This window comes from Cupressus sempervirens, chromosome 10 (assembly GCF_028749045.1).
Source record: "Cupressus sempervirens isolate cs-2001-9-10 chromosome 10, ASM2874904v1, whole genome shotgun sequence".
NCBI lineage: Eukaryota > Viridiplantae > Streptophyta > Pinopsida > Cupressales > Cupressaceae > Cupressus > Cupressus sempervirens.
Genome location: NC_143127.1, coordinates 978,120,995 through 978,193,083, shown reverse-complemented (window position 1 = coordinate 978,193,083; position 72,089 = coordinate 978,120,995). Strand labels below are relative to the sequence as shown.

The window sequence follows — 72,089 nt, the reverse complement described above, 5'->3', positions numbered from 1 at the left end:
TGCAAAGAATTTTCAGAAAAAATGAACAAGGAATTTGAAATGTCTATGTTTGGTGAAATAAAATTCTTTGTTGGTCTTCAAATTCAACAAAATAAGAATGGCATCTACATCACTCAATCAAAATACATCAAGGAGATATTGAAAAAGTTTGGTATGGAGGACTGTAAACCTGTTGGAACTCCTATGTGTACTAGATTGAAACTTACCAAAGATGATAAATCCAAAGAGGTAGATCAAACATTGTATAGATCTATGATTAGAAAGTTGCAATACGTAGTTCATACCAGGCTAGATATTGCCCTTGCAGTTGGTATTGTTGCAAAATTTTCAGCAAAGCCAAGAGAAACTCACCTAATGGCAATCAAAAGAATAGTGAGATATTTGAAAGGAACTAAAGATTATGGCTTATGGTACAAAATTGGAGGTAATTTGGATTTGAAAGTGTTTATTGATGCTGATTGGGCAGGAAACCTTGATGACAGAAAATGCACAAGTGGAGGAGCATTCTTTCTTGGAAAAAGATTGATTTCTTGGACAAGCAAAAAGCAGAATTGTACATCCCAATCTACAACAGAGGCAGAGTATGTTGCTGCAGTAGTAAACTATTCAAATATTGTTTGGTTTAAGCAGTTATTGCAAGGAATGAAGATGGAAATCAAAGAACCAGTTGTCATGTTCTGTGACAATACTAGTGCAATCAACATATCTAAGAATCTAGTGATGCATTCCAAGACCAAGCATATTGCAATAAAATATCATTTTGTCAGAGAATTGGTGCAAGATAAGGAGATCAGATTGGAATATGTCCATACAAAGGAAAAAATTGCTAACATATTCACAAAGCCTTTACCTAAGGATGCATTTTTGTATCTCAGAGGTAAGTTAGGGGTCATTCCCCTATCTGAAGTCCACTAAAAATAAGTTCTAGGTATGCATCAACGAATACAAGATTGAAGATCTATCTGTTGATGCGGTTTAATAAAAAAATCATTGCATATGAATCAGTACTAAAGGTACATTACAATTTACTTAACTTCTATTTTTTTTGGCATGTGTTGTCAAAGAGGGAGAGATTTACTGTCATATCCTTCTGAAATTTGTGAGATTTGAAAAGTTTTCCATGAAGTCCCTTAATAGAGGGAGATTATTGAAGGAGGGAGAAGTCTGTTATCTTGTTGGAATTGTTTTCAAAATTTCATTCTGTTATGACATGTTGTGTTGCCATCAATGCCAAAGAGGGAGATTGTTGGATAATGTTGTCTTTGATGTCACAAAAATGTCATATCTGTCATTAGTCTCAAGTTCACTGAGCTCAGACAGTCTGCAATGCAATCTACAATGCCAACCGAGCTCACTCGGTCATCGGAGGAAATGTGAAAGACAGTGTTAATCGAGCTAACTTGGTCAAAAAAAGAAAGATGAAAGATAGTGTTCACCGAGCTCACTCAGTCAACAAAGGAAAGGTGAAAGATAGTGTTCACCAAGCTCACTCGGTCAACAAAGGAAATGTGGAAGTTAGTGTTAACTGAGCTTCACTCGGTCTCCAAAGGGTAGTTTCCACCAAGCTCACTCGGTCATCAAAGGGATCATGGAGAAGTTAGTGTTAACCAAGCTTCACTCGGTCTCCAAAGCATAGTTTCCACCGAGCTCACTTGGTTATCTCAGGAAACCTAGTACTTACCGAGTTCTCCCGGCGATTGAAGGATTGTCACAAAGTTTTCTGTATTAATCGAGCTTAGTCGGTTAACACAAGAATTATTTTTTGAACAAAATTTACCGTGTAGGGTCGGCCAGTATAGGGATTTGCAAATTAATTACTTCTAGCCGACTGTTGTAATTGTTTGTTTAGTCAGTGATTCAAGCCGACTAAGATAATCTGAAAGGTATATATGGTCATGCAAAGTTATGAATTAAAGTGTGTGAGATTGTGAAAAAGAAGTTATGAATGTGAATTATAGTATGAAATGAAAAGGCGAATGTTGAGCAAAGTCTAATGAAGGATCAGATGTGTTGAAGGAGCTGTAAAGTTGCATTTGATTAGTAAGGATCCAATCAAGCATAACAGAGATCTATAATCAGCAAAGATAAGTTGTACATTATATCAGGTCACTTCATTGTTTCTTTCTAACCATTGTAACAGTGAATTCAAAATCTCTTAACAGAGTTGGTTTAAAAGCCATTCAATAAATCCTCTAACAACGTGACAGTTTAGTAGAATTGTTCTAAAGACCTCTAGCAAGGCCACTCCTAACAGGGTGATCAAATATTTTAACAGGGTCACACCTAACAGTGTGTTTTTGTAACCTTTAACAGGGTTGGCTCCTAATAGGGCTCACTTCAGAAGAGTGAAAAGCAGTATCTAGTTACATTGGTGGTATTTCCCATATTGGGTTTCCACGTTAAAATTGGTCTCTTGTGTTCTTAATTGCTGAATTTCTTTGTGCATGATAACATATCAGTTCTTAATATTTATCATTTGCTGCATTATCAAGTTTCAGCATTTTATATTAATCAGATCAAAAATATATTCAGACATCTTAGGGACTATGGAAAGTTTTTGTAGTAACTGATTCACCCCCTCCCCCTCTTAGTTACTCTATTCTCATTTCCAACAAGTTCATGTTTTATTGCTCAAGTAGAAGAAAGTTGGTTATGGCACAAAAGATTATGTTATGTAAACTTTGATAATCTATTTAAGATAAGAAAACATAAAAGAGTATGAGGTATTCCCAGCATGAAAAAACCTCATATGGGTCTATGCGAAAATTGCCAAATTGGTAAGATGGGAAAGACTAGTTTTAAAACCAAGAATTATCATTCTGAAGAAGTCTTAGAGCTTGTGCATACAAACTTATGTGGACCTATCGGAATAGAGAGTTATAGTGGAGATGAGTTTTTTATTCTTCTTCTTGTTGATTATTCTAGAATGATGACAGTAATGTATCTAAAAGAAAAATTAGAAGTTTTTCAAAAATTCAAATGGAATCTGGCAAGAGTAGAAAAAGAAACTAGAAACAAATTGAAATGTTTGAGATTAGACAAAGGTGGTGAATTCATCTCTAATGAATTCAATGAATTCTACATTGAAAAAGGCATTAAAAGACAAGTATCAACCCTTGGTACACTAGAGTAGAATGGTATAGCTGAAAGAAGGAACAGATCCATTATGGATTATGCAAGAACATTGATGATAGAAAAGAATGTTGAGATCAAACACTAGAAGGAAGCTATCGATATTGTAGTTCATACGTTTAATAGAGTACAATTGAAGAAAGAATCAAAACAAACTCCTTATGAACTATGGTATGGCTACAAATCTAATGTAAGTTACTTGAAAGTATTTGGTCACAACTGTTATATCTTGAAAGGATATAGAAAAGGAAAATTTGATATCAAAGGTGATGGAGGTATATTCCTAAGATATTCCCTTAGAACTAAAGCATACAAGTGTTTGAATTTGTCTACTCATAAAATCATAGAAAGTGCACATTGGAGAATTGATGAGTTTGTAGAAAGGAGTGAAGAAGAAAGCAATAAAGAGCCTAAGGATTGCAAACTTAATACCTTGTGAAATCTATCCGAAGGAAAGGAGGCTTCACCTTTTGAGTCCCCAAAATCTCCAACAACTATCAAGTTATAGACAGTGCAACCTAAGTCATAGTCTAAAGGAGTCAAGTTGTAGTCAAAAGCTACCAAGGTAGAGAAAACCAAGTCTGATGGACCCAAATCAAAGACACTGGGACTCAAGATTGATACTAAAGTTCATGATGAAATCAGTGAAATACATTCCAAATCCAAAGAACCTATTTTAGAAAGATATGTTAGAAGGCATCATGCACCTAATCAGATCATTGGAGACAAATTAGATGGAACAATGACAAGAAGCAAATTAAAAGGTACATGTTTACTTGCTGAATTGGAACCTACAAATGTTAAAGTTACTTTGGAAAATCAAAGATGGATTGAAGCAACGAATGAATAAATAGAATAGATAGAGAACAAAAAAACTTGGACTCTTGTTCCTAGACCCAAGGATAAAAATGTAATTGACACAAAATGGGTATTCAGAAATAAGCTAAACGAAGACGAAAAAGTTTCCAGAAATAAAGCAAGATTGATATATAAAGGCTATTCTCAAGAAGAAGGTATTGATTATGGTGAAGCTTTTACTCTTGTTGCAAGATTAGAAGGTGTTAGAACTTTACTAGATTATGCAGCTCATAGAGGATTTAAAATTTATCAAATGGATGTAAAGTATGCATTCTTGAATGGAATTCTTAATGAGGAAGTCTACATTGAACAACCTCAAGGTTTTGTAGATCCTAGCAAAAGGAACATGGTCTAAAAATTACACAAGGAATTATATGGTCTCAAGGAAGGTCCCAAAGCTTGGTATGAAATACTTCATAACTACTTGATACTGATTGGTTTTCAAAGAACAAATGATAACATTAGTCTATATATCAAAGAATGACCAAAGAAGAAGATTGTGTTGGTAGGAATATTTGTTGATGATACTTTATTCATAGTAAATAGTGACTTGTGCAAAGCATTTTTAGAAGAAGTGAGTAAAGAATTTGAGATGTCCATGTTTGGTGAGATAAAATTCTTTGTTGGATTACAGATTCAATAGAAGAAAGATGGTATCTACATTATTCAATATTAATCTATCAAGGAGATATTAAAGAAATTTGGAATGGAAGACTCAAGACTAGTTGAAAACCCTATTTCTATTGGACATAAAATTTTCAAAAATGATGATTCCAAAGAGGTAGGTTAGACCACATATAGATCAATGATTAGAAAATGTAATATGTAGTACACACAAGGCCTGATATTGCATTACCAATTAGTATAGTAGCAAGATTCTCAACAAATCCCAAAGAAAATCACATGATGGTAGTCAAAAGAATCATGAGATATCTAAAAGGTACTAAAGAATATGGTTTATGGTACAAAATGGGAGGCAATTTAGACTTAAAAGCATTTAGAAATGCTGATTGGGCTAGAAGTATTGATGACAAGAAAACACTAGTGGTGGAACATTCTTTCTTAGTAAAAGACTAGTGTCTTGGACAAGCAAGAAATATATTTGTATCTCTCAGTCCATAGTAGAGGCATAATACGTGGCAGCAATAGTCAATTATTCTAATAATGTTTGGTTCAAACAACTATTGATAGGTATGACAATAGAAGTCAAGGATCCAGTAGTCATATAATATGATAACACTAGTGCAATCAATATATCAAAGAATCCAATGATGCATACTAAAAAAAAGAACATAGCCATAAATTATCATTTCTTTTTTTATTTTTGTAGGAAAAAGTGGCAAGCCACTATAATATTTTATTAAGTTTGATTCAATGAGGTCAACTGGGAAAGAATCAATGAAGAAAACTGAACATCATCCCTAATATATACATAGATTTATATAGTTTAAGCAAATAACTACAATGGGTGTATCAACTACCACCCAACAGTGAACTAGAGAGTACCTTGACAATGATTTCTTTGGACTTTTCCAAGCACTATCTTCATGACAAACTTAGCCTAGCAATTAGCACTTATCTTACAAATCTTCCCAATCAAACACAAAACCACCTTCCATTGACCCAAGCCCACCACGAATAGGGCCCCATCCAAAACAAAACTTTGAAGTGCCATGAATCCAATCCAAATCTGAGTTAACCTCATCAATTAAATCCCAAAAATTTTGTTCAATCGACTACACAAAAGAAACATTCATATCCTTGGATTTTGAAACATTAAATTCCTTCTATAAATCAATCATAGCCTGACCCACCATCTTTATTCGTTCCACCAAATGAACACCCATTAATCTTGGTTCAAGTGGCAAAGCATGTTTTAAATAAATGAAATTTCCAGTGTCTATAACATGCTTAAGGGCCTCAAAAAAAACATAAAATTCATGATAGTGTAGGAGTTGAAAATGTGAGAACAAACCACCAACTAATGCCACTCCATTCCATAAGTCATACTTTTGCAAAGCCAAAATCAATTTGTTATTAGCCATGAAGTGAGGTCAGATTACCTTATAGGCCAAAGCTTGAAGAATTTTAGGAGACTGCAAGAGATCCATAGCGTTGGAAAGGAAAATTGAAATGAGTTAAGACGGGTAGGAAAATAGAAGTGCCAAAGGATATAAAAATTCTTCACCAATGATATGCCGAATAGCTCTTTGAACTATGAGTGAAGAAATTAAAAGCATTTGATCCAACACCTCATCCGAAATAATACTTAGTAATATAGTTTCCTCCAATGTTGGTGGCAAGAATATATGAAAATTCTTTGGCATGATGGCAAAATGCTGTTTGTGACACATTTCACAAGCTAGAGCTATATTCCACCCAGAACTTATCTTGTAACACAAACATGAGCACATATCATAGAATTGAGCTCTTGCATATATGTGCAATTGAAGATGTCATTCCTCAAGCAATAAATTACATAGTGCAACATGATATAAGCCATCTATGCTTGCACAAAAAAAATCCTTGAAAGAGCTGGATAAAGTACTAATGACGATGCATTTTAATGACTTGAATTTAACCACATGAGGAAATCGAGTCACAGAAATAGAAAATAAATGTCATTAGAGAATAATCAGATTTGAAACACTCAAAATATATTGTGCATGTCATGTCATCATAAATGCTTCTGATAAAATCATACAACATTAATGAGCTTTGAATCGTACTCTATTTCCAGGAAACTTGACAGCTAATACATATGACCTTGACTTGGCATCTAAAAAATCTACTCTTCTCAGCACATGAAACAATCCTTCTAAACTCAGCACCTTAACTCGACACCTTATATCATTCTACTTCACTTGGTACCTAAATCAGTAATACATTTCTTGAGAGAATTGGTGCAAGATAAAGAAGTTAGATTCGAATATGTGAATACTAAAGAAAAAATTGTAGACATATTTACCAAGTCATTACCTAAGGATGCATTTATGTATCTAAGAGGTAAGATAGGGGTCATCCCCCTATCTGGTGCTCACTGAATGAAGTTTAGTGATGCATCAACCAAAGCATTGTTGAAGATCATTCAGTTGGTGCAATATTGACAAGGGCATATTTCAAGTGAATTAGAGTTTGAGGTACATTAATATTCACTAAACATTATCTTTGACATGAAATGTCAAAGAGGAAGAAGTTTACTATCATATCTCATAGAAATTTTTTAGAGAATTTTGCTGTCATAGAAATTTTGTCAAGAGATGTCAATAAGGGAAAATGAACTTGGTAGAGTTTGCTATCAGAAGAAACTTTCTAATAGAGGGAGGAAATGAAGGAAGATTGAGTTCACACTAAAAGAGGGAGTTCTCATGGATGAGAATCAGAATGAAACTAAGGATAATTTCTTACTTTATTCTTTCTCTAAAAATTTCATTCTGTTATGACATGTTGCATTGCCATCAATGCTAAAGAGGGATATTTTTGGAATAATTGATTAATTGTATATTGTCTTTGATGTTACACAAAATTCCATACCATTACCAGTTAGTGCATGTCAAGCTCACTTGAGCATTGAAAACATTTTTCTATGTCTATTGAGTGATCCAGAGTCTTCTTAGTTCAGAAGGCAATGCCTATTGAGTTTAGTCAGACACCAAAGGAAGTTTGCAGAAGATGAGTGTTAACTGAGCTCACTTAGTTAATGAAGGAAATATTGGATGGAACCAGTGTTGACTGAGCTCACTTGGTTACCAAAGGAACTCAGCAAGTATGTAGTGTTAACCAAGTTCACTTGGTTAACAAAAGAAAAATCATTTCTAAGTTAGTGCCTACTGAGTAGGGTTGACTAACAAAGGATTTTTTTGTTTTGACATATTGAGTTCAATTAATTTATCTATTGGTTCTAGCCAGTTGAGAAAATGAATATTAATTATTCTCAGTTATATTTGAGCTGACTTGAAAATATGAAAGATATAAATAAAAGGTCAAGTTGAGGGTTTAAAAAAAATGAAGCATGAATGCATCGAAGACATTTGAAGATCTAATGATGCTAAGAGGAAGCAAATTAAGAAGGATAAGAAGTATACCCTTGAGTAGCTAAAAAGATATATTCGATCAAGAAGGATCAAGTCTTTATAAGCTAGAATTGAGATTTGTAATAAAAAATTCAATTACATCCAAATTAGGTGATGTCATTATTACTTTCTAACCATTATAGCAATATTCTAAATCTCTTAACAAAGTTGGCTTAATAGCTATTTGTAAATCCTCTAACAATGTGGCATTTCTATTGAATTGTCTAGAGACCTCTAACAAGGCCACTCCTAATAGGGTGATTAAATCCTCTAATAGGGTCACACCTAATAGTGCATTTTGTAACCTTTAACAAGGTTGGCTCCTAACAGGTCTCACTTTAGAAGAGCAAAAATTAGTAACTAATTACAATTGGTGTTTTTTCCCAAATTGGGTTTCCTTATTAAATCTTGGTGTCAAATGTGTTCATACTATTTTTCTTATCTATTTTCTGCTAAGTTAAAGTAATAAGCAATCATTGATAACATCTTAATATTTTCATGTTAAGTGTTTCCTAAGGATTCTTACTATTTATCGAGTTATAACATTTTTAGTGTGTTTACCAAGCATCAGAAAAGTTTAGTTTAGAGATTATTTTGTACTAATATCTAAGGGATCTTGAATTTATTTTGTAGTAACTAATTCACGCCTCCCTTCTTTGTTACTCCTCTTATTTCCAATAGAAACAATATGGTCAAATTATCTAGATGTGGCAATTCTTTCATATCAAATCTATAACGCCCCACCAAGGGATCCAAAGAATTAACCTAGAATTTCACTAAGTTTGGTAGCATTTTTTTTAAAAATCATGAAAATAAATACCATTTACAACTTATACATAACAATGGAAGCAATAGCAACAATCTAAATGAAAGTAAACATACTTACAAAATAGGTTACATTCTTTATGGATCCCTTAGCGTTGAGTTACATCTAAACTAACTATTAATCTAACATCACATCCTCATGAATAAATAATGATTTCATCCACATACAATAATAATGAAAAGTCCAATGTTCATAAATTACATTTTCAATTGCTCAATCATACACTATACATGTCACAGGGTATGAAAGGCTTAAAGGAATATACATGTGTTAATAAAGTATATATATTAGGAGGACTATCTCTACCTAGTGGAGTTTGCTTACAACAACGAGTATCATAGTTCTATTGGCATGGCACCATTTTAGGCTTTATATGGACATCCTTGTTATACACCCTTGAGTTGGGATAGTCTAGAGGATCACATCTTGTTGGGTCCTAAGATGCTTCATGATATGGAACAACAGGTAGTGCGTATCTGCGAGTACTTGACTACAGCATAGGATAGGCAAGAAAACTATGCTAATGCACATAGGAAAGAAAAGCAGTTTGCTATGGGAGATAAGGTTTTCCTAAGAGTGTGTCCACGAAAGAGTCCAATCGGATATGAAAAGGGTTCAAAGCTAGCACCTCACTTTGTGTGACCATTTAGGATTCTTGAGAGGATTGGCCCAATTGCTTATCGCCTTGCTCTACCACCTAGCCTAGCTCACATTCATGATGTTTTCCATGTCTCAATACTTAGGCAATATATTCCTGATGTTGTACATGTTCTTGATTGGAATGCATTGTAGGTAGAGGATAGGTAGCTAGCTTTGGAGCCGGTTCGTATTCTGGAGCAGTGGGAGTTGACCCTTAGGGGTTGAACCACTGAGCAGGTAAGGGTCCAATGGGACCCTACTGATGATTCTTCAGCTACATGGGAGGATGCAGATAGATTAAGGGAGTTATATCCCTACTTGTTTGTAGGCTTCCACAAGTAAGCCTAATCCAAAGGGGTGGATGTAGTGCCTACCCTCACTCACATTTTTTTGGACATATTGTTGCTATTATTATTGGACTATGTTAGACTAGTTTTATGTTGATGGATTAGTAGCATTTTTTTGAGAGTATCAGATATTATGCTATGGATTCAGTTGATGTATGATGAGATTACGTAGACTCTACATTTCATATGTGCATGATGATTATTACATTATTCCAGTTATTGATGATGATTAGTTAGATGGTTTATTATCACATGTGTTCTCTTATGGATACTTACCCCATACTTGCATGTGTATGGTGTGCGTGTTTGTTCTTATGTATGGCATTTTTGATGTGGTTACGGAAGGGAGTTGTAGTCACCTGCTAGTTGGGATCTACACGATGCATCACTTCTTGCCATTGCCTGTTTAGCTTAGCATTATATATATTGTATGTACATGCATGGTTTTTATGCAAGTTGTAGGTACCGGGTATCAACTTCCCTGAATTGCCAAGATGAGCGTACCATATTGCACTATCTCAATGGTAAGAGAGGGGAGATAAATTCTCAAGTCCAAATCCTAAACCCTTAAACCATTTGTCCTAGTGAGGTAGGACAAGTATCTGAGATATTTTACCTTTTGAATGTGTTGGATGACATAATTTGTAATTTTTAACCCTTTAGACTGATTTTGTATGGATTGTTCTATGATGGGTTTTCATATTTTATCTTGGAGATCTATGGTGATTTTTTTATTAATTAAGTCTTAAATAAATAGATTTAATTAATAAATTAATTATTTGGAAAAAATTAATATAATATCATGATCTTTAGATATTTTGATTATAATTAATTAAATGGGAATTAATTGAGAAAAAGAATTAAATAAAAGAAATTAGAAATTAAAATTAAATTAATAAAAAATAATAATAAAGTAATAAATAAATAATAATAATAAAAGTTATAAAAGAATTAAAATAAAAGTTATAAGCTTGCCTAGGAGTAAACACACCTCTTGATTTCACATATGTCAACTGTATATGAGCAATGTTAGTATGCTAATAGAAACCAAATTTAAATAAAGCTTCTACAAACTAAACAAAATTCATAAACTTCAAGATAGACTAAGATGAGCTCTCAATTGAGAATATGAGCCATTAATGGGCTCTCTCAATGAGAAGCTCTCTTGTTGAGTAGCTTTTTCTAAATAGATAGGATGTATGCTCAAGCTTTATGCTTCAAAAATGGCTTCAAATGGAGTTGGAATTTGGGTGTGAGTGTATGGTTTTGATATAAAATGGCTTCTCAAAATGGCATTATGACTTTACTTCATGGATTGTGTTATTTTGCAAAGGGGAAGGATCCAATTTATAGGCAAGAGGCTTGAGGGATTGAGGGCTAAGATGCAAGGATGGGAAAAAGCTCATGGAGGGCTCAGATTGCATGAGAAGAGAGCACATGGATTGTGCTTCCTTATAGCCAATCAAGGAGTGACACATGTCATAGGGTGAGCGGATGGAGGAAAGGGGAAGGATGAGTCAACAAAGGAGGCTCAAGGGATAAAATCTTCATAAAGACCCTCATAATGGCTTGTAAGAGCAATAAAAGGGCTTGAAAGAGTCATTTATGGCTTAGTGGGCTTCATAAAGTTTTATGGTTGAGATATTTTGAGGGAGATGAGAGCAATTTCGACTTGGGCTTGATTAGGAGGGTTTTAAGCTTGCTTAGGCTTGTGCAAATGATTATAGGATGGATTAGGATGGTTTAGGATTAGCTTAGGGATAGGCAAGTGGATGGCATTTAATGAGGGTGGGTGAAAGAGGAGATATTTGTTAAGTTTGGCTTGGGTTAGTAAGTCTTAACCCATGTTTAGGGAATGTGACAAGGTTAGGAGGGGATTAGGATTAGGTTTAAAGACATCTTCTAGAAGAGTCTAGACTTTGGATGAGGATAAAGACTTTCTAGAATAGTCTAGAATTTCCTAGGATGAGGATGAAGACTTTCTAGAAGAGTCTAGAACTTCTTAGGATAAGATTTTATGAAATAAATAAAGTTTTATTTATTTCAAGGGTTTGGGTTGAGGAGATATTTATTAAAATATTTTTAATAAACATGAGGATTAATATTTAATCTTGATTAAATATTTTGAGTTGGGATTAGGGGTAGGAAATGATGAGATTAGCCTTTAATCGAAATTAAAGAAGGATTAGAAGATTTTGGAAGAGGTTATTGGTCTTAAGGAAATTAGCCAACTTTTGGGAAAAAAATTAATTAATTATTTATTTTGGAATTTTTGGTCAATTTATTAATTAAATAATTAATAAATAAGGAAATAATGTTTAAATAAGATTTAAACATTTTTGGGAGGGATTTCTTAATTAAATATTTTTAATTAAGATAAAGGGATTTAATGGCATAAAAATAAATAAATTAATTAATTAATAAATGATGATGTCATCAGGAATTTTTTAGAAAATAAAAATATTTTATTTTCTAAAGGTTTTTTAGGTGTCTACATCAACAACATAGGAGTTAGTGCACAAATTAAGCACACGGTGTCTACAACCTTATGACTCATCTAGAAGGTTGAAAAAAGCTCGTGCTTAGTTGTCAGCACCTTCTGGTTGTTTCTAGAGACATTCTAGGTGCTTCCTAAGAATTTTTTATATTCAGGCACTCCTAGAAGCTTAGGGAGAGCATTTTGGAGAGCGTGTTTGGAGGACCCAGGAACATGGGAGAAGGAAGGAGCTTGCTCTGCAGTTTTTGAGGAGAAGCGAATTAGCATCAGTGTCTAGGTAGACACTTGTGATTTTTCCTATGGATTTCCACTTCTTGCATTTCCTGTCTTCTTCGTATCTTTTTAATGCTTTCTGAGGATTTTTTTTAATATCTTGGTTGCATGAAACTTTCATATGTGTAGATCTGATGAAATTATGGGGCCAGGGTTAAAATTTATAATCAAACCCATTAGAAGAATTATTGGGTAAATTTAGAGAACAAATATTTTATAGGAAAACTCTTAAAATTAGAAGCTTTTTAAAAAAAAAATAATTTAAAATTTTAATGAGGGCAGAACGGACCCATTCCCCACCCTCAACCGACAGCGACGTGCTATAGGACTGCAATATTGCAAAGTACCTGCAGTCTACAGTGTACCTGCAACCTACAAGCTGCACATGCAAATGTGCCGTGGTGAATATAATAATATCATCGCTGAATTTTATGTTCCACGTGCTCGAAGCTAGTAATATATGCATGTTATTATATATATTATTTAAAACATTCATTAATATGATTATTATTATTAATTATTTATAAATATATATATATATTTATATGTATGTATATATATAAATATATATAAATATAATTATATATATATGTACATATATATATATACATATATGTACATATACATATATATACATATACATACATATATATATATATATATACACATATATATGTACATATATATATATGTACAAATATATGTACATATATATGTACATATATATGTACATATATATGTACATATATATATATGTACATATATATATATATGTACATATATATATATATATATATGTACATATATATATATATATATATATATATATATATATATATATATATATATATATATGTACATATATATGTACATATATATATATATATATATATATATATATATATGTAAATATGTATATATGTTATTAATAATTAATAATTATTATAGTTGATAAATGATTTGAATTAATAAATTATTCTCATTAATAATAAATTAATTTATAATATTATAGTCTAACAAAACAAGGTCAATTTAATTATTTTAATTGACTTGTATTATGAAGAAAAGAGGATAATGAAAAGAATTGGTGAATTCTCATTTACTATTTAAATTTGATGGGGGTCATTTTCAAATAATGTTTATATAAACAAAATCTCATTAGAATAATTGAAAAGTTGATTCTAAGAGTTATAGGGAGAAACTTTTATCTTCTGAACATATACACGGGTTAGATAACAATGTACGAATTTCTCCACTTGATATCTAAATTTGAAATGAAAACTGAGACCTCCACATTTAGTTCAATTACAAGATTCTAGCAAACCAAAACATGTGCTTGCATTGTGTTTTCTCTATGCTTCTATTTTGGGTTTTGGGTTGACTAGTGTTGACCAATTATAGGATGTCTACCAGAGGCTCGGGGGTTATGATTGTGATGTCATGATGATGTCTTTTGATTCTAATCTTTATATGTGATGGTATGCTCTATGAGATGTTTGTATTTACTGATTGTTATTGCTTTGTAGTCTTCTTGTGTGAAGCTAACATTCATATGTATGAGATACTTGACTTAACCATTTTGAGTCATCAATCAATTATGCTTGGGTTACTTTCTAGTCATTCGATGGAATTGAATTGTTATCTGATCTTGATGATGTCATGTTGTGACATGTTTTGATTCAACCAATTTGGAGTCTTCAATTAGTATTATTTGAGATATTTTTGGTTGCTTATTATGAACCAATGATTATTGTGATTATCAAGGATACCTTTAGTTGCCAATAGAGAACTGTTGTGGTCATGATTATCTATGGATTCTTTTTAGTTTCTAATGGAGATTTGATGTTTATATTGTGAATTATATTTGGGTGATTTGTGATTTATGATACAATGAGCTTAGGGTAGGTTATCTACTTGTAGTGTCAGGAAGTGGCTTGCAATGGGGGCCGGGGCCCTAAGTGGCTGCCAGGGTAACTCATTGTAAGTTGTTTTAATAAGTGAAAACATTCACACCTAGTACCACGTGGTCGGGTGGTAGTGCTTTATCACTCTTATCATTTGAGATCTGCCTGAGACATCGTGGTTGATATATTCTTTATGGCATCTATCTTTATTTTGATCGTGGATTATGATGGTGGGCATGTATACTTATATTGATGATTTGCATATGTTAGATGATGTTATCCTATGCTTTACTTTGCATGTTAGATTTCTTTTTTGCATATGATATAGTATGATTTAGGAGTGACATTCCTACTATGTTAATATTGATGATATCTTCAGTGATTTGGAATGTTACGCATGGAGAGATGGCTAGGACCCACGATGGTCTAATGATGCTATTTACGATTGAGAGGAACCATGCACTTAGTTAATTATGTTTGTGATAAATGGTTATCTTTTATGATGATGTATCATGTATGACATGTGATTACCTTTACCTTGTTGCATCATGGTTTAGAATTAGGATGATGATATACTTTATTAACACATATGTATATTCTTTTAAGCCTTTCATACCCTGTGAAATGTACAATGGATGATTGAGCAATTGGAAATGTAATTTATGAACATTGGACTTTTCATTATTATTGTATGTGGATGGAATCATTAGTTATTTATGAGGATGCAATGTTAGAATAATAGTTAGTTTAGATGTAACTCAATGCTAATGGATCCATAAAGAATGTAACCTATTTTGTAAGTATGTTTACTTTCATTTATATTGTTGCTATTGCTTTCGTTATTATGTATAAGTTGTAAATGGTATTTACTTTCATGATTAAAAATAAATCCTACCAAACTTAGTGAAATTCTAGGTTAATTCTTTGGATCCCTTGGTAGGGTGTTACAAAATCCATTATGCTCTCTACACTCTCTAGCTTCTTAATTCTCCTATCCTTCTTAGTACCTCAATCACAACCATACCACATTGTATTGAATACATTTTTATCTCATCACATTAAATCTTAAGAACAATTTTGTTAGGAACATTAGTTTTTCCACTTAATCTGTTCCATTCATTCAAATTTTAATATTTCCATACAAATTACTTAGGTAATTCAAATATATCAATATCATAATTCAATTTACCATGACTGTTTTAGCCTCCAATAAGATTTCCCTATCATGTTTCCAATATAGTTGACATGCTTTGACGTCTCCAATGCACTACCTTAAATCTACCTTATACTTTTCCATCAACCCCAAAAATGCCATTTTAACATTTCATAACCTCTAATATTTATAATTATGTTACCAAATGTCATCACACTTACTAAACTACTCACTAATCTAGAATCTACTATATATGTTGTTCAAGAATTCAAGTGTTCTTATTTTTCTTAACAATCGTAACAATACAACCTCTCTTATTGATCAACCAATTAAGTTTCAATCATGACTATACTAAAAAGTAACCATGATGATGATGTACTTTTGATTGCATTACATAATTCCACTTCAACCAAGATCACCACCAAAATGTTTTCTTCACTATCAATTGATCTTCTGTACTTAGTTGATTTCTTGCATAACCAATCACAAAACTTTCTTACTAATTGTGTCCTCAATTCACTAACTATGTTAATTGACTATCCCAAATTAGTTTTCATATATGAAAACCAAACAAATACCCCCCATGATTTCCAAGAATCTCCCCATCAAAATGCCAATAAGTCTACTGGGTAGGCCTTAGTAATATGACAGGGAAGATTTTCATGATTGTAGTTAGAATTGGTCACAATAGAAAAGGCTGGGAAGAGTTTCCTTTGGTTTCCTTAAAGGAATAAGAGGGGATAAGTGCAATAAATTTGAGCATTAAAAGTCAGTGAATAGGGTTGTAAAAGATGGTTGTAGCATACAATTTTTTTGTTAGGATGTAAGATGGCAAGTAGATTTAGGTTAGACTAATTTTATGGAGGAGAATATTGTAGGAGATAAGTCAAAATTTGGTGTGGAAAAGAATGATCTTGTGATTAGAATTGAGAACAAGAGGTTGTTGAGTACTAATAGAGATAAAGTTGAGTAACATATAAGGACTATGGCTGCTAGCAAGATGAAGACTTGTATCATATATAAATTAAATAAGAAGAAAAGGGTAGGTGATAATAATATTCCTTTACCATTTGATAGTGTTGAGAAGTACAATGCAAAGAGGAGTAAGTTGATGGATTTGATAGAGAATAGAGAAGATTTGTAGAAAATTTTTATAATTCTTAATTGGAAATCAAGATACTAAGAGTGGGGGGTGAATCAGGATCTTAAACACTTTAACCTTTTCAACAATTCTATAACACATTTACCATATAATATCCAATTTCTTATGCATGCATAACTTATATAATAAAACTGTAATAGCATATATATCTAATCTATCATTCACATGCATGAAAAGTAATCACATGACACAAGATTTTGGTTACCTAGAAACACATCAAGGTGAAGGTAAAAATGGGGTGGGATGACACCAAAAAATCTTTAGTACTATAGTAATAAAGTTAACCTATTAGGGTTACAACATTTGACCATATCTAATAATCTACCCTCTAAGGGGTCTGTCCTATTAAAAACTTTTGAGACTATTATATCTCAACCTATTAGAGGATTTTACACTTATAACAAAGTAAGGATTCTATTAGGAGATTCAAAAAGTTTTGTTATGACCACTCTGTTAAGAGATTTACCCTCACTCAATCTATTAAAATTGACTTAGTACCTAATGCTTAGTCTACTCTAATTAGAAGATGTTGGATCTCCTCTTTCCAATCTGACCTAATATAGCTTTTTGTCCTTCATTGATTGACTAGGTCGCTTGGTCTATTATGGAAGAACATAATTCTTTGCCTCTTCTGCAATGTTTTCATATTCACACTTGAATCACATGAATAACATATTCACTCCTTTGTATCCCCATACACTTCACCATACAAAACTAGGTCAAGTTTTGCCCTATGTAAAGGTTTCATAAAGAGTTTTTTGTATCCTTCCTTGTTTCACCTCTACATCTAATTTTTTTTATTATAGAACATAGGGATCTATGATCCACATCATAAAATGCATAAAACTCTCTGTTAAAAAATCTACAAGTATTAAATATCATGTCCAGGTTGGCCTAAAATGGTTTACCTCAAACTTTGTATCATTCTTGACGTGGATTAAAATTTTGTGTTGCTTGACACTTACTAATTCTGATAGTTGACACTAACTATATATGTTGTTTACACTTGGTCTCTACTATGCTCGACACCTTTGTGTAACTTGGTTTCAATGTGCTCAAATTGATTGATCAATTAACATTAAACTCAACTTACATTGAAAATACTTGGCGACCATATACTTTCTTGACTCCTATAGAGCTTAGTATATATATGTCTATATAGATAAGTCTATCTCATGAATTGATCTATATAGAGTAGCTCAGTCACATTAATGATTGTCTGACTCTACCTAGTATATAACTAAGTGTTTGACACTAATAGATAATAATAGCGAGAGATATCAACATAAAATAAGAGTTGTAGATAAAGAGGATATTTGGATTAAGCATGAGCATGGAATTTATGTCCTAGATCTTATAAGATTTTCATAAGCTCCTCTTGTTGAACACCTTCTAGTCACCTATATTCTTTAATGCAAGAGAATCCTTGGGTCATTGGTAATCTTACATCATCCAAAAATATTTCCTTGAGTTTGGCTTCATGTACCATCAAGTAAAATGGAAGCTCTTAATTTTTAGTCCTTTTTAGCCCTACTTAGTGTGTTTTGGTCCCTTTTTCTTCTTCCAAACTTTCCCAAATCTATAGGTCATCTCTTATTTTATGCATGGCCCTCATGGTTGCTAATTTCTTACCTTTTTGGTTGTATCTTCCTATGCTTTCATCATTTATTTTTTCTTTTCACACTTTCCCCAAGACCTTTCTTGATCACCCTTCCTCAAGATACCCTCAAGTATGGGTCAACATGATCAATCTATACCTAGAGGGATTGTGGTCTTAGGACCCATGTTGTCTTAGGTGTTTAAATTGTTTTATTTCATGTCTTGTGTAGCTTGCTTAATTTTTTTATCCTAGAGACTAGTATATAATTTTGAAGTTGATGAAAGATCAACCCCACAACTCCCAAGAATCACCTACATGAAAACACCTATTACAGGAAGAGAGAGGCAAAAAGATATGGAGGCAGGAATTGCCAGATCCAAAGATGAGAAATTCTTGATTAGCAAAGAAGAGATTTATATTATTAACAATGAATTAATCTCAATTACAATGTTTACAATGAGAGATCATCCTTATAAAGGAATTGAAACCCTAAAAAGGTCTAACCCAGGTTGCATCAAAATAATTAATTATTAGATGCCTAAAGTTTAGCTTAAGCAACTAGATTTAATTAGGAAATATCTAATTACTCTAATACCCCCCCTTAAGATGGACTTGGGGAGTAGCTAAAAACCTAGAAACTACTACTGAAAGTAAAAATGGGTCTTGGCAAACAAGGCCTAATGAGGTAGCCAAGCACAAACAAATCTCTAAAAATAGGAGAAATAGAGAAAACCACATGGGAAAAACCCTACTCGATCCAAAAAGAGATGGAAAGAAACTAGTGAAGGATTGAAGAAGCCTCCAAACTAGAGAATGTCCTAGAAGATAGGAATAAGAGATGATCATGAAGAACACCAATGAAGCATGTTGAAGCTGCAAAGCTCTATCAAAAGTAATTGTTGGTTTGAAAAAATCTTGATTGAAATAAAACCTAACTAGGTAGAGAATACTATAATCTGCATCGAATTAGGAGGCACACAAAGGCAAAAAAATGAACTCAAAGATACAGATGACATGAAACACCATAGCTTGAAGTGTTGATCAGTTGAACCAAGGAAGCACAAGAAACAACAGAAGAACCCCCCTCCCCTCCCCAATGCAAACAAGGGTGAGGTGATAGACAACTAGAAAAAGTGGGCCAAAGAAATACATGTCAAGGAACCATGATGAAGATGCACAAAAGAGTACATATGTGTGCATTGAGGTGATCAATCTTAGACACGTCATGAGGCTAATGTCACAGAAGGGACACTCACTAGACAAAGGAAGATGGAAAACAACAAAACATCAACCCCCCCATGGCATGTTAATCAAAGTAGTGCATGCACAATAAGATACAAGATATGGTGAATCCTAAGATTACAATAATCTGCATGAGTGTCCTTAGATGACATTTCTTGAATCAAAAGGCAAAACATGGCAAACAACTAAAATGAAAATACAGATGCAATATGAAACTTTATCTTAGTGCGCTTGCAAGAATGCATGCAAATGATGTCTAAATAGACTAGAAGAGACATAAGACTGATACAATAGATAGTACAAGTCCTGATGAATCATCTAAAGCAATGAAATTGATCCTCAGAACTAAAACAACCAAGATATCCATTAGAATGCAAAGATGCAAAAGATTGAATAGAATGTGCCTAGAGCAGAATCTAGAAAAATAACTAGTATCACTGGAAAGAACTCGAAAATAACTTTCCAACAATATAAAGAATTCACAAATAGGAGATCAAATGCTCAAGATATGTCTCCTAGAGTGCAAAACTAAACTCCTAATTGTGACAACAGAAAAAACTATCAAAAGAGCATCAAAACTAAAAAACTAATTGTACCACTATGATGGGCTTAGAACAACTTTTTGACAATATCGCATTTTTAGAAAATAGTTTGTATGCTCAAGATATGAGCAAACATACAAAGGTAGGTTCAAATAGAGCCCAAGGAGGTGATAGGAACATTGATGCATCACTGATGTGGCGTTGACATGAGCAAGTGAGGAGCCCAAATTTGATAGTCAAACAACCATTCAGGAAAAAAATTCCTAATAAATGACCCCTATAGGATAAAAATCCAGCCACTAGAAGCATGTTAGAAAACCAAGGGTTGATGTCAGATTAAAAACTGGTGGCTAAGGCAATGTCAAACAAATCAGATTCATATGTTTTGGCAGGCAGGAAAGGAAAAGGCATTTTGTTAGTGAGCCAAAAAGGATCAATCCTCTCCATTGAAAAAAAAATTCTTAACTATCTTCCGAACAATTTAGGGCATCTAAAGATTTGAGACATTTTTTGAATTCACATCCTCATAGAAAAAATTTTGCTGCCCCAAATTCACCAAAACACTAACATCATAATTGGTGGCTATGGTGGGATAAAGTGGGTTGCCAAATCAATGGTTGCGCACATCACACTATGAACCCAAATGCTATTTTGCATAAAAAAGACACATCTTCTTGATGAGTTGAACTCACAGCCTATCATACTCCCTATGTTTCCCCACTTGTGCATTTCTCCTTCATTGTTTGAAAATCTTTGCCCGTTCAACAAAATGACACGAGTGGAGTAAAATCCCATAGACCTGAGATCGATTCCCTATATTGCACACACACAACTCCTAGATGTGACCTTCCCACCTAAAATAGTTCTATCTTTCCCCTTCCTCTACCTGATGCTAACATTCTCATTACTTCCTATAAGATTGCTCAATTTTAGCCCTTCATTTGGAGCAACACAGATGGCATTGGGAAGTGATGGTCTCCATGTGTTATTTCAAGGCCAATGTGGATCAAGGCATGGAAACCACAAATAGTGGTTGGAGAAAAGATGTGAAACCAATGGCCTAAGGAGGATGATAGCTTGGAGAGGTCACTTCATCATGTTCTTGAGATCTTCAGTTGTGACAAAAATCAAAGCATCCAAATATTTTTTCGGTAGCTTGTGCTTGATTGTAACACTTCTTTCTGCAATCTTTGAGAGTGGGTGTAGACTCCAAGTCATGGCAACGACTACCCAACCAGTTCAATTGACATGGCTGGGCATGACCTATGAATGTTCCCATTCAAATCTACATTTATTGACTCACTTGCAGTATTAAAACCAACTAAATTGTACCACTTAAACTTGGCGCAGTCAGTTTTCAATTAGCAATAGTAGCAATTATTTTTGTGTCATAGATTTTAAAATATGGACAAGTCTTGTTAATTTCAAACTTTCTATATTTATATTAGTTTTTATTAATAATTTGATGTTATGTTTTCAATAAAAGAATATTTTAATGCTTTGAAATAATTTATTTAATTGAATTATTATGTATTAAATTAGTAAATTTTTTTTTTTAATAATTTCTATTCATTTGAAATTTTGTATACTTATTATAATTTTTTGAATTTAAACTTTTTTATATTTAAATTAGTTTGAATGCACCTATAAAACAATCTGTTATTAAAATGATTTATTTTAATTAATTTATTATTTTTCATAATTAGATATTATATTGTAAATACAGTATATATTAATGGTTAGTTATATATATTTTACTCATATATATTTATTTTTTTTAAATGTTTATTTTAATAATTCTAATATATTATTTAGTAATTTTAAAATATTTTAAATTTTTTTTTAACATATATAAGAAATAACATGTTAGTTTAACACTTTATTTGTTTCTCTAATTTACTTCACAAGACTCTTATATAAAGGTAATATCATCAAGTATGGTGCTATATTTTAGGACATCATCATAAAAAATGATGTCAAACAAAATGCATTTTGTACATATTGAACTTATAGAATTCAATCTAAAAATAATTACCATTCAGCAAATTTGAAGTAAAGACTATTACTATAACATTGCCAAACAAAATGAACACCATAAAATCAATAAATCATATATAAAGTTAAAACACATACATATCACTAAAAAATAATTCATAATTAATGATTAACATATATTTATCATTTTAATACATATTGTTTTAGGTGTTTTCACACTAATTTAAATATTAAAAAGTTTACATAAATAAAAATTTAAATTAAAAAAATAATTATAATAATTAATAATAGATTTTTTTAGGTGCATTCAAACTAATTTAAATACTAAAAATTTTTAATTAAAAAAGTAGTTATAATAAGTATACAAAAATTTCAAATGAATAGCAATTATTTAAAATATTATTTTATTAATTTGATACATAATAAATAAATTATTTCAAAGCATAAAATATTTTTATTTATTAAAAATTTACATCGAATTATTAATAAAAACTAATATAAACATAAAAAGTTTGAAATTAACACCACTTGTCCATATTTTAAAATCTATGACATAAAAATAATTGGTGCTATAAAGCCACTACATTTCTCACTAAGTGTAAGTGGTACGATTTAATTGGTCCTATTACGACACTACAAGTGAGTTGATAAATGGAGACATGAGAGTACAGTGAAATACATGGCTGAATGGGGCATCCATGGGGCATACCCAACCATGTTGAATGAATTGGCTAGGTAGCCATTGTCCCAAATGTGGGCACATGTAAAAACTACTAAACCATAGTGCAGAGCTGAGGTGGGCCAGAAAACTTGAGGGTCATAGTTTGGCATGGGCTCTAAAACAGATCAAATACTCCACCCAAGAAAAGAATGCCAGCTCCAAAGAAAGCTTTTCCCAAATAAAAAGGGCGCAAATCATGGAGCAATTCTCCAAACATAAAAGCCAATGCATATCTCCTAAGAAAAGGTACCACAATTTTGGCAATTTCAGCAAAAAAGCCCCAATCAATGCCAAGATATCTAGCAGGAAGAATCACCCAATCATACACTCCACCTCATGTATGTGTCACACCACCTTCACATGTGTTGACTAAAAAGTCATAGGTTTATAACCACCAAACACATGTTAAAGTCCCAAGTAATATTTAGATGTGTGCTAGTGTGGGAGAGGCACCAAGGCATGATGGGATAAAGAATTTGTTGGAGAAGGGTTGTAGGTAGAGATGGACACCATGCCCAAAAAAAAGCCTAAAAAATACCTCCACACAACAAATTCACTCACCAAGGAACTAAGCTTGAAAAAAAATGAAGAGAATTATTTTTTATAAATAAAATCAAAAAATATCATTGCCTCATTTTGTGTGCTCAGGCCAATATGGCATGGGTGTGAAAAACTTTTGCCTTAGATTTTAACAGTGTCTAAATTGGATGTATTTTATATGGAAATGAGGATTTTTGAGTGCTCTAAGCTTAATTGTGATGTCTATTTTTGCTCAGAGTGCCTAAAAAATTAGTGACCCCCTAGATCCAATAAAAAAATGTTGAAAGCTCAGATTTAAAAATTGATGCCGAATCTCTCAAAAATAGAATAGGGGCATGAAGATCTGGAGCTCTAATACCATGTTGAAGTTGATGAAATATCAACCCCACAACTTCCAAGAATCACTTGCATGCAAAGACCTATTATAGAAAGAGAGAGGTAAAAAGCTATGGAGGCAGGAATTGCCAGATCCATAGATGAGACATTCTTGATGAGCAAAAAAGATATTGCTATTATCAAAAATGAATTAATCACAATTGTAATGTTTATAGTGAGAGACCATCCTTATAAAGGAGATTGAAACCCTAAAAAGGTCTAACCTAGGTTGCATCAAAATAATTAATAATAGAATTAATTATTAGATGCCTAAAGTTTAGCTTAAGGAACTAGAATTAATTAGGAAATATCTAACTACTCTAATAGATAAGGGAGCTTTGGTATTTCATTTTCACACATGAAGCATTCAAGATCAAGTATACATGCACACATGAGATATCAAGAAAGAATTCTCAAGACAGATATCAATAAATCTTCAAGAATTCACTAAGATATAGCATTTCCTTCTTGCATCAAATGTGTTTTGTCAAGGTGGTAGTAGGATTGCCTTCTAAGAAGGATATCTTCCATTCACTCATTCAAATTATTCCATTCTTCATCACAGTAGATCAAAAACATTCTCATTCATAAGGTTTTACTGATATAGTTTCCTTTTGGCTTTTGTGTTAAGTCATGATTAGGGCCCGTTTGGTTGCTGGAATACAATGAGAATAGGAAGATAAAATTATAATTCATTTTTAATTCTTTGTTTTGTGCGTCCAATCAAAATTGGGAATAGGAATATGTATTTCCATTTTGCCCCAAAATGAGCATTTGTCCATTCTCAAAAATACTTGTAATTAGAATTGCTATTCCCATTCCCATTTTGAATTTTTCTTATTTGAAAATGTTTTCAAATCTGCTCCATTCCAACTTAGCTCCAAAATTAAAAATCACACAATCCCTCTCCCGTTTGCTCTCGTCTCCAAGGATTATACGAAGCTCTATGATTTCATCTACACCAGTGGGTCTGCTCTTCTCAATTTTGTCGTAAAGGAGTTAAGGATTTGGAGAGATGAGGCCTACCACGACTTGCTTTTCAACCTCAGCTTCAATGTATTCAGGGGAATTCTCATCTTTTTCCCCAATATCATCAATGATGTTGCTAAGGTGGGTGAGGGTTTGCATAGAGAGATTGTCAAGAGGTTCTTGGGGCTGTGGAAGGGAATGGGGGGCTAAATATGAAGGCATTGGAATCCATGTTGCTTGTGCACTCTATTGTCTATGAGGCACTGAGGATGGACCTGCCTGTGCAAGTTGGGGACAAGTTAGGGACAGATTCCTTCTTCGCAATATTATCCTCAATGTTTTCTATCAGAACATAACCATCACACCCCTATTCTTCCATGTACAAAATGAATGACTTTGTTTTTTTTTTTTTTCTGATTAACGTTCTCATGATGTTTTTGTTAGTTTGATTGCAATTTTGATAATAAGAATGCATCAAATTCTAATTTCTATTTTGTCTATCCAAACAGAGAAAACAAATTCCCATTCTAGAATAAAAATTCCCATTCCTCAATTCCTATCCCCACAACCAAATGGGCCCTTATTACATTGACATATTTGGTTACATTGTAAATTCAATTGCATCTACAAAGGTAATTGTATTCCTCATTGTTAGATTCAATTCTACTACTTGCTAAGATTTCCTTTATTTATTATCATTTCAATTTCATGGTTGATTTCTCAATCTAAGGCTTGACCAAGGCACGCCATCCCCCAACAAATAAAACCAATGTTCGTTGTATGCAAGAACATGTTATTGGAATTATGAATTCAGATTTGAAAACCTACATTCAGGAGCTATCTATAGAATTAGGTTTAACTGCAATTTTTCCCTTGGGGAACATGGTCATTAGGTGGAACATATACATGTATAGGAACTTGACTAGATCAACTTATATCGAAAATTTTGTACTATTTAGGGTTTTTTGGGTTTTCTATCTTGATTTTAGATATGTAGTTTTTATATCATAGTTCTAATGAATACTTTTTTGAGTAGAAAGGTGTCTTATGTTACCCCTTTCTAAGGTGAGTCATTTTCTCTCTCTTTCTCGTGTTTTAGATCTGATTTCTCACTTTGTTAGGATTGTGACTTAATCAATCAATTCAATTCAATTACATTGAAAATCTAAGGTTAATATACATTTCATGAAAGAGGACTTACTTGCATACTTCCTTAGTGTAATTTGGGTTTAGTATTGACTTTCCTTCATCTTATTTAGGTTTTACTAATCTAACTTTAGTTCTATTGAGAATTATGTTTGGAAGCTCCTCCTTTCTCTTGTGTTTGAATTTTTGGGAAGTGAAATTCTCATTTGATATGCACATCTTATTGAGTCTATCCATTTTTTCACCTAAACATTTCTATTTTTTAGTTTGCAACATTTCTTATAGTGAACATTCAATTTATTGAGTTAGTCGTTGCAAATTTAGGAGTATGTTCTAGACATATTTTTGGATCTTTTCCTAGGGTTGCACTTCAATATTGTGTCACACTCGAGTTATGATAGAATCTTATTGGGTTTCTAATGTTCTTGCCAGTTTCATTATTAATTCATGTTTTATAATATTGGAAAGCTATTTCCCCATCAATAAAACATGCTAGCATGCATTTCAATGTTCTTAGATCATGTGTGGACTTGTATCTTGGGTTGCAACAAATTTCATGGCTTATATCATGAGATTTATGTAATTTAGGTCCTCCCCTATACTACCATATATTTTCCTGATTCTTGGAGAATTCAATCTATTCCACGTGAATCTATGTGTCATGGAGTCATTATAAGGTTTTTAATTGATTTCTAGAGTGGGTGTGTGAAAGATAGTATGAAATGAAGTCTCAGACCAAAGATTTTCAATAAGATTTTTATTTGTAATCATGCATGTTTGTCTAGAATGTAAGATTGCATGTTGTAGGCCAATTTGATGTAAACCCTTGATTTTGTGATAATGCACAGATTGGTTTAGCATGTTGGATGTCTACTCTTGTATATGAGTTGATTATTTTTCTTATGTTGACTTGTACTACATGGTCTGGACCTTCTTCTTTGGGGACACTCTTGCCATGATTGCATCAGCTAGGACTTGTAGATATCCCTTTTACAGTACTCTTTGCTACCAACCTCTATATATTTAGAACATTATATATGTGTAATGATGACACTGTACTACTCTGGAGCACATGAGGATAGTGTACCCATCTTTTGGGACTAAATACAACAAGTTTGACATCAATGACAACATAACATTCATATTTGCAAGAGTAATTTGAAAAGACCATGTGTCTTCTCAATAATAGAGAAAAAAGGGGAAATATATTGTTCATGTCAAGAAGGAGAGAAATAACTAAATGTGCACTTGAGTTCTACACTAACTATATTGGTAGAATGAGTTGCAAAGATTCTTCCTTCAAGTCCTCTTAGCATCATGAGGAAATATGTTGGATAACAATGGCAAGCTTAAGTTCATTAAATTCTAAATTATTTTCTAATTTTTCTAGCATGTTATCATAGATTGTAATCTCCATATTTTATAAGGCTTTAATCGCTTCCAAAGATATGCATGAAAAATCATGTCTATGTTTACTATTTATCTTATAGATTGTGTTCTCTATAAATATTCTCCTTTCTTGTTTAGTTTATGGGCCTATGGAACACCTCTATGTATTATGATGTAGTTCATCCAATCAATTTGAATCAATAAATGATTGTGTGTTAAAATAATGCATATATCTTTGATTATAAATTTATAAATTTACACTTTGCATCAATGAACTAATCTCCTCTAAAGGAATTAGTTCTAGAAGATAAGACAAAAGCCTCAAATAGCTCTAAATGACAAACACACAATACTTTAATGTCATTTTACTTTATATATTTGTAGTTCATCTCATTATACCCATTATCATTTATTTATTTTTAAATTTGATGCAAATCATATATATTAAAATGTAGTAAATTACATCTATAAAAAGATAGTGAGAGGCTAAATAGCAACAAGTGAACAGGGAACAGAGCTTCTGACTATTCCTAAAACAGCAAGGTTGACTTACAAGACATTATAAGAAAGAACTAAGGTCTAATCGCAGTGGGTCTTATTTTATTATCATCATTTAGACTTGGCTTTTGTTGATCAGATCCTTGCAAAATCTAGGGATCTCTTCCCGTTCAGCTTCTTGGCTATATAGTGGTTACTGTATTCCTCATGTTTATAGTTCCTGTACTTCCTTGGATGATCTTCATCTATCAGTTCAGCCAATGGACCCAATTCTACTTCGTAGTTTGGAGAATGAAATATAACAATTGATAATCTTTCCATGTCTTTGTTTGTTACCGCCCTGTGCTCAATACTCTTGTACTCTCCATTTGTCAAAACCTGCAAACAATTTAAAACTATTATTATATTTTCATAATTCATATGAATTTTTGCATTTGACCTAAGAAAGTATAATAAAAAATAATCTAGTGTATAAAATTGTAGAATTGAGCAAATTCACATGACATAAAGAAAAATTTGACAAAAATATACCAGTAAAAAATGGGTCAATCTCTTAATTTCTATTGCTCACAAACTTTCACAGTCAAGAAGTGTTCAAAATGTATAACTATAAACAATCATGACTTCTAGTTATAGATAACAATCTAATTGAAGAATTTGAAAATAAAAATCACTTACTAAAATTTAGTAATTTTCTAAATTTAGTATGATTCCTACAACTACGTGTTAAACACTTGTTGAAATTACTATTGTAGGCAAGCCGTCTACATGACTTACTATTTACGGTAATTCAACACATACAAAGCTACTAATTATAGTAAGTCTAAAAAAAACACTACATAAGCATTTGGACGACCTAACTCATTTTGATAACTCAACCATAATTAGATGACTAGATGGATGACTTCACATTCCAACAAAGAGTTTAAGGAGAAGTGTGATAATAGATCATAGAATGTGGACGACCCAGCCCATTTTGATGACTCAACCATAATTAGATGACTAGATGGATGACTTCACATTCCAATAGGATGACCCAAACCATTTTGATGGCTCAATCACAATTAGATGACTGGATGGATGACTTCACATTCCAACAGAGAGTTTAACGAGAAGTAAGATAATAGATCATAGAATGTGGACGATCCAACGCATTTTGATGACTCAACCACAATTAGATGACTAGATAGATGACTCCACATTCCAACATAAAGTTTAAGGAAAAGTAAGATAATAAATCATAGAATGTAATCTAAAACATTGACACTCAAAAAAATGTTTACACAATCAAAGTCAAAAATTACTTCAAATCAGCATACCTCCATAGTGTCCCCTATGACGATAATTAGAGCACCTGGGATTGGCTCTACAGAAATCCACTGGTTCTGGTGAAGAACCTGCAAACCTACACAGTCGTCATCTTGTAGCAAGGCAGTAAGAGCACTTCCATCAGAGTGTGCACTTAAACCTACAACTAGATCAGGCCTTGGGCAGGGAGGATAAAAGTTCATCCTCATTCCCTCAAACTTCTCTCCAAACATCTCCTCAAATATAGTGGACCTTAAGCCCAGGTTCTCAGCCATGACACTCAATAATTTGCTGCAGAGTTTTGCCACTTCCATTGAATAAGCCTCCACTGTATCACTGCAAAATTCATGCAACAAACCATGCACTATCAATATCTTGTGTCGTGATTATCATTTGATTTGTCTTTAGTGAACTGGGTCCAAGAGTTTTGGCATTGCAATTGTTTTCAAGATTAAGTTGTGTATCAATATTTTAGACTACGCTCTAAATAATATATCATTGTAATCGTTTTTATGATTATGTTGTGAAAGTTTTCCTATCAAAATGTTGCATTACACTCTATGAATCATATGTTATCAGGAAAGTGAAAGAGAAAATTGTTTCAGTCACATTATCATCAGGATATAAAAGCTGAAGGAGAATTTTTTTTCCCTCAGCTGTTCTATCTCATCCTAATGACATTTGATTCAAAGAATATAATTCAAAGTATTGATATAAAAATTCTCACAACTTAATCTTTAAAGTAATTACATTTATCATAAACTTCATTGAATATAAAAACTTAGTTCAAATCACTGCTTTTATGACAGAAAACAAGGGAAAAAAAATAGATAAAACTATCTACACTAAATGAAAAATGCTTCAATGGATGTGCCCATTTTTGTGCTCCATAGACAAAACTTTACTGGTATGAAAATGAGATTAAATCTGCATAGATTACCGGAACTCTATGGGTTTTTCTGGCCAGACTTTTTCGTTGCGAAGAGCGTTGGGCCTGATTCCCAAGGCCATCATGTCACACCAGTCTAACTTCTGGTCCTCTGAGAAAATGAAAGCATGGCCGTATCCCTGAATTGTGCCAGGAACCATTTCATCCTTCTCTTTTTCTTCAAGTGGCAACTTGAAGAACTCCCTCGCCACCTTCTTTGTCATCTCCAGTAGCTCCACCTCGATTTCATGATTCAACACCTGAAAAAGAATAGAGGATTCTGAATCACAATCGATATTTTGCATCACTTTTACAGCTAAAGCAAATTAGATTCTGTTGGTACATTTCTCGCATGTTCAGTTTTGTGATTTTTTAAGAATTTGTTCACCATTTTTAACACTTTTATTTATTGCAGTTTAGATCTATTTAATTGGATTTTGTAGTGCATTTTTATCTCTGATTTCTGATCAGCTAATTTTAGATCTCGTGATCAAAAAGATTTTGCATTTCAATTCAATTGAATCAATAAAAAGTAATTTTGTCTGTACAGTAGTTTCTTCATATTCTTCATTTGATATCAGAGCCAGATTGATTAGGTTCGCTGGAGTAAATCATAGAACAAGAAAGATCATAAGTTTTATTGAAAGTTTGAAGCTGCTACTTGATAAATTACTGTGGGTTTTGTTAGCAGGACATAGTAGAAAATAAGACTGAAAAACACATGAATTGTTGGTTTTGTTTCACTATGTTTACACGGCATAGCAATTTCAATACATAAGTAGGACATATTTCTATAGTAAGTCAATTTGTGATATTGCTATCAGGATTTAGCTGTGTAGTTTTTTTAGTCAAATTCATTGACCCATGTTGCATGAGTAGAGATTCTCACACGAATCCATCTCTAGACTCTCACAGGTACTCCTAGGAGGTCACCCATCCCAGTACTACTTCAGCTCCAGCGCGCTTAACTACGGAGTTTTATTCTCATGAAAGATGGGTTTGTGTGTGAAGCACTACTCATGAAACATGGATCAATGAGTTTGACTCAAAAACTACACGAAACATAAAAACAACAAGAATTTATTGAGAGTAGAAGAGTTTGAAAAGTAGAGGTATCTTGTGTTCGCATCAATTTATTTGTGTTTGAAGATTTAGGAAAAGTAAATCCGCCAAGAGTAAGAATTGTTTCTTGGGATATTTTTTTTCAGTTAGAGAAGCTGTTCATAAACGAGTAGAGTATTTTTTTAAGCCAGACAACCTATTGTAGCCAACTCTGCATAAGAGATCGAAGTCGAGCAAAGGAATCGGGGGTATTTTTATATGACAAAAAAAAAATGTTCAAACAAAGAGGAGATACAACTTGGTCAATGAAATCAGAAGATCGTTGTCTCTAAAAAAAACACAATTATCTCTGCTAGATTTAAAGCTGCAGGAAGATTACAGATCAAAAAAAGCTGATTTACACTACGAAGATTGATGATCTTGTAAAAGCTAATAAATAAATTCAATGTAAGATTTTCTTTTGTGTGTGAAGCAATTTCTCCCTGTTTTTCAATTTCTTCAGATCCAACATCTGGGTTCACTAGGTACATGAATAAGAGTTGTGTAAAGCTAAGAATGATTATTACTGTTTTATATGTATATAAAATTTATTTTATCTTGTAGATTGATTGTATCACCATCAACATTTCACATCACACAATGATGAATCATCAGAATCAGAGACTATTAGAAAGTAGGAAAAATAATAATTTTGTACAAACCTGGAAAAAACCCCATTCTTGACAAGCCCGGGCAAGCTTATCCATCTCAAGCTGTCTAGTGGAGTGGTGTGATGAGAATATGTTGGCCATGTCAATGAGAGGGACATGAAGATCAGGTGGAGAACTTTCCGTGTTAAATCCAATGGTCTCTTCTGCAGGTCGGATATATCTCTCTGGTACGTCCTTTCTCTTCAATTTTGAAAGCTCCTGCACGTCATCAACCTTGAAACATGTGCCCAACATGGGACCTGAAACAGCCATGATCCCAACTGTGCTTATACTAATCTTTGGTACACCCAATGCAACTAGTCCTTGGTACATATATAGGACGACAGGATCTAGGGGTAAAAGGGGAATCAAACGGGCTGATCTATTGTCACAAAACAAAATAACAAAATAGTTATCAGATTAAGACAATTCCAAGTACTTGAGGATCTACTGAAAAAAGATTCCTTTTATTTATAAAAATTCTATTATGTAGAGGTTGATTCTAGCGTATAGTATTTCTATAAACTACAAGTTTTAAGACTTTTGTGTTTCTATCTATTAATCATTATTTAATTGATTAGATGCCAATGCTATATAATAGAACAAAAACTGTTAAAAAAGATACTATATCTTAAGATAAAATAACTCTTTGTATTTATAGAAATCCTATTATGAAGGGGTGGTTCTATTCTAGTCTATAATATTTTCATTAATTATTAATTTTTTAGACAGTTGCACTTTAATTATTAATTGTGTGATCTATATATCTATTACTAATTTCTTGATTGACTAGTTAGCAACTTTCAATAATGAAACCAAAAAACTTCACAAAGTAGGCACTAAATTTATGATGAAATAAAATTAAAGCATATAAGAATAAACAGATTAGGTGTTACAAAGAACAAAGACATTTAAAATACATATTAAGGCATGAACACAAACAAAGAAAAATAAACCATGATAATCTATGATAATGGGGGGATAATCTATGAAAATAAATGGAAATGTAGGGATAAAAGAGATATCAATATATGAGGTATAAATTTTAATATAATAAATCAAACAAGGAGCATACCTAAAGTCAAATGAAATATAAATAAGACTCACTAGGGGTAAAAGACAATTCTAGGGGTAAAAGGGGAATCAAATGGGCTGATCTATTGTCACAAAACAAAATAGTTACCAGATTAAGACAATTCTAAGTACTTGAGGATCTATTGAAAAAAGATTCCTTTTATTTATAAAAATTCTATTATGTAGACGATTGATTCTAGTCTATAGCATTTCTACAAACTACAAGTTTTTGGACTTTTGTGTTTCTATCTATTAATCATTATTTAATTGATTAGATGTCAATGCTATATAATAGGACAAAAACAGATTAAGAGGACACTATATCTTAAGATAAATAACTCTTTGTATTTATAGAAATCCTATTATGAATGGGTGGCTCTATTCTAGTCTATAATATTTTCATTAATTATTAATTTTTTAGACAATTGTACTTTAGTTATTAATTGTGTGATCTATATATCTATTACTAATTTTTTGATTGGCTAGTTAGCAACTTTCAATAATGAAACCAAAAAAACTTCACAGAATAGGCACTAAATTTATGATAAAATAAAATTAAAGCATATAAGAATAAAAAGATTAGGTATTACAAAGAGAAAAGACATATTAAAAACATATATTAAGGCATGAACATAAACTAAGCAAAATAAACCATGATAATCTATGATAATGGGGGGATAATCTATGAAAATATATGGAAATGTAGGGATAAAAGAGATATCAATATATAAGGTATAAATTTTAATATAATAAATCAGACAAGGAGCATACCTAAAGTCAAATGAAATATAAATACGACTCACAAAAATAAAATCTAAAAATCTAGTGTGAAATGAGTAAATCCTAAGAGAAAAAATCGTACCATGTATAGAAATGTTAGTTTCGCACCTTAATGTATATGAAAAGAAAACATTTCACTCTAATTTATGTGTGTGAAAGGGGACCAAACTTTAATTTTTTTTAGCACTTCATGAGCCCAAGGCAATAAAGCACTTAGAGTAGTTTTCAAAATGAGGTTATTATAGTCAATGAACTCCACAAAAAACATTTCAATCAAAAAATTAGATAGTTGGACATCAAAATGGGGAAGTTCACTTTCTAGAATATTCTTAGGTACTTAATTGTGTTACTTATATAAAGATAAGGGGGATTTTAGGGCTCACTTCTAAAAGTGTAGATTGTGGCTCTGTTGTGTTATTTGTTGCAATGAAAATGACTGTGTGTGGTTGTAGCATGTTATTTCCCTCAACATTGTAACGTCATTTCATTGAAGATAATAGAAAAATAATATGTTTGTTCTTTCAAGCACAACCACAAAAGTGTGTGTGATTGTTCTTTCCATTGTTATGTTGTTGAAATTTTCTATTTATTTTCTTGTGTTAATAACGTATAAGAATTGGAGAGAATAAGAAAGTGTGCAATATGACTAGGATGATGATGATGTAACATAACAAGTGCCACATAGTGATGTGTACTTCTGCTTATGATTTTTGTTTGTTTGTAATTATAATTGTAGTAATAAAGTATTGTTTGTTATAATTCTATAAATAATTACTAATTGTTAATTATAAAGTATAATTAGTTTAATATTAATTTTTATTTAAGTGGTAAATATAATTATTGATATATATTTTCCATTAATATATATCATATTATACTAGTATATTATAAATAAATTATAATACTAAAATAATAATATTTAATAATAATAATATATAGTAACATTTCTTAAAAGATTGTATAACATAAGTATATATTATATTTATAACATTATAAATTAAATAACGATTGCACGTTAATTATTAATTTTTTAGACAATTGCACTTTAACTATTATTTTTAATTATGTGATCTATATATCTATTACTAAATTTTTGATTGATTAGTTAGCAACTTTCAATAATGAAACCCAAAAAACCTCACAAAATAGGCACTAAATTTATGATAAAATAAAATTAAAGTATATAGAAATAAAAAGATTAGGTATTACATAGAGCAAAGACATATTAAAAATACATTTTAAGGCATGAACACTAACTAAGAAAAATAAACCATGATAATCTATGATAATGGGGAGATAATCTATGGAAATATAGGGTTAAAAGAGATATCGATATATAAGGTATAAATTTTAATATAATAAATCAATCAAAGAGCATACCTAAAGTCAAATGAAATATAAATAAGACTCACTAAAATAAAATCTAAAAATCTAGTGTGAAATGAGTAAATCCTAAGGAAAAAAATCGTTCCATGTATAGAAATGTTAGGTTCGCACCTTAATGTATTTGAAAAAGAAAAAATTTCACTCTAATTTATGTGTGCTAAAGGGGACCAAACTTTGATTTATTTATTTTTAGCACTTGATGAGCCCAAGGCAATAAAGCACTTAGAGTAGTTTTCAAAATGAGGTTATAATAGTCAATGAACTCCACAAAAAACATTTCAATCAAAAAATTAGATAGTTGGACATCAAAATGGGGAAGTTCACTTTCTAGAATATTCTTAGGTACTTAATTGTGTTACTTATATAAAGATAAGGGGGATTTTAGGGCTCACTTCTAAAAGTGTAGATTGTGGCTCTGTTGTGCTATTTGTTGCAATGAAAATGACCGTGTGTGGTTGTAGCATGTTACTTCCCTCAACATTGTAATGTCATTTCATTGAAGATAATAGAAAAAGAATATGTTTGTTCTTTCAAGCACAACCAAAAAAATGTGTGCAATTGTTCTTTCCATTGTTATGTTGTTGCAATTTTCTATTTATTTTCTTGTGTTAATAACATATAAGAATTAGAGAGAATAAGAAAGTGTGCAATATGACTAGGATGATGATGATGTAACATAACAAGTACCACATAGTGACGTGTAGTTCCCCGTATGATTTTTGTTTGTCTATAATTATAATTGTAGTAATAAAGTATTGTTTGTTATAATTCTATAAATAATTACTAATTGTTAATTATAAAGTATAATTGGTTTAATATTAATTTTTATTTAAGTGGTAAATATAATTATTGATATATATTTTCCATTAATATATATCATATTATACTAGTATATTATAAATAAATTATAATACTAAAATAATAATATTTAATAATAATAATTATTAATAATAATATATAGTAACATTTCTTAAAAGATTGTATAACATAAGTATATATTATATTTATAACATTATAAATTGAATAGCAATTGCATGTTAATTATTAATTTTTTAGACAATTGCACTTTAACTATTATTTTTAATTGTGTGATCTATATATCTATTACTAAATTTTTGATTGATTAGTTAGCAACTTTCAATAATGAAACCAAAAAAACCTCACAAAATAGGCACTAAATTTATGATAAAATAAAATTAAAGTATATAAAAATAAAAAGATTAGGTATTACAAAGAGCAAAGACATATTAAAAATACATCTTAAGGCATGAACACAAACTAAGAAAAATAAACCATGATAATCTATGACAATGGGGGGATAATCTATGAAAATATATGGAAATATAGGGTTAAAAGAGATATCGATATATAAGGTATAAATTTTAATATAATAAATCAATCAAAGAGCATACCTAAAGTCAAATGAAATATAAATAAGACTCACTAAAATAAAATCTAAAAATCTAGTGTGAAATGAGTAAATCCTAAGGGAAAATATTGTACCATGTATAGAAATGTTAGGTTCGCACCTTAATGTATTTGAAAAAGAAAACATTTCACTCTAATTTATGTGTGGTAAAGGGGACCAAACTTTGATTTTTTTTTTTTTTAGCACTTCATGAGCCCAAGGCTATAAATCACTTAGAGTAGTTTTCAAAATGAGGTTATAATAGTCAATGAACTCCATAATAAATGCCTCAATCAAAAAATTAGACAGTGGGACACCAAAATGGGGAAATTCACTTTCTAGAATATTCTTAGGTAGTTAATTATGTTACTTATATAAAGATAATGGGGAATTTTAGGGCTCACTTCTAAAAGTGTAGATTGTGGCTTTGTTGTGTTATTTGTTGCAATGAAAATGACCATGTGTGGTTGTAGCATGTTATTTCCCTCAAAATTGTAATGTCATCTCATTGAAGATAATAGAAAACTAATATGTTTGTTCTTTCGAGCACAACCACAAAAGTGTGTGCAATTGTTCTTTCCATTGTTATGTTGTTGCAATTTTCTATTTATTTTCTTCTTGTGTTAATAGTGTATAAGAATTAGAGAGAATAAGAAAGTGTGCAATAATAATAGGATGATGATGATGTAACATAGCAAGTGCCACATAATCGCATGTACTTCCCCTTGTGATTTTTGGTTGTCTTTAATTATAATTTGTAGTAATAAAGTATTTTATTATTATTATTATATAAATAATTAATAATTGTTAATTATAAACATAATTAATTTAATATTATTTTTATTTTAGTGGTAAATATAATTATTGATACTATATATATATATATATATCATATTATACTAGTATATTATAAATAAATTATAATACTAAAATAATAATATTTAATAATAATAATATATAATAATATTTCTTAAAAGATTGTATAACATAAGTATATATTATATTTTTAACATTATAAATTGAATGACAAAAAATACATTCTAAAAAGTATAATAGATTAAAAGTAAAATATCTAAACTATCTTAGTTATGTTTAACAATATTAAACATTAATAAATCATATTAGATTAATTAAAAATAATTTTTTATAGTTTTACAATCCATTAAATCTGCCCAATATAATTTTTATATTATATATAAGGGGATCATCGTGGAAAGAAAAAACCCCATTACATTGAAATGTACAAAAAAAGGAGGCACGACCTCACAACAAGAGTATCACAATATCCACAAATCATAGAGTCTTGTGCATATATAGATACAAAAGAGAGATCTAAGAGACTAATGTAGGAAATCATCATGGGTGTCCACTCGGGTAGTCCACCCCATAGCTCCCTCCATCCACACAATGTTTTGCTTCTCATGTACATATGTGCAAGCATGAGGATTTAGTCCTTTTTGGAGTTTTTATTTCTCTTTACCTCCCAGTTAAGCTTCTTGACAATCTTCTCAAACATCTGCAGGTTATCAATATTCTTCCTCCATTTATAGTCATCCTTCATTTCAAAGATGAAGAACCTTTTGAGCATTTCCTTATCAGTCAAAATTATGATATGAACCTGCAAGAAGATTTTAAAATAAGTGAGTTTTTGAAAAGAAATCAGTAAGAACTCTGGGGCTATTTTCATTCCTTTCCTCATTTCTACATTTCCAAATCTGCCATAAGATATTAGAAGAGAGAATCTTCCAAAAAAGATTAGTATCTTTTTTTTAGCCCATCAATTTCTAGTAATAATTTCAAGAATATTAGCATTCATAGGATAAGAGATACCAAACATATGCTAAATTTCCTTAACAAAAATATAGTCAAAGAGAACATGTCTTCTAATTTTAGGTAGTCTACATAGGTTATAGTAGTCAGTAGTAGAGTTTTCTTTTTTAGTTGGGAGTCTATCAAGAAACAACATCCATTTAAAGAATTTTATTTTATGTTGAATAGAGTCTTTCCACAATATATTAAAATAATTCTTCTAAGAGAAAGTGTCTAGAGAGGAGTACCAAACAGAATTGACATGCTTAGTAATGGCATCATTATATCTAATCACTTTATATATATTTTTAGCTTTGATTTTGTATAAAATGGTCCCATCACTTGCCATTGATAGTTTAAGTATTTATGAGAATCCACATGATAGGTAGTGGGTAAGTCCTTGGTAGCTTTAAGAATAATATTATAATTTTTTTCTTGGAGGTCAAGATATCAAAATTGCTTCTAAGTTCATTCTAGATGATTCATCTGTCATGCTCAAAGTCTTGGAAATATAAGAGGAGTAACTGAGAGGGGAAGGGTGAATCAGTTACTACAAAAATAAATTCCAGTTCCCTCAGGTGTCACTACAAAATACAAATAGATAATTGAATAATATTGAAGCTTGGTAAACACAGAATGTTGTAACTTGATAGTAACTGGATTAGCTTGGTAAAAGATTAACATATAAACCTTTAGGTGTTATCTATGATTACCATTACTTTAACTTAGTTGCAAACATATAAAAAAAAATAGCATGAACACATTTGACACTAGGATTTAATGTGGAAATCCAATTTGGGAAAAACCACCAATAGCAACTAGTTATTGATTTTCACTCTTTTGAAGTGAGCCCTGTTAGGAGCCAACCTTATTAAAGTTTAGAAAATATACTGTTAGGTGTGACCCTATTAAAGGATTTAATCACCCTATTAAGAGTGGCCTAGTTAGATGTCTTGAGAATAATTCAATAAAATTGTCACCTTGTTAGAGGATTTGCAAATAGCTGTTAAGACAACTCTGTTAGGAGATTTAGATCAATGCTACAATGGTTAGAGAGTAACAATGAGGTGACCTAATTTGACTGCAACTAATTTTTTGATTTTAGATCTCTATTCTATCTTGCACTTGATCCTTCCTAATCGAATATGACTTTGCTGCACCTCAAGAATATTCTACTTATCCTTCAAATTTTCTTCCTCTTCTCATCAATAGATCTTCAATCATATCATCACAATTTTCACATTCACTTGCACTTTTTAATTAAAACTTGACCTTATACTTATATCTTCCACTTTATTAAGTTGACTAAAATAGAACTTACAATAATCAATATTCATCACCTTAGTTGGCTAGAATCAATAGATAAATCAATTAAGCTTAATACAAAAAAATAAGAAAATCCTTCATTAGTCGACCCTGCTTGGTAGAAACTAACTCTAAAATGATTTCCTTCGTTAACCAATAGAAGCTTGGTTAACACTGCAAACATACAAAAATCCTTTGGAAACCAAGTAAGCTCGGTTAGTACTGGTTCCATCCAACTTTCCTGAGTCAGCTCGGTTAACACTTTCTTTTTGCAACTTTTCCTACGACACCCGAGTGAACTTAATAGATGTTGCCTTCTGAAATAGGCAAACACAAGAATGCTTGGTAGACATTGAGAACTATCTTCACTACCCAAGTGAGCTTGGCATATACTGATCGATAATGATTATGACATTTTCATAACATCAAAGAAAACACATAATTAATCAATTATATCCAACAATCTCCCTATTTGGCATTAATGGCAACACAACATGTCATAACACAATGAAATTTTGGATTTTAGAATTGAGAACTCCCTCTATCAGTATGAGCTCTTCCTTTCACTAAATTTTGCCTGCAACAGTTGTTACCAAGTTCATTTAGAACATCCTCCCTCTTTTAGCATGCTTCTTCTTTGGAAAACTTCCCCCTCTTTGGTTTCTAACTTTATTTTGGTTCCAAAAATTTCTCATAGATATGATAGTAAACTTCTCCCTCTTTGACAAGACATGCCAAAGATAATAACTCTGTAAATACCAATGTACCTTAAGTATTGATTCATTTGCAATATGCCCTTGTAAAATTTTGCACCAACTGATTGATCTTCAATAGGTTCTAGTTGATACATTCACTAAACTTCATTTAGTAAATTTCAAATAGGAGAGTGACCCCTAGCTTATCTCTTAGATATAGAAATGCATCCTTAGGTAATGGCTTGGTGAATATGTCTACAATCTATTCTTTTGTATTCACATACTCCAATCTGACTTCTTTAACTTAAACCAACTCTCTCAAGAAGTGATATTTTATAGCAATATGCTTTATTTTGGAATGAATTACTGGATTCTTTGATATGTTGATTGCACTTATGTTATCACAATATATGACAATTGGATCTTTGATTTCTACCTTCGTTCTTTCCAACAATTGTTTGAACCAAACAATGATAGAAAAATTGACTACTGTTGCTACATATTCTGCCTCTATTGTGGTTTGAGATGTACAATTTTGCTTCTTGATTGTCCAAGATACTAGTCTTTTGCTAAGAAAGGATGCTCCACCACTTGTTCTTTTTCTATCATCAAGACTCCTGCCCAATCATCATCGATAAATACTTTGAAGTCAAAATTGCCTCCAAGTTTGTACCATAAACTATAGTCTTTAGTACCTTTCAGATATCTCATGATTCTCTTGATTTCCATCATGTGATTTTCTTTAGGATTTGTTGAGAATCTTGCCACTATTCCAACTGCTAGAGCAATATCAAGCCTTGGGTGTACTACATACTGCAATTTTTCAATCACTGATTTATAAGTGGTCTTATCTAGTTCTTTGGAATCATCATTTTTGGAAAGATTATGTCTAGTAAGCATAGGTGTTCCAATTGGTCTTGAATCTTCCACTCCAAAATTCTTTAGTATCTCCTTTATATACTTAGATGGAGTGATGTAGATACCATTCTTGTTCTACTGTATTTTTAATCCAACGAAGGAATTTAAATTCACCAAATATGGACATCTCAAATTCTTTACTCATTTCTTCTGAGAATACTTTGTATAAATCAACATTTTTGGTAAATAGGGTTATCATCAACAAATATTTTTACCAACACAATCTTCTTATCTAGTCCTTCCTTGATATATAGACTACTATTATCATTAGTAATTTGAAAACTAATATGTACCAAGTAGTTATGGAGTCTTTCATACAAAGCTTTGGGAGCTTTCTTAAGTCCATATAATGCTTTGTGTAGTTTACAAACCATGTCTCCTTTGCTAGGATCTACAAAACCTTCTAGTTGTTCAATGTAAACTTCCTCATCAACAATTCCATTCAAGAATGTAGATTTAACATCCATTTGATACACTTTGAATCCTCTATGTGTTGAATATGCTAGTAAAGTTCTAACACCTTCAAGTCTTGCTACAGGAGCAAAAGTCCCACTATAGTCAATACCTTCTTCTTGAGAATAACCTTTGCATACCCATCTTGTTTTGTTTCTTGATACCTTTCCATCTTCATTCAGCTTATTTCTAAATACCCATTTTGTACCAGTTACATTTTTATCCTTGGGTCTAGGAACAAGAGTCCAAATTTTGTTATTTTCTATTTGTTCTATCTCTTCATTAATTGCTTCAATCCAAATTTCATTTTCTAGAGCATCTTTAACACTTTTAGGTTCAAATTCAACAAGTAAACATGTGCCTTTTAATTTTCTTCTTGTCATTGTTCCATCTAATTTGTCTCCATTGATTTGATAAGGTGCAAGATGTCTTCTGACATATCTTGTTAACACAAGCTACTTGGTCTTTGAATGAGTTCCACTATCTTCTTCTTGAATTTTAGTTTCAAGATCGAGTCCTTCTCTCCATGACTTGGGTCCATCAGGCTCGGTTTGAACTAGCTCGGTAGCCTCTAATTGTGACTCAAGTCCTTGTAACTCAAGTTGCACTACCTACAACTTGGTAACTATTGGAGTTTCTAGGGACTCGGGAGTTGAAGCTTCTTTTCTCTCAAATAGATTTGGAAGAGTATCAGGTTTGTAGTATATGAATCTTTTGTAGTCTTTAGGTTCCTTATTGCTTTCTTCTTCACTCTTTTATGCATATTTGTTAATTCTGACATGTGCACTCTCTATAATTTTGTGAGTAGACAAATTCAAACAACTATATGCTTTACTTTTGCAAGAATATCCTAGAAATATGCCTTCATCACCTTTTACATCAAATTTTCCTTTTCTAGATGCTTTCATGTAACATTTTTTGCCAAATATTTTCAAGTAACTTACATTAGGTTTGTAGCCATACTATAGCTGATAAGGTGTCTTGTTTGAATCCTTATTCAACTAAACTCTATTCAAGGTATGAACTGCAGTGTTGATAGCTTCCTTCTAGTATTTGAGAGCAACATTCTTTTCAATCATCAGGGTTCTTGCACAATCCATGATAGATCTATTTCTTCTTTTTGCTATACCATTTTGTTGTGGTGTACTAGGGGAAAATACTTGTCTTTTGATTCTTCTTTCAATGCAAAAATTGTTGAATTCATGGGAGATGAATTCACCACCTCTATCCGATCTTAGGCATTTCAACTTATTTCTAGTTTCTTTTTCTACTCTTGCTAGATACCACTCGAATTTTTGAAAGGCTTCTAATTTTTCTTTTAGGTACATTACTATCATCATTTTAGAGTAGTCATCAACAAAGAGAATGAATTTTTTTTCTCCACTATAACTCTTTATTCCAATAGGTCCACATAATTTTGTATGAACAATTTCCAAGACTTCTTCTGATTGGTTGTCTTTGCTTTTGAAGCTTGTCTTTCCCATCTTACCAATTTGGCAATTCTTGCATAGACCCCATGTCAAGCTTCTTCAAACTAAGAATACCTCTTACTCTTTTATGTTTTCTTATCTTAATTGGATTATCAAAATCCACATGACATAGCCTTTTGTACCATAACCAACTTTTCTGTCATGTCCCCTTTTCAAATAATTAAAAATAATAATATTTTCTAAGGCAGGCAGGCCCAAAAAGGTGAAGTTTCGGAAAAATGAGAAATATTTGGAAGCTAATGGACTAATAAATGAAAATTATTATTAAAATATTTTTATTTAACCGCTCTTGGACGTGAGTTAGGGTTATGCCCTCTTTTAAGGAGTTTGGAGGCATTTTGGGCTCATTCCAGAACTTGATTTTTGCTCATTTCTTTGTTATTCTTCAGAGGCTGCCAAACCTGTGGAGAAGGAGACCCAAGAATGGGAGTTTTTAGGTTTCTAGGAAGGCTAAGGATGGGAGTTTGAAGCCATTCCATGTGCATGCTCATGTAGAGTTTTCCTTGTGCTGAATAGTGCAGATTTGTGATTTTTTCGGGTCTATTTTTTTGTAAGAGTTTGGTGTTTCCAATTGAGTATTTCATATCAGTTTAGGTTGCTGCTGTATTTCAGAATTTTAGATGTTAAATAGAGCTGAATATATGTATTTAGTTGTGATTATACTTCTATGATAGATTATTAGTGTTTTTGTGGTGTTTTTGGGCTATTCTATGTTGTTTTCGAGAGCCTGATGAGCATTGTTTTTATCCTCCATTTGGGAGCTGTTGTGTAAATATAATATAGATCTGGAAATGTCATTTTTTAGGATGTTATGCTACTGAAATTTCTATAAAAAATGTCCACTTTCAGATTTTTTAATAATATGTGAAGCTATGAAGTTTTTGGCACTATTTCCGGCATACCCGATTTGGGGTTTATTGAGAAATTGGTGGATCTTTGAAATATTGGTTGTTTGATCTTAAAGATCTGATTAGAGGCTTGAAATATCATATAAAATCAAAAAAGGGACATTTTAGTGGTATCAGAGCTATGATCTTGTCAGCCTGAGGGTTTGTAGAAGTTTGCATGTCAGTTTTGACAACTACCCAAATCTTGCATGTCAAAATTTATGGTTACATGCTACTTCTAATAATTTGCATGTTAGTTTTTGGTGAATTTGGTGGTTTCATGTTGCTTCTAATCAACTGCATGTCAAAATTTATGGTTGCATGCTACTTCTAATCATTTGCATGTTAGTTCTTGGTGAATTTGGTGGTTGCATGTTGCTTCTAATCAACTGCATGTCAAAATCTATGGTTGCATGCTACTTCTAATCAATTGCATGTTAGTTCTTGGTGTTTGAAGAAGTTATAACCTATTGGGGTTACACTCTACTTTATCTAGAATGGATAGGTTTAGTACAGAGTCTCAGAGGACACGATCTTGGACAATTGATATCCAGAGTCAGAACAATAGAAAGGATGGTTATTTAGACATTCGAGATAAACTTAGGAAAATAAGCCATGACATGTCTAAATAGTTGGTTGAGCACCATCGTATGATGAATGACATGTTGTTCAACCTAGCTAAGGTGGATAAGTTGATTGGATTTGTATTTAGCAAATTTCCTCACAGGGTAGATGACACAATTACCAAGAACTTGCATGAGGAGTTTGAGAAACTAGCTTATAGCCAGGCAGAGGTCTCAGATTCTACTCTGCCACAGGAGGTAGTGGGTTTAGATGATGATTATGAGGATGTTGTTGTGCATGATGGTGACATACTTGGTAGATATGAGCATACATTGAGCATTCATGACTTTGCTGAGAAAGAGTACAAGGCATAGTTAGATGTTTCATCACATGAGGTTGAGGCAAGTAGTACTTCACATGATTTGTCCAGCTAGCTAAACGTGAACAAAGATAGTGTTGTGACTTCATTATCTCATCATGATAGGATGCGAGATATGATAGAGGATCACATTCGAATGATTCAGTTACAGGGTAGACATAAGGGAGTTCAAGCAAAGTCTTCTTGTGTTGACTTACAAGTGATTAGGGAAGGAATGGGAATGATGAAGTTTAGTTATTTACATCTTCCATCAGATCTTGACCATGTTCTTAGCCTTGTCAAAGACTATTCAGATGCCTTGAGGAGGAAGGAGGAGGAAGTTGATAGGCTTTCTCATGAGCTTGAGGACACTCGAGTTTTTTTGGTGAATACTCCATTGGCATTACAAGACTGGGAGAGACATGGGGATAATCATGGCATGGAGTTGAGTTTAGTTTCATCTTGCACTCCTGATACTCAACTTTATGTGAATGGTAGATCATATGTGGTCTTTGATAATGTTGCGAGTTCATCTTGCATTCACATCTAGGATATAGGGACAATGTCAGACAGGTATGTGGAGTTAGTTGGTATTGGTCATATTACTTAGGTGAGGAGTTTGCTTGAGTTACCAGCTGATTATAGTTTACGGATATGGACCCGAGATTGTTATATTGGCATTTGGGATTCAGTTGACTGGAACTCTTTAACACTTTTTGGTAGTAGTGATTGTTTGGGTGCTATCATGGATTTGATTAGCAGATTGCACGATGTTGTCTTTTCATGTGCCAGCAGCTTGTTTGATGCTAGTATTAGTTTTTATACATTGGTGTTGGGCTTTTTTCATATATCTAGTCGACCATACTTGCTAGAATGTGTTGATGATCTTTCATATTTGGCAGTGTGTACAGATGAGTCCCAAGATCATATTGGCATTGATGACATCTAGGAGGATGCAATGGGCAGTTTTCAAGACTTAGTTTCCTTGGTGGTTTCTTTTGGTACAGAGGAGTTGGATAGTAGTGCTACAGTTTTTGATACTCTATATGTTGATATGAGCTTTGGAGTTGATTCGCATGATATGGATGGTAATACTCTAGAGACCAGTAACCTTGAGGATGCTCCTTTAGACAGTGCATCGGAGGAGGTTTGTAGGATATAGTCTAGCCAGTGCCATCATGTGTCTAGTCAGTTGAGAGTTAGTGAGCGAAACATTGCTATCACTTGCCAAAATTTCAATGCTACTCGTCAATTGTTAGCAGTTTATGGATGGGGTTCTCCTACTAGTGATGAGCAGGGAGGAAGTTATCTTTCCTTGATAGAGTTCCACTCTTTATGGGAGGCTATCTAGATTTTGAGATAGGATTATATGCAGTTGGTAGCTAACAGAGATTATCTTATGGAGTGGGGCAGTACAGCATCAGATGCATTGTTGGCCAAGGAAGATGAGGTGAGTGAGCTTACTTAGCAGCTTGAGGTGACTTCTGATATTCTTGAGAGTACACAATTAGCTTTCAAGGAGTCACAATTTCATTTGGCTAAGGTGACCATGGAGTTAGAGCAACTACAATCTTTACTAGATTTTATACAGTCACAAGTTGTGGTGTCTGGTGATCTGAGGATATCCATGGTCGAGATTGTCAAAGATAGTGGAGATGGGGATGCATCCATCCTTGATACTAACATTTGCATATCGGGTTCGTCCCTACTAGAGTTAGGTTTAGTTGAGTTGGGTGCTGCAGCAGATTGTTGTGGTATGCCTGACATGGTGGTGACCTCTAGTACTAATGGCACAGAGACTAGATATGTTGTATCAAAGACCATGTGTGATGTTGGTGAGCTGTTAGTTAGCATGGTTCCTACTAGTAATACTACTCCCTTGGTGATGTCTTTAGAGGTAGTAGTCAGTTTCAACTTGGTTAGTCATCAATTGCAGTTAGTTACATTTGGATTGCAGTCTGAGCCACTAACTGAGATTGGCACATTCTATCGGCATTACATTGTGAGGTATGCTCATCAATTTACCTTTGATGACCATGTTGATGAGATGATGATACAGAGATGTACTTTGGTTCCTAGTGCTTATCATCAATTATGGGATAGTTTGATGCCTTGGGATGAGAGTCATGATGGGCATGCCATGGTGATAGGTTCTACAGTTTACAGCTTGATAATACATGACTTAGAGCAGGAGTTTTGGAGTGATGCTTTAGCGGGTGTTGTTATTGATTCTACTCCTTTGGCTATGACATCTCCTGACTTAGCTGGTGATCAGTCACAGTGGGTTGTATCACTTGTTCATGGTGAGCTGTTGACTGAGGTTGGTTTTCTTTATCAACATTATATTGTAGGGTATGTACATCAGTTAGCATTTGATCCTTGTGTTGAGGAGTTGATGGCAGGCAAATTTGGTTTGGGTTCCATTTCTTACTGTTTATCTTGTGATGGCTTTTCACCATCAGGGGTGCATGGGAGTTATGGTTATGAGACAATGACCAATGATCTATAGAGTTCTGTTGACTGTAGGAGTTGTACAGTGTGTGGATTCTCCATACTTGGTACAGTTTCATTTGGGAGCATTCACCATTGTTGCAAAGTTGGATTGTACATTCCATATAGGCCAATGGGATGCATTGATGGTATTTACTATGTTGGTAGTTTGATTTGTCCACTTTACTTGGGTTTTGATGTTCTAAGAGTTTGTGTCTCGTGGATTTCTGACTGTGGAAGTTGTGACTTTGGAGTTTGGTTGAGCAGTAATTGTCAGTTTGATTATGGATTCCTCTTGGTTATATTGCAGAGAATATTGCAGGAGCCTGTGTTAATTGACAATAGTATAGTTCATGACTAAATTTGGGATCCAGGTGGATTGATTGGTTTATTTTTTAGCCATTTCTTGAGGACAAACAATATTTGGAAGGGGAGGACTTGTCATGTCCCCTTTTCAAATAATTAAAAATAATAATCTTTTCTAAGGCAGGCAGGCCCAAAAAGGTGGAGTTTTAGAAAAAGGGGAAATATTTGGAAGCTAATAGACTAATAAATGAAAATTATTATTAAAATATGTTTATTTAACCCATCTTGGACGTGAGTTAGGGTTATGCCCTCTTTTAATGAGTTTGGAGGCATTTTGGGCTCATTCTAGAACTTGATTTTTGCTCATTTCTTTGTTTTTCTTCAGAGGCTGCCAAACTTTTGGAGAAGGAGACCCAAGAATGGGAGTTTTCAGGTTTCTAGGAAGCCTAAGGATAGGATTTTGAAGCCATTCCATGTGCATGCTCATGCGGAGTTTTCCTTGTGCTGAACAGTGCAGATTTGTGGTTTTTTCGGGTGTGTTTTTTGTAAGAGTTTGGTGTTTCCAATTGAGTATTTCATATCAGTTTGGGTTGCTTCTATATTTCAGACTTTAAGATGTTAAATAGAGCTGAATATATGTATTTGGTCATGATTATACTTTTGTGATAGATTATTAGTGTTTTTGTGGTGTTTTCGAGCTATTCTATGTTATTTTCGGGAGCCTGATGAGCATTGTTTTTATCCTCCGTTTGAGAGCTGTTGTGTAAATGTTATATAGATCTGGAAATTCCATTTTGTAGGTTGTTATGCTGCTGAAATTTCTATAAAAAATTTCCACTTTCATATTTATTAATAATATGTAAAGCTGTGAAGTTTTTGGCACTATTTCCGGCATACTCGATTTGGAGTTTATTGAGAAATTGGTGGATATTTGAAATATTGGTTGTTTGATCTTAAAGATCTGATTAGAGGCTTGAAATATCATATAAAATCAGAAAAGGGACATTTCATTTCCTCTACTTGAGCAATAAAACATGAACAATCACCGAGACCAAGATAAAATAGATTACCTTTTGTTTGATTGCCAAAACCAACCAAATTTCTCTTCCCCTCCAGTAGTTTGGCCTGTCCATTCATGAATTCTACCTTGAATCTAATGTTATTCAGTTGTACCACATTTAGTAGCTTATGATTTAGTCCTTCAACCCAATAAGCATTATCACACACAAGTTCTTTAGTCAACAAGATACGTCCTTTTCCTTTTATGTTACAAGGTTCATTGTTTCCAAATCTTACACTACCTCCATCATAATATTCCACATGTTCAAATTTTGTTTTGCCACCATTCATATGATGTGAGTAGCCACTATCAATAATCCATATTTCATTTTTGCTAACATGAGAGATAAGTGCCATCTTATCTCATTCATCATCAGATTCATCTTTCATAATAATATATATCATTTCATCTTCACTATTATTAGAATCTTTAGCTATGAAACAAGATTTCTTACCTTTGTCCTTGAAACTCTTGTAGGTCTTGGAGTCCTTCTTGCCTTTATGCTTATTGCTTTTTTTCTCATCCTTAATTTCCTTGTTTGGACACCTAGCAGCAATGTGACTAATTTCTTCACAAGAAAAGAAGATCAAAGGAACTTTACCTTTGTAGTTTCCTCTTCCTTTGGAATACTTCCTTGCAAGCAGGGCTTCAAAAACTTCAAGATCACTCTCTAAAATTACTTCTGATGATCCATCTTCTTCACTTCCTGATTGACTAGATTTTGACTTTTTGCCCTTTTCTTTGAGTGAAAGTCTAGCTTTAAATGCAGATTAAATATTATTTGAAGCAGGAACATAGTTATCATAATTGTCTAACTCAAAAGCTATTAATCTTCCAACTAGAGCATCTAAGCCTATCTTGTTATTTGGATCACATCTCATTTCTTGGATAGAAAATACTCTAATTGCATAAATAGGAAGAAGATTTTTGAGCACTTTACTCACAATAGTTTCCTCCTTGACTTCTCCTCCTGATGCTTTGATTGCACTTACACTAGCCTTGATTCTTTCCACATATTTTTCAATGTTTTCATCTTCTCTCATCATCATTTGATCAAATTTTCCTCTAAGGCTTTCTGCTTTGGCTTTTCTTACATTGTCATATCCTCCATAGATATCTTTCAATTTTTCCATATTGTAAAAGAAATTTTGCAATCTTTTACATCATCAAATTCAACATAACTAAGAGCAGATACAATATCAATCATCATGATATTATGATTCTTCTTTTTAGTAATGTCTTCATTTGATAATGTTCTATTGGGAGTCTTATATTCAACATCAAGATAATTGCAACCTGAATTATTGATGGTAGCCAGATGTAATCTTATAAGTCCTTGCCATGTTGTAAAATTATCTCTGTTCAACTTGGGAATCTCTCTTTTGTAAGACATCTTGTTCTTTAGCTTAGGTCCTTAAAACCTTCTCTACAAGCACCAAAAGCTCTAATACCAATTGTTGGAAATATAAGATGAGTAACTAAGAGTGGAGGGGTGAATCAATTGCTACAAAAGAAATCCTAGATCCCTTAGTTGTCAGTACAAAATGCAAGTAGATAATTGAATACTATTGAAGCTCAGTAAACACACAAAATATTGTAACTCGATAGCAACTAGATTAGCTCGGTAAAAGATTAACATATAAATTTTTAGATTTTATCTATGATTACCATTACTTTAACTTAGTTGCACGCAAACATATAAAAGAAAATAGCATGAACACATTTGACACCAAGATTTAACATGGAAACCCAATTTGGAAAAAACCACCAATAGAAAATAGTTACTAATTTTCACTCTTCTAATGTGAGCCTTGTTAGGAGCCAACCCTGTTAAAGTTTAGAAAACACACTGTTAGGTGTGACCCTGTTAAAGGATTTAATCACCTTGTTAGGAGTGGCCTGGTTAGAGGTCATGAGAAAAATTCAATGGAATTGTCACCTTGTTAGAGGATTTACAGATAGCTATTAAGCCAACTCTATTAGGAGATTTAGATCACTACTACAATGGTTAGAGAGTAACAATGAGATGACCTGATTTGACTGTAACTAATTTGTTGATTTTAGATCTTTTTTATGTCTTGTACTTGATCATTCTTGATCGAATATGACTTTGTTGCACCTCAAGGATATTTTTCTTATCCTTCAAATTTTATTCATCTACTCATCAATAGATCTTCAATCACATCATCACAATTTGTACATTCACTTACACTTTTTTTTACAAACCTTGAAATCACAACTTGACCTTATACTTTTATCTTCCACTTTACCAAATTAGCTCAAATAGAACTTACAATAATCAATATTGATCTCCTTAGTCGGCTAGAATCAATAGATAAATCAATTAAGCTTAATACAACAAAATAAGAAAATTCTTTGTTGGCTGACCCTACTCGATAGAAACTAACTCTAAAATGATTTCCTTCATTAACCAACAGAAGCTTTGTTAACACTACAAACTTACAAAAATCCTTTGGCAACTGAGTGAGCTTGATTAACACTCGTTCCATCCAACTTTTCTTAGTTACCTGAGTGAGCTTGGTTAACACTCATTTTCTACAATTTTTCCTTCAACACTTGAGTGAACTCAATAGACATTGCCTTCTGAACTAGGTGAACACAGGAATGCTCAATAGATACTGAGAACTATCTTCACTACCCAAGTGAGCTCAGCATATACTGACTGATAATGATTATGACATTTGTGTAACACCAAAAATAACACACAATTAACCAATTCTATCCAACACAAAGAGGCTAGATAGCTAAGAGATGCCCAAATTGGACTAGTATCTAGCATAATAGCCTTGGGAGAGGGTGAGAGGTTTGCCAACTAAGTTCAAGTTACACTAAATGGATCTTTCACCATAAAGTTGATTATCATCATGGAAGTCCTTGTTAATAATATATTTCTAGACATAATTCCAATTTTTCCATATGGATCTAAAGATAACTGATCCTTGAACAAAAATAGGAAATTTTCCAATAATTAGATCATTAAAAGGTAGTTTCTTCCATGATTAAGCATTTTTGAGGAATCGACTTTATATATTGTTCCTAATAAGGATCTTCCATGGATCATTACCATCCATAGAGTGGAAAATATATTTGGAAGCAAGGGCAATCCCTTGGAGTTTAATATTCTTCAAGCCCAAGCCCCCAAGGAGCTTATTAGTGTGGCATCAATCCCACTTAACAACATGCATTTTTCTATTTCCTTTACCATCAAACCAAAAGAAGTTGGTGACTTCCTTTTGGATCTCCAAGATTTGGAAATTACTAAACATCCAAGCTGAAGAATAGTATGTATTGTAGGAAGAGAGATTTTTTTAGTAGACTTGTACTCTGCCAGCTAAGGGTAAAGATCTGTTGTGCAACTTATCCAACTTCATAGTGATTTTATCTTTAATAAAGGACCACATATCTTTTAAAGAGGGATCAATAGAAAAGGGTATGCCCAAATATCTCACAATTTTATGAGGGCCTCCCCATTGAAAATAATAATTTTAAAAATAGTTAGGGGGTTGTTCATCCCATCCAAGAGATGTAGATTTGGCATGGGATAAATGAGCACTAGAGATTTTGCAAAAGAAACTAAGTTCTTTTTGCAGAGCTTTAAAATTGTCAGCAACAACTTCAAAGAAAATAACAGTATAATCAGTAAAGTGGTAGTTTATAAGCTCATCATCATTGGGGAAAGATATTTCCCTATTAGGAAGGGAGATAGTGTAAGAATTTTCCTTAGGGAAAAATTCACCCAAGATCAAAGAACTCAAGCACAAGCACAACAATATACCTAGAAAGAGTATGATTAGAATATTGATATGTATTTGATTCCATGTAAAAGTACACTAGGAGTGCCTATACATAAAGGCCTTTGGAATGCTTCTAGAATGCATAGGAATCACCAAGAACATGTCCACTAGGTGAAGGTTATCCTCCATTAAGCACATGAGTAAGTGTGATGATGAGAGGATAAGCCTACAAAGGTGTAACACAAAAAATAATGTTGTACACACCATGTGCTAAATTAGGAGTGTGAATAACTATGTTGTCTACATGAAAACTCAGTTAATTATGCAAACTCTAATGTTGTAAACACCATGTGCTAAATTAGTGTTTCTTACTTATGTGTTGTCAGCATGACAACTCATAAAAGTATGCAAACTCCTATGTGTCTCACCAAATAAATAATAAAATAATGCATTAGCTTAAGTACAATTAAGTAAGTGAAAATAGTAAATATGTATTTACACCAACACCCCCCTTAAGTGCAACTTAGGGGAATGCCTTTAAGCTCACAAAAAATTAGGATGAAAGGCATGATGGGTCCCAACTACTAGGCCATATTAGGTACCCATGTACATAATGTAATGCAATCTCTCATAAAGTAGAGAAAGAGGGAAAACCTAATGGAAAAATCCCTTCCCCAAAAAGAGAGATGAAAAGACAAGATGCATGGATGGTGTTGTGTTGAATTCTTTTAAATTCTCAAGGTTTGTCTACCATGAATCTCAACACAACTCCCCTCTTGTTGGTGTTTGAAAAAAATGGAGGTTTTTCAATTATCCCACTGAGAAAGTGACACATCTAGGGGTAGCTAAATCCCATTTTCAACATGCCATTTCTGACAACAGGCCAGCTATAAGGCATGACCCTTCTTCTACTTTAGGCTCTGCTAAACCTAGGTGGGTAGACCTAAGATTCAATTGATACTGTACTAGTGCAAAAATATATCCCTGAATCTATTAAGTAGATGAAACCCTTATATCTCCTAGTAACTCATGAAATGACACAGATCTGCAGCAGCTAAATGAAAATCTAGAATATTCACAAGCTGAGTGAGGGTATAACATTTAAGTCCTTTAACATACAATGTAAAGATGATTTTGATTTTATTTTATGTGGGTGGGGGAAAGTGGATGAAAACCAAGCATAGACAACAACTTAATGACCCTATATCTGATAAGTGCTTGATCTATTTGGCAAATTCATGAATCTCCCTCATGCATTTTAGATATCTGATACTTATTTATATATTTAGATATGTGATCTATCTATTTACCTTGTAAATAGACATCAATGTTCAACTTAAATCTCATTCTTACTTGATATCCTTCTTAATAAATCTACAACCCTATTGAATCTATGAAGCATTTACACAATTCCTTGAATCATCAACAACAATGAAACAACATACAACCTTAAGGGACTACAAAAATGACCTAGGCTCTTTGTTCAAAGATCATAAAACATCACAGATCAACTGAGAATGGAGACAAGATTTAAACTAAAACTAAACCCTTGCTGTTCTTTGTATTTATTTCTTTGAAATAGTACATGAAAATGCATGAAATTAACTCACAAATCACCTAATAAACCAGAATGTATAATAACATATGCTGTCATACAAGAGAGAAAATGGCAGGAATGAGAAACTAATGGGATGGTAAGGGGGTATCACAACCAAAGCAAGGCTTCATGGTCTAGAAACAGCACATCCCAGATCTTCCATCCAAAATTCATCAATTCCAGGGCCAATTCTACTAAGTGTTTCCATTTAGAGAAACTTTCCAAAATTCCAACCCCTACAATGAAAGAAAGAAAGAATGATATAGGATGAATGAATTCTTGGATTTGATCTTTACTTGACAAGTGTCCAATTGAAATTTAATCTTCTAACAACTAAAAAAGCTCCCTCTTCTTTCTTCCCATTTGATATGATTAGGTTTCATCATTTTTCTGTTACTGATTTGCAAATATCCTTTCCTGAATGATGAAAACCCGCAAGTCATCAAAATATCTGATTTGCCTCTTGAAATGCTAGTGAAATCTTAATTTTTATTGAATGAATCTGAACAAATTTCAACCCAAACTGAATTCTCACTACCTTTTAACCATACTCAAGTCATCACCTCATTAGAAATCAGTTCAAAGCTTTGATACCTGAATTTGGTTGCATAATAAGAATCTGGAAGAAAACCTCTTGTAGCTCAAACAAATTGCTACCTGTACAAAAACTAACTGCAGAATCATAAAATTTAGATTCTCATGATTTTGATGGTATATGATAAGGCATATCTGGCCTTCAAGAAACCCCCTTAATCTCATTTTGAAAAATGCCCCTCTATTATAAATGTTCAGGTCTACAACATTTTAGAATTTGAAAAATTTAAATGTTCTAAAGTTAAAACTTTAGAACAAAATGCTCTTTTGATTTAAAATCAATGTGAATGCATCATCTTTTGAAAACAATTTTTAATCACATTTTAAATGATTTTCCATTTTTTGACCCTTTATCCATCTGGGTCAACTCTTCTTTGACCAACTTTTCACCATGTGTTCACATCTGATTTGCCAACCTTTTCGGATGCAATGCCATGTCACCACTTGATGGGTCCAGTGCCACATGGCGCCTCCTCGCTTCCCCGCAATATTTATCTTCCTTGCATCTTCTTTTTGCGAGAATGCGAACACTGTAGGATCTACCACATGGTAGCATCTTGTGCATCCACCTTGAACCTGCGTGTCTATGCCATATCATCATGTCTGGGATTGCCAAATCATTGCACCCAAGACCCACTACCATTTGGCGCAAGCCTACATTCTCGCATTATTTAACTTGGGTACAACTTAATAATGTGGGCAAGCAGGCACCCTCAGATCAATCCACATGTCGTCATCTCACACAATCTTCCCTTATGTGCCATGTCATCGTCCTCACAATTCCGTCCAAAATTTGAATTATGTCTCACTGACATCATCCTCAATTGTTCATCAGGCCAACAATGGGCCCCACTACACTTGAGTGTTGCCTTTGGTAGGCAGTGTCCTTAAGACATTATAAATGTTTGAGTTGAAAATTATTTAAAGATCTAAAAGGATCACTACGGCATGAATATGGGATAATAGTTAACCCTTTTCTTTAAAAAAAAAAAATGTAGGCCACTCCTTTTTTGCTTCCTCTTTCTTTGACTACATGATCTTTTGATTGTTCTTGGCGGCTCTTTTTAGCATGAGATTCCTATTTTATTGCCATGAATCCTTAGTGTGGGTTTCTTTTATAAAATGTATTCAATCTTGCAATTCTCATGATTTTGCGCTAGGAATGCTTTGGTTTTGTGTGATGTGGACTCCTCTATTTTATGCTTGCTCATCTCAAACACTGTGAGCTCCTCATCAATGTGAGCTCTTGTTGTGAGATGCCTCCCTGAAGCCATTTGCTTCATCATGCTTCCTTCCAAACATGGCGTCTTACTCCCCAAATGTGGATCTCCTTTCATGTTTTCTGCATGGGTTCTCCCCATTGCTAGGCATGAACAAATTTTTGTGAGTGGTGGGCGACTTCCTTTCTATATTGCATGAGGCATCTTTTCTATGTCTTTTGATGTGCAGGCTTTCTTTATGGCTTGGGCTTGAGTCTTCTTTATGCAGGTGGCTTCCTTTGTTAAAAACATCTCCATGTAGATTTTACTTTCTTGCAGTGGCTACTCTCCTTTATACGTGGAGTGCTGGCTATTGGTTTAATTTCATTACTAATTTAGTATCATCTTGTATCTTTTAGTTTCCTTGCTACTTTTTATACATGGAGTTACTCTGTTTATATCTGCATGGGTTTGCTATGCCCAAAATGGTTTCCACTTAATCTCCATCTCCCACTCTTTTCAAGCAGCGGCCTACTCTTTTCTTATATTCTTCCTGTCGGCATGAGGCTCTATCTATTACATTCATGCAACTTTGATTATTACGAGTTCCTTTTACCTCTAATCTGTTGCATGGGTGTTTGAAATTATCTTTGGCTTTATTTTTTGGTTTTATCCTTTGCTTCAATCGGTTGCTCATCGGACACAGGCATCCTCCTTCACATGGGATGTCTCCTTCCTTTTATTTGGTGATCTACCATCTCTGCTAGCGTGGACCCCTACTCTATTTTTTGCATGCGTTGAGCTCCCTACCCAATGTTATGCCCTTTAACTTTTGATTGTGAGTTTTATTCATTTCTCATTTCTAAGTTATAGCTTGCTTCCTTGACTACTACGACCTTTCTCGTATTGCACCCTTTTTCTCTTGATTCAAATGCCTAGCACACCCACCTCAAGCACTGCCATTGAACTTGGTCAAGGTGAAAATAGTGACACTTATAACCTCATTAAATTCTTTCTCTTGCAGGAGCATTCTTAGGCTAGTTGTACCATCCAATACTAGCAAAAATTCATTAGGTGCAATTGGAAACACCCCCTTTTTTATAACACGCTTGCACTCAATTAGTTCTTCCATGAGAGTATAGTTAGTGTGAAGGCAGCCAGAGATATCACAGAGAACCACATCAAGGCTTTCCTCCAATTCATTTTTTATATTTAAACTCTAGATGTGAAAACTATAATAGGCACATTGTGTACAATATCACACTCCAGATTTGATTTATATGGAAACATCCCTTTCTTCAGAGTCACCTCTTGCTCAATATCTATTTATTGAAAGTTTAAAACATCTTAAATCTTTAATGGTTGTCCCAACTTTGATGAATTTAGTTTGGCCCCAAAGTGGGCCCGGCTAAATTTTTTTTTGTTTTCAAACAACTGGATCCTCAAACTAGCCTATTAACCTTTTAATATCCACTATAACTGATTTTGAGCATTAATTGATCATTAAAACCTCATTTTATCATTTTCTGCAACTAGTCAAATTGGTGCCAGGAGGTCTGTTTACTGCCCTTAAAAACTGACCTGAATAGATAACTGAGCTTTGAAAACTGAGCCACTAAGTCTCTATTATACACTCTTGCACCCTATCTAATCTCATCTCATTAAACATTCAAGGTCAAAAGATATTCAATTTCAAAGTTTCCCCTTCAGAATTACCTGCACGAAAACACGTTAGAAAGCAACAAATTGGCTTTGGAATCAGCTTGGAAAACTAGGAAAATGAGCACACGGGGAAATGAGAACTAGGGCATTGGTTCTTTGTCATGAGGAGAATATGGATTTTCAATTTGGGCTTATGAAAAATAACTAGGCACAAATGGCAATCAGTCAGAGTGGGCTACTCAGAATTAGTAGACTGGAAACACTGGCATAAAATCATTTTTTGCAAATGGAAATGACCTGGAAAAGTGTGCAAATGGATTCGTCAAGACATGCAAACTGGCACACTTGGAGAATTTTTAGTGGAAAACACAATGGTACAATTCATTTGATCTCACCAATCACGGATTAGGATTTATAACGCCACGAAAAGGGGTACCAAATAATCTACAAATGCTAACACTAGTAAAAAGATAGAAATTGCATTTGAAAACTGATCAAACAAATTCATCATGAGCTGAAACTTGAAACATAACAAGTCTCTGACATCTAATGCAATAAGAAATTCAACATTTGGGTCAACTAGGTCAAATTTATAGCATGTCAAACAGGGCTTCCCAAAATGATATGCAATGTGCATTAGCATGACAAATTTAAAAGATCAACTTTGAGGGATTCAAAACCTAGTCAAACAGACTCGAAACGACTCAAAATTTGAAACATAGGCTCTTAGGTATGGGAACTAGACACTCTTAAAGTGGTCTATCATACAATGTTTCTAGGTGTGAGATATTTGATTGTAAACATGCTCTCCTGTCACTATTTGACACTAATGTGAAAATGCAAATTTGAAAATTACTCAAAATGGGACTTCACGAAATGGCTCAGAGTGTCAATTTATCATCATTAAATGCTTAGATAGGCTGAATGCAAGGTGTTAGAAACATTAAATTCCTTAGGGGCTCAAATGGACAGTCGGGTACATAGGCTTCACAAACCATTTATAGGCCTAATTTTCTCAAAAATTTTGAAATATGACTAAAAAGATGGATGGTGTAATAAAGACCCTTCCATTATGACATACATCAAGTATATAAAATAGTAAATAATGAGATGAACAAAACCTCATAAGAGGAAAAAGTCCCCCACCATAAGAGAGAAGAACAAGAGAGACAAGGTAGTCCCCCCCCCCCCCCCCCCCCCCCCCCCCCAATGAAGAGCGTTGACCAGTGATAACTGCTTCAAGGTAGAAGTTGGTCCATGAATGCTAAATAATGTTCCTCCCCTTTGGAAGAAACAAAGGCAAAGGTACTAATGAGATACTTCCTCTATGTGTGGAAAGAATCCCAAGGATGTATGGTGGCCCTAAAACCTACTCAACTATCCCGATGTCAATGCTAATGGTTGCCCCTTCCGATCGTGCTGAAAAGAACAAATGCAAATCTGGAAATGATGTCTGTAGAACCTATCCCAATGAACCATCTCCTTTAATGATAAAGAGACCTCCTACAATTTTTTTACATAAGGATCCACAATCATATCAACCTGTAAAGATCGATCATTAGAGAATGGACATAAGGGTCAAAGTGAGCCCTCACAACAACTAAAGAAGGATTTGCCTCATCAAAGAGAAGATTTATATCATTGATGATGTCCCCCAATTCTACTATGTGTGACTCCACAAAAAAACTTGAAATGTCTGCTATTTAACCATCCCATGTTGTTGGAATTGGAAGACAAAATGTACCCTGCTATGCTGGACCTATCACTATGGCAATGTATGCATGTGGACTATCTTGATATCATGACCTCCCACTGCAACTATTGATAGAACCCCATGTATCTAAATCTATTGAAGCACTCTCACTGGTGTCATTATCAGTTTCCACAGTGTATGAAGTGTGGAGAGGATTAGAGAATAAGCTTGGTGAACTTTCCTCAAAGTGAACATCCGTCTTCATAAAAATTGCATATGTCTCAGGATCCATAAGTCTGTATGCCTTAACACCATCTTCATATCTGATGAAAGTAAAAGGTTGAGGTGGTGGTTCCTTGCATCCCCTAGAAGATATGTTTGCCCATGCTAAACAACCAAAGGCTTTGAAGTGTTTCACAACTAGTTTTCTGCTGCACCATGCCTCAAAAAAAGTCTTACAATCTAAGGCATTATGAGGAGATCTGTTAAGTATGTGATTGGCATTGCTTATAGCTTCAACTTCAAGTGTAGGATCAAGAGACTTGGCTTGTATCATACAACTTGTTATGGACTTAAGAGTTTGTATCCTCAATGCTACAAGATTTGTCTTGTGTGGACTGAATGTTGGTAGATTCTAAAGATCAATTCCCTCAAGTTTGCAAAAGTCTTTAAGTCTTCTGTCCACATATCTACTTTCATTGTCCATCTAAAGAACCTTGATGGCTTTTCATGAATTCTATTCATAATGAATCTTAAAGGCTTGAAGCTTGTCCAACACTTTATTCTTGTGATGAAGAAAGTAGACCCATGTGTAGCATGAAAAGTCATCAATGAATGTAAGGATGTAGTGACCCTGGTTGATTGGTGTCACTATAAAAGGACCTACTAAAAATATTTGAAACAAATGAAGAACAATTGGTGCTCTTGAATACTTCCCTTTATCATACTTCTCCTTGAGATTTATAGCCACTAAACATGATGAACATTCACCCTTAGAAAAGTTGATTGGAGGTAGACCTTTGACCATGTTTTGCAGAAAAGTTACCAAACTACTCATGACCAAACAACTCATGCCATAATGTGATTCATAAATTAGAATGAGTTAACAAGGTATGTAAAGGAGACTTAGGCACAAATTGGGAGAAGGAATAAAGCCTCTTGTCATGATTGACTTTACACACTATAACCAATGAATCATCTTTGAGAGTTTGCACCATTACTAAATTTGGAAGGAACTCAACTTTGTTTCCATCTCCAAGGTGAGTGATTTGGTAAATTGAGAGGACATTAGAGCTTAGGTTTGGAAGATAGAGAACATATTTGAATTACCCATTTTCCATCTCTACATCGTCCTTTCCCTTCAACTTCCATTTTTGTGTGGTACCTATGACTAATTCAATGAAGAAAAGTATCCCTTTGAAGAACTCATATGATAGGAGGCACTTGAGTCAAGAATCCATTCCGATGAAGAACTTGTATTTGTCATAAGTGCTTTCCCTTTTCCCTTTGAAGTGGGTGGAGTTGAATCTTTGGAAGTACCTGGCACTTGAATTTTTTTCTTCTTGAGTAGGTTTTTCAACTCATCAATTCTCTTAATCTTGCAATGATTCTCATCATGATTCGACTTCTTGCAATCTACACAAAAAAGTTTATCCTTCTTTTCAATGTTTCCCTTCCTATTGGAAGAAGAACTACCTTGCTATGAGGAGGATTGTTGTGTCTTAGATTGTGATTTTTTCTTCCATTTCTTTTTCTTGTTGTTGCTAGAACTTGTTCCTCCTTGACTTGATTGGTTCTCATCACTAACCACCAATGCTTTGGTATTTGATGATGTGAGAAGTCCCATATCTATCAAGTAGGATTGTTCAAAAATCAACATTTTTGTAAATGCATCAAATGTGGGCTTTTGGAAAAAACTTCCCATGGTTAACTTGTGAGTGTTATAACTCAAAACAAAGGAAGCATACTTTTAAGGTAGCCTCTTTAGGATATGATGAATCAACTTATCATCCTTCATGGGATTGCCAAAATCTTTAAATAGTGCTCTAAACTCATTAGCTTTGTTGATATAATCTTGAATTGTGTCAAAGTTCTTTGGATCCAATAGAAGTAGATCATCCTTAATTTCGTATCAATTTTCCTCATCCACCTTACCATACAATGCTTCAAGTTTGTCCCAAGCAAGTTTGGCTTCCTTGAAATTGGAAATGTGGAAGAAGAGATCTATATGTACACAAGTCCTTATAATTCCTAAAGCCTATTGGTCTTTAGTTCTCCAATCATCGAGTGTTGTGGCATTAGTGGGTTTTGTAATTGTACCACCAACATGAAGACTTAGACCTTTTCCATTAATCTACTCCATACAATATCATTCCATGTAGAATAATTATGTGAAGTTAGAAGTGGACATTTAGGTGTACCAATTATGTAGAAAAGAAAAAGAGCACAAAAGAGAGACACTAAAACACAATACACACCCCCCTTTTTCACTCAATCAAAAAACCCCCCCAAAAAATATGCTTTTGGCACTTTATATGTAGTGTGTGTACAATAGGCCACTTGTCAAAATGTACAAAGTGGAATTCAAATTTTTGTTGTTTACAACTACCTTTTGAGGCCCAAATCTATCACTAAGGACTATAACTTAGATGTACAAATTTTTTGAAAAGTAATCAAAGTAGTACAATGCAGAAAAGGCCCTAAGTTTAAAAGTGAGATTTTTGTCCACACAACCCTATAATCTGATTATAGATCTAGAACGTAGATGAAAAATAATGTACTTTCAAAAAAATGAAACCTAAAAATGTGTCTAGATGAGCCCGTACGAAGTGTTTGAAGTTGCAAAATGTAGGATTAGACAAATATAGTTGCCAAAGAATGCAATTTCTAACAATTCCTTACATCAAAACTAGAAAAGAACACAACCACTAATTTTTTAAGGAAATTCTACCCAAAATCAAAAAAATTGCACTTGGTTTGTAGTTTGGATGACTGAGTTATGGCCTCTCAAAGTTGGGCTGCCAAATCAACACTACATCTGGAGAGGGGTCTAGGAAAAAAATTGCATGTTTAAATTTGATGGTCAAATAGCCATCACAATAGTTGTATTTTATCCTTGGATGATAGTCAGACAACCATCAAATTTAATCCCATGAAATGTTGACGTCAACAAAAATGAGGTCCCCTGGGTGATGTGGTAGGTTGACTATGCATATGAAATGTACAAATGACACATGGCATACAACTGCATGAGGTGGCAAAAAAAGTGTCTCAGGTTCTTTGTGGGTATAGCCTAGGTGATGTAGCCTATATGACAACTTGCGTGGCGAGTTGATTCTATTATTGAGGTGGTGCCATGTAGGCTCTATGTGGCAGTAGGAAGGGGTCCCTGGAAAGAATGCATGATGACATCTATGGTGAACACATGTCTATTTGCAAAAGGATGTTAGAGATGGAGGATCCACCGAGAAGACACATTGCTGGTGGTTTGGAAGACTATCAGCAAAGGTTTGAAAAACATGAGTAGTCAGTGACTCTGCTATATGTAGTAGTCGGAAAAATAAAATATGGCCTCTAGGAATTTGTTGTGGGTTCTGATGGATAAAATTTTGGTGGGGGGAAAATGGCTAGTCCCATATTGATGGGAATGCAACATACAACGGTCTTGAAAAAACTTGAGCCAATAGTTTATAAAACAAAACAAGCTTGCCATAGGGTTCTAGCTGTCGGGTCTTGGACAACAACCATAGAGTGTAGGCTGGACCGTGGTAAAATGTTGCCAAAAAATGGTATCAATCCACCATTTAAGGAATATCCCTAAAGAATATTCTATGCAGGGCTAGGGTGTGACTACCTAGTGCCTATACAAAAAAAATTTCTCTACTGGCCCAACTAGGCTGATTTTTTTTTGAAAATATGCAAAAATATTGTGAGAAAAATATAGAGAAATTAAATAACAAATCTAAATATAATTAAATTGTAGATCTAAAGGATCATACCCAAAATTGAAAATTGGGCCTTCGAGTATTGATTTGCAAAATTTTTTTTTCCTCAAAATTGGCTTTGGCCTAGGGTAGGGAAATTTATAGTTCATTTTCAATGAATCGACATTCTAGATGCAATGGTGAGGTCCATTTTGGCTCTAGACATTCCTAATGATTGTGATACTCCAAATCTAGTTCAAGGTGCTAAAGCAACAAGATGGTCTTGAATGGATATGTGAAGAGAAATTCTCCAAGCTTTGATACCATGTGAGAATTTTCCTTAGAGAAAAATTTACCCAAGATAAAAGAACTCAAGCACAAGCACAACAATAGACCCATAAAGAGTATGATTAGAATATCGATATGTATTTGATTCCATGTGAAAGTACACTTGGAGTGCCTATATATAAAGGCCTCTAGAATGCTTCTAAAATGCATAGGAATCAGCAACATGATAATTCATACAACCTGGCACATGTCCACCAAGTGTGGGTTATCCTCCATTAAGCACAAAAGTAAGTACGATGATGAGAGGATAAGCCTACAAAGGTGTAGCATGCAAAATAATGTTGTAGACACCATGTGATAAATTAGGAGTGTGAATAACTATGTTGTCTACATGACAACTCAGTTAATTATGAAAACTCTAGTGTTGTAGACACCATGTGATGAATTAGAGTTCCTTACTTCTATGTCATCAACATGACAACTCATAAAAGTACACAAACTCCTAACTGTCTCACCAAATAAATAATAAAATAATGCAATAATAATAAAATAATCCATTAACCTAAGTAAACTTAAGTAAATGCAAATAGTAAATATGTATTTACACCAATAGATAGAGTTATCTCTAATAATGTAATATAGAGCATCATAGGCAATTACAAAGAGGGTAAGGGCCAAGGGGCAACCTTGCCTAATGGATCTACCAAGGGGGGAAGAGTCAGAAAGGGGACCATTAACATCAACTTGGGAAAAAACATCTTTGAGAAATATATTAACATAATTACATAAAACTATATGGAATTCATAGGCCTCAAGCATCATGGAGATAAAGCTTCATTCCACTCTATCACAAGCCTTCTCGAAATCCAAAAGAAACTTGGCATATTTTTGGTGAGAGTAATTGGCCCAATTAATGGCTTCCCAACTAGCAAAAAAGATTCTCAAGAATATATCTTCCTTTAATGAAGCCAGTTTGGGTAGAACAGATAAATTTGGGAAGGATATTCTCAAGTCTTAGGGTTAGGATTTTGTCAAAGATTTTACAAGAGAAATTAGGAAGAGTTATAGGTCTTTGGAATTTTTAATGAGAGCCTTGTCCCCATCCTTGGGAATCAATTTGATAATACCTCTATTGATGGAGATCCCTAGGTAACCTCTAGATAAGGTTTTCAAGTAAATATCTTGAAGATCTTTGCACATACAACTAATATTAGCCTTGTAAAACTCCACATGAAGCCCATCAGGCCTAGGGACCTTGTCATGCTATTAAGGGAGATAATATATTTTTCAATTTCTTCCAAGGAGATATCTTTAGATAGAACGTCAACATCAATATTGGATATCCTATTAGGGATAAGAGATCTACAATAATTTCTAAGGGAAGTAGCCTCCTCCAAATCCTCAGAGGTGAAGAGTTTTTGGTAAAATTGAGAAAAGGCCTCTTTGATGTTGTCAAAGTCAGTAATTTCTTTATTATCAACTATAATTCTCTCAGTCTTTTCATTGGCATGTTTATGATTTATAAGGTTAAAGAAAAACTTAGAACCATGATCACCAAATTGCAACCAATGAGAACATGATCTAATTTTGGCACCTCTAGTTTTATCTTGCTAGTGTTATCTAAGGGCTTCCTTAGCATTAATCACATGAATGATGAGATCATAGTTTGAGCGATTGGCTTGAATGTTAGTTTCATATTTCTAAAGGTTAGAGGAGAGATTTTTATTAGTGAATCTATAGTCTTTGGACCTCTTTTGACTAATGGCTTTTAATAGATTCTACCAAGAGAGAATCTACATGTTCCATCTATTTATATGGGAACTAGTGGGAAAGTTGTTTTTATTAATGAGTTTAATGATATGAATGGCAAAAATAATGTTTTCATAGATTCAAAAAGACCAGTATTCAAAATAAATTTAGTCTTAGAGACTTTGCTATGCATAGGGGAATTCTTAATTGTAATGCAAGTAGAGATAGGATAGTGATTAGAAAGGGAAGTGGGGGTGATGAGGATAGAGTTGACTAGGTTATCAAGAAAGATAGAGAAGAAATTTTTATTAGCATAGAAATGGTCTAATCTGGAATAGATTCTAGAAAGCCCTTGTTGGAAATTACACCAAGTGTGCCATAATCTTGGATTAGTGCCTTTGTTACTAGTCAAGGGGTCAAAGAGATGTTTAGCATTTTTCATTCTATTCCAGTGGATCTTTTCCATGTTTTTCAAAGAAAATGGAAGACCACCAATTTTGTCTTCTTTGGATTCAACCATATTGAAATCCCCACCCACAAGCCAAGGGATATTAGGGAGAGAAGCCAATCAGTCCTAGATGATCGCTTTCTCCCTAAAATTATTTGAGGCATAAATAGGTCAAATGCCAAAGGTATTATTTTTGTAATTAATAGTAATCCACACTACTCTATTACAAGGGGAGATCCCATTACCATTGATATAATTCCCCCATCTTGGGTTAACCATAAATACAACACCATCCCTACCTCTAGGGTGGTCAGTGTAGAATTTAATCACATTTTTCCAAAGGAAGTTAAGATTGATTACAAGTATGAAACCAATAGCTTTAATCTCTTGTAACATAAATAAGTCCATGGAATTATAGGAATCTAAATAACCCTTAATAATAAATATCCGTTTATAGGATTCAAGCACCCTTATGTTCCATGAGATGTAATTCTTGAGGAAACACAGGGCAAGGGGAGAACAATGGTCCATTGACCCCACAGTTGGGGCCTCAGCAATAGACAGGATGTTCCCATGCTTTTTACTAGAAGAGTTATTATTCTTAGAACCCAAAGGCATCCCCCATCAATTCAATGAGGGGAAATCTCTCTTGAATTCATCAACATTATTTGAGATAGTAGGGGAAAAGATATCCACATCTATGAACTTCATAGAGTGAAGATTAGTAGAATTCAGGTATTGCTTACAAGTAGGGATGACCTCAATCATATATTCATCGCCAAGCTCTCTAAAAGTATTATGAGGTAGGATTTTGGGAGGGCCCAAGATAATGCAAATGACAATGGGTTTCTTGTTGATCATATTAGTTGGGAAGGAACTAGTTTGGGTCTCTTGAGAGACAACGAGGATGGGGTTGTCTATGTTGGAGGCTCACAGAGGACTTAAAGACTAGGGGTGCCACAATGGAGGTATTCATCTTCTTATTGGTCCTTTGTCTATGATTTTTAGTAACAAGTTGAACACCATCATTTTGATTTTGATTTTCAACATCCAAGGAATTAACCAAGATTACAATAGGGGAAGGAGCAACAAGAATGGACAAGGAGCTAGAAACCAAAGTGGGGAGAGGAATGAGATGTTCATTCACAAGAGGGGTTTTGATCATAGAGGAATCCACATGAGTTTGTTAGTAGAATTGGTAGCTTTTTTAAATTTTCAATCATTTCAAATAAATTTACATTTTTGTCAATGAATATTTGTAGACATCTAAATTTGATTAGCTATATTAATTGAGTCTAGTCATCTTTCACACCCATATTGTTGAATTAATTATTAAATAATTATACATTATTTAATTAATTAATATTATTTCTTCTTAATCTAGTTAAATTAATTTAATCATGCTCCCTTTTGTAATCCCAATTGTGCTTTGGTCTTTTCATTCTCTTCCCTTCATTTTTTCCAAACTAGGGAGTTTCAAAATTCATCATTGTCTCTTGATGAGATTGACTATAGAACTTTTTCAAACTTATGAAGGTAGTGTTGAGTCACCCTTTAGCAAGATTTTTCTATGTTTGAAACTCTATCATTATGCCACTTATTCCACTAATTTCAATGAAGTTTTGGTTTTTGAAGAGCACCTATCATAGTGCAACTATCCATGTTCAGAAAAATGATGATTTAAACCTTTTTCATTCCAAAAACTCTATGATAGCTTCTATATCATCATAGGAGTTTCACATTATAGTTGAAAGCTACACTAAATAACTAGTGATCCTTCTATTGTTGGAATAGTTTAGAATAATTGAGAGGGGGGTAAATCAGTTATCCAAGGTCCAGATGTATAATTAAAAATTCTCATAGCTCTAGTGAACCGATACAACATTCATACCCATGCATGCAACCATAAGATTATGCAACCACTAGAACTTGTAGGTTACTGTCAAATCAACTTGCAGAAATGTAAAACATGAAATATAACAGATTCATCAACACACTTGAAACAATGATTTACGTGGAAACCCAATTTGGGAAAAACCACCAGTAACATGTTACTCTTTTTCACTCTTCTAAAGTGATGCCCTGTGAAAGGCCAACCCTATTAAAGATTACAATACACACTATTAAATGTGACCTAGTTAAGTGATTTCAATCACCTTGTCAGAAGTGAGCCTTGTTAGAGGACTCTAGGCCATTCACTTGGAATGCCATCTAGTTAAGGGATTTACAAATGACTGTTAGGTCAACCTTAATCCAAATGATTTACCCTAGAATAATACAATTGTTAGAGAGTAATAGTAGAGCCTTGATCTGATACAACTTACAAATTTTCTTGTAAATTACAGATCTCTATTCAATCCTCAATTTTTCTTGGCATTCATACTTTGCAACTTTGATAGCTTGTTCACCCTTCAAGCATTCATCTCCCTAAGCCTTCAATCATCAAAATTTAGGGTTTGGATGGATTAGGTAGGATACCATGTATCTACCCCATATCTCACATCTCTTCTAGATTTTTCTTCTAGAATCCATTTGAATTTTCCTAAAAATAGTTTACATCAAATTCTATGCCACTAGCTTATCAACCTTATCTTCCACTTGGTTCAAAGAATTTAAGAAAAAAAACTTCTTGGCTCAGATTCAAAAAGTCTTCGAGCTTTAAAATAATGCAGGAACTCAACATTATCAACCTTTTGATGCTTGGCACATATTGCATTGCTAGACATCCTCTATAAAATCACTTAGCATCAACTAAATTTTACTAATTCTTGGCATCAACTAAACTTTACTTGGCATCAATTATCTTGTTTGACATCCACTAGAATTTTTGTTTTACTTGGCTCCAACTACTTTTCTACTTGGCTTGCACTGACTTTGCTCAACACCTACTATCCGCTTGGTCAAGCTTGGCAGATGAAATTTGTGTAACTTGTTCTTCTAAACTTTATTAGTATAGCCAACATTTGTAACCTTAAGTAGATTATCAATACATCATGTCATCATTTTCTTAACTGATCCTTGTACTTCATTACATAATCATAACTCAACCTTTCCTATAGGTGCTTTTGTTACATCTTATCGATCAAATTCTTTTCATCAATCAACTAAGTGATAATACTTGAATCTTATAAGCAGTTATCTTGTTAGAAAACAACAGGGTTGACATCAGTGACAAAACAATGATTGAAACACATAGTCTTCTTTAACAATCTCCCTCTTTCAATGATCTCTTTCAATAATGATCTTTTCAATCAGATCTCAACAATCTCCTTTTTAATTGATGGAAAACAAAACTAATCAACTAAGTCAATCAAATGATGAACATCTTGTTCAACCAAATTGACTAGGTTAAAATAGTAAGACAATGCCAACAAGAAAACTTGTATCAAAATTTCTCCCTCTATCAGCAACTTCCATCTTCTCAATCCCTCTATCAAAAACTTCCATCTTCTAATTAGGTTACAAAACTCCTTCTTATGACTCCCTTTGAATTCCTTCTTCTATCTTCCTCTTTCTAGGTAGATTAAGATTTCTCCCTCTTTCTTGCATTCTTCTCTATCTTTTTCATCATACATGTTTTTTCTTTTAATCAACAACATCAACAATTATCTCCTTCTAAGATCAGTAGCATTCTCTAGCTTCTTTGACAACAATATTTTAATATTTGATATCACCCCTTGATATACTTTCTCATGTAATTTCTCTGATAATGATTAGTTTAATGTTCTTTTCTCCCTTTTTGATTAGTAGATCTCCCTATTAGTTGTGTTTTTTCTCTTGATCAATGTCTCCCTATCTATTTTGGTTCTTGATTAGTAGAATATCGCCCTCTTTGACAACAATGCCAAAGGCATATCGTCTTTTCATCTTAAACATGCAGATATAGGCTTTTGGAGTTTCTTATATTTCTCCCTTTATCACCTTGCTTGTGATTGATTTGAAGCTTCAGCTCTATGATTACTTTATTCAATTCCTAAAGTAAGATCCAATGCATGAATTTGCAACATATGACAATCAACTTTTTTCATGCAGGGCACTCCTATTGTTATTTAGAGAGACTTTGATAGGGGTATCACCCCTAATTTACCTGTTAGATACTCATGAGGATCCTTAGGTAATAGTTTTGTGAAGATATCAACAATTTGTTCCTTTGTGTTGACATATTTCATCTTCACCTCTTTATCTTGAACTAACTCTCTCAAGTAATGATACTTGATTGTAATATGCTTTGTCTTTGTGTGCATTACTAGATTCTTTGATATATTGATAGTACTTGTATTATCACAATAAAGTATCACTAGTTCTATGATTTCTTCCTTCATTCCTTTGAGTAGTTGTTTGATCCATACAATATTTATGCAATTTACAATAGCAACAACATATTTATCTTCAACAGTGGATTGTGAACTACAAGTTTGTTTCTTGCTAGTCCTTGTAGCTAGTCTCTTGCCTAAGAAAAATGCTCCTCCACTGGTGCTCTTTCTATTATCAATGTTTCTAGCCCAATCAACATCCGTGTAGGCTCTCAATTCAAACTTTTCATTCTTCTTGTAGTATAGACCAAACTATTATATTCTTTTAAGACATCTCATTATTCTCTTCACAACCATTAAATGATTCTCCCTAGGACTAGTAGAGAATCTTGCAACTATCCCTATAAATAATGCAATATCAGGTCTGCTATGTACTACATATTGCAATTTTCCAATCATAGACATATATATGGTTTAGTTCAGCTCAACAAAATTATCATTCTTTGAAAACTTTTGTTCTATCACCATAGGTGTACTTACTGGTTCAGAATCCTCTAATCCAAAAAATTTCAATACTTCCTTGACATACTTTGATTGAGTGATGTATATACCATATTTCATCTAATATACTTGCAAACCGATAAATTTTTTTTATCTCTCCAAACATAAACATTTCAAATTCTTGCTTCATCTAATTTGCAAAATCCTTACATAAAGTATCTTGACCTCAAAATATGATATCATCAACCAATATTTCAGATAACAAAATACCTTTTCCTTTATCTATCTTTATGTATAGATTGTTGTTATCATTAGTCCTTTCAAATCCAATCTTAACAAGATAGCTATGCAGTTTCTTATACCATGCTCTTGGTGCTTGTTTCAAACCATATAGAGCTTTGTGCAGTTTACATACCATGTTCTCCTTGTTATCATTAACAAAACCTTCTTGCTATTTTATGTAAACTTCTTCCTCTAATATGTCATTCAGAAATGCAGATTTAACATCCATCTGATAAACTTTGAAACCTTTGTATGTAGCATAAACAAGTAGAGTTCTAACTCCTTCTAATCTAGCAACAAGGGTAAATGTCTCTCCATAGTCAATTCCTTCTTCTTGTGCATATCCCTTGCAAACTAATCTTGCTTTGTTTCTTGTATCTCTAAATACCCACTTGGTACCAATCACATTCTTGTCTTCTAGTCTTGGAACTAGACTCCATGTTTTGTTCTTCTCTATTTGTTCAATCTCCTCTTCCATGGCTTTGTACTAGTCAACATCTTCTATTGCATCTTTTACTATTTTGGGTTCCTTCAAGCTTATTAGACATTTTTCACTTCTCAATATATTTCTTGTCTTTATTTTAGCATCTTTATCTCCAATTATTTGAGTAGCAGGATGATGTCTTTTGACATACTTAGACAATCTTGGTTTGGCTCTTGTTTCTTCATTTTGTCTTTCAATTTCAGAATCATTGTGTGTATCTCTATCAAGTATCTTAGCATCATCTTCATGTGTACTAATCATAGAATTAGAATGTGCATCCACCTCATTATGTAACTCAGCATCTAAATGCATTTTGGTTCCTAAATGCAATTTGACATTCATAGAATGTGACTCAGCAATCACTGTAACTTCTTGTTGATTTGTAACTTGATTCACAACATCTTCTTTAGCAAGAATTCACTAATAAAAGTATACAAATGATTTGTATTCTTTTCACTTTTTCATAGGTTCAGCATGATGTACTTCAGTATATTCATCAAAATTCACATTTGCACTTTCCACAATTTTGTTAGTGTTAGTATTCAAACACTTATAGGCTTTACTTCTTGTAGAGTATCCTAGGAATATACCTTCTTCACTTTTTGCATCAAGCTTCCCATTCCTAACATCTTTAAGAATGTAACACTTAATTCCAAATACCTTAAATTATTTTACATTGGGTGGATATCCATACCATAGTTCAAAAGGTGTTCAATGAGTACCTTTCTTGATTTGCACACGATTCAAGGAATAGACAACTGTGCTTAGAGCTTCTCTCCAATATTTCAAAGCAATATTCTTCTCCATCAT

The 72,089-nt window shown here is 33.2% G+C and overlaps 1 protein-coding gene across 1 annotated transcript; it reads right to left on the bottom strand.

Annotated features, from left to right (window-relative positions):
• Positions 1–28,016: 28,016 nt before the first annotated feature.
• On the bottom strand, positions 28,017–55,440 carry LOC149537242 (protein LATERAL BRANCHING OXIDOREDUCTASE 1-like). The gene is made up of 5 exons (XM_089806429.1): positions 55,214–55,440; positions 31,881–32,250; positions 30,130–30,377; positions 29,201–29,525; positions 28,017–28,259 (listed from the first exon to the last, which is right to left on the bottom strand). Exons 1-5 carry the CDS (start codon positions 55,438–55,440, stop codon positions 28,017–28,019), a joined length of 1,413 nt encoding a protein of 470 aa, XP_089662555.1.
• Between the last annotated feature and the right edge of the window lie 16,649 nt (positions 55,441–72,089).

Coding starts and splice junctions, on each gene's coding strand:
- LOC149537242 (XM_089806429.1), bottom strand. CDS start 55,440: ATGGTAGTGGGTCTTGGGTGCAATGATTTGGCAATCCCAGACATGATG. Junction 30,378..31,880: donor AAGAATGGGGTTTTTTCCAG/GTTTGTACAAAA, acceptor ATTCTTTTTCAG/GTGTTGAATCATGAAATCGA. Junction 28,260..29,200: donor TCATAGGGGACACTATGGAG/GTATGCTGATTT, acceptor AATTGTTTGCAG/GTTTTGACAAATGGAGAGTA.